This window comes from Salmo salar, chromosome ssa05 (genome assembly GCF_905237065.1).
Source record: "Salmo salar chromosome ssa05, Ssal_v3.1, whole genome shotgun sequence".
Lineage (NCBI taxonomy): Eukaryota > Metazoa > Chordata > Actinopteri > Salmoniformes > Salmonidae > Salmo > Salmo salar.
The window spans coordinates 51,289,540-51,361,628 of NC_059446.1; positions in this window are offsets into that span (position 1 = coordinate 51,289,540).

Here is a 72,089-nt window from a genome sequence, read left to right on the forward strand (position 1 = left end):
CGGTTGCAACACTCACTACCGAGTTCCAAACTGCCTCTGGAAGCAACGTCAGTACAATAACTGTTCGTCAGGAGCTTCATGAAATGGTTTTCTATGGCTGAGCAGCCACAAACAAGCCTAAGATCATTGTGTGCAATGCCAAGTGTCGGCTGGACTGGTGTAAAGCTCGCCGCCATCGGATTCTGGAGCAGTGGAAATGCATTCTCTGGAGGGATGAATCACACTTCACCATCTGGCAGTCTGACGGACGACTCTGGATTTGAAGGATGCCAGGAGAAAGCTACCTGCCCAAATGCATAGTGCCAACTGTAAAGTTTGGAAGAGGAGGAATAATGGTCTGGGGTGATTTTTCATGGTTCGGGTTAGGCCCCTTAGTTCCATTGAAGGGAAATCTTAACGCTATAGCATACAATGACATTCTAGACTATGCTTTACTTCCAACTTTGTGGCAACATTTTGGGGAAGGCCCTTTCCTGTTTCAGCATGACAATGCCCCCGTGCACAAAGGGAGGTCCATACAGAAATGGTTTGTCCAGATTGGTGTAGAAGAACTTGACTGGCCTGCACAGAGCCCTGACCTCAACCCAATCAAGATCAGCTTTGGGATGAATTGGAACGCCGGATGTGTGCCAGGCCTAATCACCCAACATCAGTGCCAGACCTCACTAATACTCTTGTGGCTGAAAAGTCCCCGCAGAAATATTACAACATCTAGTGGAAAGCCTTCCCAGAAGAGTGGAGGCTGTAATAGCAGCAAAGGGGGGACCAACTCCATATTAATGCCCATGGATTTGGAATGAGATGTTCGACGAGAAGGTGTCCACATACTTTTGATCGTGTAGTGTATCAATACATACACATAAAATATCTAGGTCAGATATGCCATGAGGTGTTGCTTTATCTGTTTTTTTTGTAACTAGGTATGCTGTTCATTTGAGCAATATGAGATGGGAGTTCAATGCAATAATGCTTCTATGTAATACTGTATGCTTTCTTGAATTTTTTTCTGGATTTGGGGACTCTGAAAAGACCCCTAGTGGCATGTCTGGTGGGGTAAGTGTGTGTGTGTCAGAGCTGTGTGTAAGTTGACCATGTGGTGTATCTCTGTTTCCGCAGTAAACCATTGAAAGCATCTACAGGTATTGCAGATGCCCTATATGTACTGTACCATGCCATCCAAAAAATCGAAGCAAGACGTTATGATTTTACAAACAACCAATTGACTAATGAGATAGTGCAGCAGATAAGAAAGATATAGCGTGAAAGTCTGTCACAGAAAGAGAGATTTGCAACATGTTTCCTTTGTGACAGTGTGTCTTTGCTTTGTTTTCCTCCTGCTTTCTCTCTCAGACATGCACAAACACACACATGAATCAGTTTACAGCTCAAGGCACTCCATGTCGACAAGAAATTGGAAAGTAATCTTGTTATAACCTTGCAGAGGTTATGTGTGGCGTGGGGTGATTAAAATCACGTCCAAAACTTCCAAACAACCTATTATTTATTGGTGCAGGAAAGACACTGAGAAAGTCCCTTATTGCTAATAATCAAAAACGCTTTAGAGAACACTATGTATGGTAATGAAAAAACTGTCGATTTCTCCCTTTCAAATGGGCTGATTTACTAAAACTTTTATGAAGACAGTAAATTTTATGTCTTATTTTCTTGATCCTCCCAAGCAGGACATGGGGAAATCAATATCCCTCCCACCTGCTCCTGAATTTTGTCAGCCTCTAATTATTATCTGGCTTGTGGGGAAGATCAGAATAATTGTGGCTGCTTCTAGCCATTGGTGTCACACAACAAACAAACAGGTCCAACAAAGAAAGTACAAACGTTAAGTAGGTTAAGAAATGGACAGCATATGCTAATACAAGAGTGAATTTCAGACAAGAAAGCAGAGCATTCAGAAGTAAAAAAAGTAGGCTACGTCCCCGTTCTAAGCATGCACATTGAGATTTGACCCTTGCCCGAATGTCTCCAATCAAGTAGAGCAGTTTCTCCCCCCCCCCCGCCAAAGAAAAATGTGATTCACATTTTAAATAATATATATATATTTTTTTTAATTATTATTTTTTACATTTTCAAACAGTCCATTTATATTTTCCAACGGGGATATAAATTTGGGTGAGTTTTTTTTCTCACCTGAGTAGCCTTGTTTCACTGCGAAAAATAAAATTAAACCATCTAGTGTTCAGCGAAATAACCGCACAATGTCAATAACACAATGTCAAATACAGGTAACTTAGTCAAACAATTAACATCCACTCACATTAACCGAATTCCACTAACGGTCCGAATGTAGCCAAATGTAGCTGCTGCTCATTCCGTTTGCTCGAAAATGGATAAATGGTTAAAAAAAAAGTAAGGCCCGTGTCCATAGACACACATACCACCTCTACTGGTAGTACTGCTACTACCAGCAGTGCAACACCTGCACCTGTCGACGACACAAGCTGTTCTGCTTCCACGAGCACATCCAATGATAACATCAGTAATTCTACATTTATTGTTAGGCCAATTAGCATAGACACTGACAGCTGTAAATATGATGCAGCCGAAGAGCTACTGCCCCCTTAACTAATCTGCGTGAACGTGCCTTAGGCATGCTGCAAGGAGGCATGAGGACAGCAGATGTGGCCAGGGCAATAAATTGCAATGTCTGTAATGTGAGACATCTAAGACAGCGCTACAGGGAGACAGGACGGACAGCTGATCGTCCTCACAGTGGCAGACCACGTGTAACAACACCTGCACAGGATCGGTACATCCGAACATCACACCTGCGGGACAGGTACAGGATGGCAACAACAACTGCCCAAGTTACACCAGGAATGCACAATCCCTCCATCAGTGCTCAGACTGGCCGCATTAGGCTGAGAGAGGCTGGACTGAGGGCTTGTCGGCCTGTTGTAAGGCAGGTCCTCACCAGACATCACCGGCAACAACTTCGCCTATGGGCACAAACCCACCGTCGCTGGACCAGACAGGACTGGCAAAAAGTGCTCTTCACTGATGAGTCGCGGTTTTGTCTCACCAGTGGTGATGGTCGGATTCGCGTTTATCGTCGAAGGAATGAGCGTTACACCGAGGCCTGTACTCTGGAGGGGGATCGATTTGGAGGTAGAGGGTCCGTCATGGTCTGGGGCGGTGTGTCACAGCATTATCGGACTGAGCTTGTTGTCATTGCAGGCAATCGCAACGCTGTGTGTTACAGGGAAGACATCCTCCTCCCTCATGTGGTACCCTTCCTGCAGGCTCATCCTGACATGACCCTCCACAATGGCAATGCCACCAGCCATACTGCTCGATCTGTGCATGATTTCTTGCAAGACAGGAATGTCAGTGTTCTGCCATGGCCAGCGAAGAGCCTGGATCTCAATCCCATTGAGCACGTCTGGGACCTGTTGGATCGGAGGGTGAGGGCTAGGGCCATTCCCCCCAGAAATGTCCGGGAAATTGCAGGTGCCTTGGTGAAAGAGTGGGGTAACATCTCACAGCAAGACATGGAAAATCTGGTGCAGTCCATGAGGAGGAGATGCACTGCATGGTGGCCACACCAGATACTGACTGTTACTTTTGATTTTGACCCCCCTTTGTTCAGGGACAAATTATTCCATTTCTGTTAGTCACATGTCTGTGGAACATGTTCAGTTTATGTCTCAGTTGTTGAGTCTTGTTATGTTCATAGAAATATTTACACATGCTAAGTTTTCTGAAAATAAACGCAGTTGACAGTGATTTCTTTTTTTGCTGAGTTTATGTGCAAAAGTACTATCTCACAACTCAATGAAACCTTCATTCTTGTGCAGACATTTATAAACAAAACATGCCAATTTGAATAATAGTTCCAGGAGTTTTCTGAGCGAGAATTAAGATGACTTTCGAGTAGTAAGACATGTATAAATCAACAGATACCATTTATAAGAAGGGGCTAGAAGCGTCTTATATGGTGAGCTACCGAGTGGCTAGGACAGGCAAGCCCCATACTATTGTGGAGGACTTAATTCATCCTGCTGCCGCGAATATGGCTGGGACAATGCTGGGGGAAAAGGCCCAAAAACTATACAGACAATTCCTTCATCAAACAACACTGTTTCACGACGCATCAGTGACAGGGCAGGAGATGTTTTGAAACAATTACAGCTTCACATACAAGCCGGTGAATTCTATGCATTACAGCTGGATGAGTCAACAGACATGGCTCCTGGTATATGTCCGTTACGTTCATGGGGGCGTCAATTAAGGAAGACATCCTCTTCTGGAAACCAGGACAACAGGGGAGGATATTTGCAAATTACTGGACAGCTTTGTGACATCAAATGGGCTTTGGTGGTGAAGATGTGTTGGTATCTGTACTGATGGCGCAAAAGTCATGACAGGGAGACATAGTGGAGTGGTAATGCGCATGCAAATGTTGCTCCCGATGCCACTTGGGTACACTGCAGCATCCACTGAGAGGCTCTTGCTGCCAAGGGAATGCCTGACAGCTTGAAAGACGTTTTGGACACTACAGTGAAAATGGTTAACTTGGTTGAAGCAAGGCCCCTGAACTCTTGTGTATTTTCTGCACTATGCAATGATATGGGCAGCGACCATGTAACGCTTTTACAACAAACAGAAGTGCACTGGTTATCAAGGAGCAAAGTATTGACACTTTTTTTGTAATTGCAAGACGAGCTTAAAGTTTTCTTTACTGACTATAATTTTCACTTGTCTGACCGCTTGCATGATGATGAGTTTTTCACACAACTGGCCTATCTGGGTGATGTTTTTTCTCGCCTGAATGATCTGAATCTAGGATTACAAAATTGAGGCTATGATTAAGAAATTGGAGCTCTTCTAAGTCTGCATTAACAATGACAACACACAGGTTTTTCAATTATTGTATGATTGTTTTCTGTGCAAATGAACTCAAGCTTTTTGGAGAATGTCAAACGTGATATAGCGAAGCACCTGAGTAAGTTGGGGGCACAATTATGCAGGTACTTTCCCAAAATGGATGACACAAACAACTGGATTCGTTATCCCTTTCATTCCCTGCCTCCAGTCCACTTACCAATATCTGAACAAGAGAGTCTCATCGAAATTGCAACAAGCGGTTTAATTTAATCAGAAGCCTCTGCCAGATTTCTGGATTGGGCTGCGCTCAGTGTTTCCTGCCTTGGCAATCGCGTTTTTAAAAACCTGATGCCCTTTGCAACCACGTACCTATGTGAGAGTGAATTCTCGGCCCTCACTAGCATGAAATCTAAATAGAGGCACAGACTGTGTGCGGAAAATGATTTAATTAAGACTGAGACTTTCTCCAATACAACATTGCAGCGTTAAGTGCATCCTTTCAAGCATACCCTTCTCATTAACCTGTGGTGAGTTACTCACAATTTTCGATGAACAAATAATGTTTTATATGTAAGATGGTTAAATAAAGAGCACAATTATTGATTGTTATATTGTTTGTGCCTGTCACGGTTGTCGTAGGGTAGAGACCAAGACGCAGTGGGAAAATGTACATTCATCTTTTTTATTGAGTGAAGAAGGAAAACACAAAACAAAACACGAACTTGACAGTCTCGTCAGGCAAAACAGCTAAACAAGCACAATCTCCCACAAAATCCCATGAAAAACAAACTCCTAATTATAGGACCCTCAGAGGCAACAATAACCAGCTGCCTCCAATTGAAGGTCCAACCCCAATTAACTAAACATAGAACTACAAAAGACTAGATAGAACATAGAAATATACTAACATAGAACAATGACTAACAAACCCCAGACTAATAAATCAAATACCCCTCAACCTAAACACATACACAAAACACACCCTGAACCACATAAAACAAACACCCCCTGCCACGTCCTGACCAAACTACAATAACAAATAACCCCTATACTGGTCAGGACGTGACAGTACCCCCCCCCCCCCCCCAAAGGTGCAGACCCCGGAAGCACCTCACACAAAAAAAACAAAAATAACCCCCAAAACAAAAATAAATCCCAAAACTAAAGGGAGGGAAGGGAGGGTGGCAGCCGTCACCGACGGCTCCTGTGCTACACCCCCCCTCCCCAAACCTACTACAGTGGAGGTGGCTTAGGCTCAGGCCTTAATCCCCTACCTGACCAAACCACCCCCACTGCATACCTTTGCCAGAGGCCAGTCACTGAGGACCCTGGACTGTGCTCTAGGAGCTCTGGACTGTAGGGCGACTCTAGGAGCTCTGGACTGTAGGCCGACTCTAGGAGCTCCGGACTGTAGGCAGACTCACTCGGTTCCGGACTGTAGGCAGACTCACTCGGTTCCGGACTGTAGGCAGACTCACTCGGGTCTGGACAGTGGGCCGTCTCTCCTGGTTCCGGACAGTGGGCCGTCTCTCCTGGTTCCAGACAGTGGGCCGTCTCTCCTGGTTCCGGACAGTGGGCTGACTCACCTGGTTCCGGACAGTGGGCCGTCTCACCTGGTTCCGGACAGTGGGCCGTTTCTCTTGGTTCCGGACCCTCTGGACGAGGCACTGTTGCCGGATACTCTGGACGAGGCACTGTTGCCGGAAGTTCTGGACGAGGCACTGTTGCCGGAAGTTCTGGACGAGGCACTGTTGCCGGACACTCTGGACGAGGCACTGTCGTCGGAGGCTCGGGACTGGGCGGACGCACTGGAAGCCTGATGCGTGGGGCTGGTAGTGGAGGTACCAGACTGGGGACACACCTCAAGGCTAGTGCGAGGAGCAGGAACAGGCCGAGTTGGACTGGGCTGAACCACTGGAAGCCTGGTGTGTGGTGCTGGTTTAGGAGACGCCAGACTATGGATACGCACCTCAGGGTCAGCACGAGAAGCAGGAACTGGATATACCGGGCCATGGGTAAGTACTGGAGGTCTGGAGCGCACCTCTTGCACAACCCGTCCTGGCTGGATAGAAATAGCAGCCCTGCACAAGCGGACTGCTGGTACAGGGCGAACTGGGCTGTGCAGAGGCCTGATGGTTGCCGTGCGTAGAGCAGGCGTAGGGTAACCTGGACCTAGGAGGCGCACTGGTGGCCAGATGCGCTGTGCAGGTATCCTCCTTCCAGGCTGGATGCCTACTCTAGCACGGCACTTGCGAGGGGCTGGGATCGCTCGCACCGGACTGTGCGTGCGCATGGGCGAGATCGTGCGCACTTCCGCATACTCCGGCACTCTCTCCTCCAGTTGCTTCCCATAATAAGCACGGGGAGTTGGCTTGCGGCTCAATCCTGGCCCCGCTATACTACCCGTGTGCCCCCCCCAAAAAAATTATTGGGGGTGCCTCTTGTGCTTCCCCATCGGCGCGTATAAAGCCTCATACCAGCGCCGCTCTGCCTTGGCTGCCTCTATCTCCTCCGGTGGGCGACGATATTCCCCAGCCTGGTGCCATGGTCCAGCCCCGTCCAGAATTTCCTCCCATGTCCATGATTCCCGACAGTCCTTCTGTTGCTGCTTCCTCCGCTGCTTGGTCCGTGGTTGGTGGGAGATTCTGTCACGGGTGTCGTAGGGTAGAGACCAAGACGCAGCGGGAAAATGTACACTCATCTTCTTTTTTATTGAGTGAAGAAGGAAAACACAAAACAAAACACGAACTTGACAGTCTCGTCAGGCAAAACAGCTAAACAAGCACAATCTCCCACAAAATCCCATGAAAAACAAACTCCTAATTATAGGACCCTCAATCAGAGGCAACAATAACCAGCTGCCTCCAATTGAAGGTCCAACCTCAATTAACTAAACATAGAACTACAAAAGACTAGATAGAACATAGAAATATACTAACATAGAACAATGACTACCAAACCCGGAGTAATAAATCAAATACCCCTCTACCTAAACACATACACAAAACACACCCTGAACCACATAAAACAAACACCCCCTGCCACGTCCTGACCAAACTACAATAACAAATAACCCCTATACTGGTCAGGACATGACAGTGCCCTGGTCCTATAAGAACTCTTTGTCACTTCCCACGGTTGTGACAAAAACTCACACTCATTCTTATGTTTAATAAATGTATCGTATAGTCTGTGTGTGGCAGGCTTACAATGATGGCAAAAAACAACATTTGAGAGTGCATTGACCCTGGGGCTAGAGGGGGTACGCAGCTGGAGGTTGAATGTTTGAAGGGGTACGGGACTATAAAAAGTTTTGGAACCACTGAAGTAGAGGATGCATCGTGGGGCTGTGGCTTGCTTGGAAAAAATGCATGATGTGGGGGTGTGCATGACGCGGGGGTGTGATTTGGACAACACAAAGTGACCTGTGCTATCACAGCTATTGACAAAGAAAACAATACTAAAATAGTACACACATTTGCCAAAATGTTTCTTCTTTTAATGTGCACATCCACTGAAGTAACTAGCAAGCTAGCTAGCTAATGTTATTGCTTTGATAACAAACTGACTACATGTAGCTAGCTAACCTGTCCTAAAAATTAGCTAGCTAGCTATTTATGAAAATCCAATAAAAAAAGACCAAACATGTTTTTGATTAAACTTTTGCCATACCAGTTCAAACAGAACATGTAGCACAACACTTTCACAACATTTTTTTGAATCGCCATTTAACAACAATGTATCATGAATAAACAACGCCAGATCTTGACAACACATACAATGATACTACAGTTCACAAATCTACTACTGTCATGTATCCAAGCTCTCTCTGTGCGTCTGTGCATGTGTCCATGCACGTGTGTGTGTGAAATGCAGCAGATATGTCCATTGTTAATAGCCTTTGTGGTCATTTAGTTTGATGCAGCTAATTTACAAGCAAACAAAAGAGCGGTGTGGAAAATCCCAACACCCCCATCCAGTCCTATTGATATTTCACTGGCAGCATCATAAAGCTCAATAATCCCCTTTGACTGGAGGTTAAGTGATGGAATTCATTTGGATGGCCCGGAGGTAATCATGCACAAAACTACATTATTTATCTTTTATGAATTTTCAAAGCTTCTCCTCCTGATGGCCAGAATGCAATTAAAACTGATCAATATGTAATTTAGGCTGTCTGACGGACGTTGTTGTTTTTTTGCCTTAATTCTCTGGACATATTCTTTCCCCAACGTGCCTCATGATTACAGTGAATGGCCTACCCATGCACTTTTACAGTGAATAACCTACTCATGCATTTTTACAGTGGGGAGTTAAGCTTATCTACTGTTCAGTATAGTTTATCTAGAGCGGCAACATGGCCTCTGCACTATGTGGTTTTTCAATTTTGTGAATTATCAAAGTATTTGTAAAAGTTTGGTTGTGTAGTGCATCCAACAACAACTTTTAACCACTAGACTGTAGGAATAGTATAACATCTTGCAGTGCAAAATGAATATTTTAATACCTAAAAAAGTGTCTGGGGTCATTCAAAGGTCATCTTGGTGACAACTACCTTACAACCTCTGTAGAGCCATAGAATATGAAGGCAGACTGAACAAATAAAATGTGATAAATTGGGAAGGCTGTGTCTAAAGAGAGGCGTTTGTAGGACACAAATGTGTATCTGTCTGTGTTCGTGTGACACTGATGGGCTCTGACATTGACACAACCGTTGGGACAGAGGAGGGGGTGGGAGGGAATAATAGGGGAATTAGAAATTAATGATTCCGCCAGTATGTAAATGGCAATTAAAGGACGAGCTGCGCTTCAGGCTCTCTTCTCCAAACCTCCTCCATTTGTTTGGATAGAGCTTAACGCACACACACATATGCATATAGAGGCTCTCTGACACACATCCATATGAACATAAAGGAAATAAATCCACAGGGCCCTGGACCAGATCAGATCAATTGTCCATAATGGCAGAAGTGATCATTATGTGCTGCTTTTGTTTGTTCAAATGAAGAGTGAGTGTGTCTGCCATATTGAGCTGAATTAGGGAGTGGAACAGTTGCCTGCGGTCCAAAGCTAGACAAGAGGTGTTTAGCTACATTAATATCACTTTGAAAGCATAATGTAAAGGTTGTTTACCCTCATACTTTCAGAAAATAAATGACGACATAATCCATATACTCACAAGGCAAATTATCCCAGTGCTAAACCTTTTAAAGTTAGGTCAACAAGACCAAAATCATGTTGTTTCTCATGCACCAAACTAAAACTCTGGTAACCTTTTTTGGAGTTACAGTAACATACTGTAAGGTAGATTTAGGAAAGATGGAATTCACAAAATGTCAGAAGAACCATTAAGTGAAAGGGCAAAGTGCTGTCATCTGATGAGGGGCAATGAGCCAGATAGAGTAATGGGAAAACTGTCCTGAGATAGTGCTGGTCAGTGCTGACCTAAACTGTTATGGTCAAAGCTCATTTTAGTCCTGCTGCCTGGTTAAAAAGACAGAAGCGTGTTAAATGGCTAGGCTAGAGAGACAGTGGACAGATGAGATTTAGCTGCCTCAACAATATAAGACATGCTTTAAAAATCCGCCATTATTTGGCTCTTGCATAGTTCACATTTATTTGATAAACAATGACTATTCAGAATTGTAGATAACTCCTATGTGTGAGTTGCGCAACTGTAATTCTCTATGTTAAATAGTGTGAGACAGGATGAGTTGGCAGCCATCAGGGATCTGTAGAGTAACCCTCCATGTACAATATCTCCATACACTACACTATTCCCACACTGTATTAAGGGGCGAGTCATAATTAATCCATCATGCTTGTTAATTGTAAATGATGTATGATAGTCATTTGTTTCCTTTGATCCCTGTGCTATTACCAACGTGTAACTGTACAACTAATTAGGATGGGAACGCTTCTGAGGTAATTGGACGTAATTAAGCTATCAGCCGAGTAAAAAATGAACACGCCTGACAGTTATGACAAATAGCACCATTGCATGAAGTTCCTTGCGCTTGTCTGAGACAGATTCAGTGAATCTCCCACCTTCAGGATGAAGTAGCCATGTATTATATAATATAATAGTATATTGTGAAATTATATTGTATTACGTAATTACTTGGGTCATAAAATAATGTTTTTTTTATTTACAATCTACATCAGAAAAAAGCTGTCAGACATGTTCCACAAGGAAACTGTCACAACCTGCTATCAGATTCTCTCCTCTTTTTTTTCTTCCGGGTTGCCGTGGTAACCGTGTCAAGTGCTTAAGGTCAGGGGTCAAACTGACCAATACGAAGTAAATTACATTTCTCTGAATGATTCCCCCTGAGCTGGCTATTGAAATTGAGCTCCGGCCACTGATGGATACATCTTGTCATTCACAGTTTAAAAGGTAAGAGGGGGAAGTATAAACATGACACGGGGGCGAGGCTCATCAAACAAAGGGGGGACTGGATGAGCAAACACACATACCCACATACAACTACACACATTCTTAAGGACATATATCCACAGTTTTATGTTACTTACTGAATACATTTAATGTAAAAAAAGAATATATGTGTACATTTAAATACATAGACAGTACCAGTCAAGAAGTTTGGACACAGCTATTCATTCAAGGGTTTGTCTTTATTTGTTACTATTTTCTACATTGTAGAATAATAGTGAAGACATCAAAACTATGAAATAACACATATGGACTCATCAGACCAAAGGAAACATGTAGTAACCAAAAAAGTGTGAAACAAATCAAAATATATTTTAGATTTTAGATTCTTCAAAGTAGCCACCATTTGCCTTGATGACAGCTGTGCACACTCTTGGCATTCTCTCAACCAGCTTCATGAGGCAGTCACCTGGAATGCATTTCAATTAACAGGTGTGCCTTTTTAAAAGTTAATTTGTGGAATTTCTTTCCTTCTTTTCCTTTGAGCCAATCAGTTGTGTTGTGACAAGGTAGTGGTGGTATACAGAAGATAGCCCTATTTGGTAAAAGACTAAATCCATATTATGGCAAGAACAGCTCAAATAAGCAAAGAGAAACGACAGGCTATCATTATTTTAAATGAAGGTCGGTCAATCCGGAACATTTCAAGAACTTTGAACGTTTCTTCAAGTGCAGTCGCAAAAACCATCAAGCGCTATGATAAAATTGGCTCTCATGAGGACCGCCACAGGAAAGGAACACCCAGAGTTACCTCTGCTGCAGAGGATAATTTCATTAAAGTTACCAGCCTCAGAAAATGCAGCCCAAATCAATGCTTCACAGAGTTCAAGTAACAGACACTTCTCATCATAAACTGTTCAGTGGAGACTGCGGGAATCAGGCCTTCATGGCCGAATTGCTGCTAAGAAACCACTACTAAAAGGACACCAATAAGAAGAAGATACTTGTTTGGGCCAGGAAACACAAGCAATGGACATTAGACCAGTAGAAATCTGTCCTTTGGTCTGATGATTCCGTATGTGTTATTTCATAGTTTGATGTCTTCACTACTATTCTACAATTTAGAAAATAGTCCCCCCAAAACATTTAATGAGTACCGTAATTTCTGGACTATTAAGCACACCTGAATATAAGCCGCACCCACTGAATTTTAAAGAAAATATTATTTTGAACATAAATAAGCCGCACATGTCTATAAGCCGCAGGTGCCTACCGGTACATTGAAACAAATTAACTTTACACAGGCTTTAACGAAACACGGTTTGTAACAAACAATTAAAAATTAGCAGTAAGCTTTAGTTGTCTTTTTGCACTGAGTCAATTCCTCACGCTGCTGTTTCCAACGTCTTATCATCGACTCATTAAGACCAAGCTCCCGTGCAGCAGCTCTATTTCCTTTTCCAACAGCCAGATCAATCACCTTCAACTTGAAAGCTGCATCATATGCATTCCTCCGTGTCTTTGCCATGATGAGGGTGACAAAATGACTACCGTAATCAGAATGATGGGAAGTTTGAGAGCGCTCGATTTAATCTAAACAGTAAAGAAAAAAGTTGTTTGACCTTAACCCGTTCAGCAATTTCATTGGTCTAATGAAAGCTTCATGCCGCCAAAAAACTGAGCACGTCACAGAATGTGTTTTTTTTTTTTTTTTAAATGTGAAAGCGGGAAAAATCCATATATTAGCCGCGTCATTGTTTAAGCCGCGAGGTTCAAAGCCTGGGAAAAAAGTTGCGGCTTATAGTCCGGAATTTACGGTAGGTATGTCCAAACTTTTGAATGGTACTGTACATATGACCATATCTGAAAATATATCTGAACATAGTGTTCTCCAGTTGTCTGTTCCATGTTTTGCGATAGAAAAGTTCCAAAGACAGCAAGACAGGTTTTGGTCCAGTGTAATTCAACAGACAGAGTGAACAGACTGCAGTACATTGCGTGTAAGCTACTAACAAAATATAATTATTCACAATGCAATGCTTAATCATATATCCACTATACTGATCATCACTTTGTCCACACCAATAACCTACAATTGCACTAATTACCATATCCCACAACCTGGTCTAAACTCAGTTTGTACAAATGTTGCATGATGACTGCAATGCCCAAAATGTCAACAAATCTATTCTCACATGGACATCAATTCAACTCCATAAGATAGAAGCTTAGGCATGCGCCATGATAATTACTCTATGCCATGGATGGATGTGTCATTCTCACAGATCTAGTTTATTCATAAATTCATCCTCCATTATTCCAGCTCATCAATGAGTCTGATGACCTTTCAGCGAACATACCACAGTCCTTGATGTTGTCGTAGTTATTGGGGTAATTTTTCATTCAATAAGTAGTTGTAGCTGATGTGCCATCAACCCACTCCCAAACTCCCTCTGCTTTGATCTCATTCAGGTCAATCCAGACTATCCATATATACTATACATTTCTGTTTTTTCTTGCTGTTTAACAACACCTGAGCTATGTTCGAATACCCATACTTACATATTGTATACCACATACTTAATGAGAATATACTACATATTATACAGTGTATTCAGACACCTTGACTTTTTCCACATTTTTATGGAAAAAGCCTTATTCAACAATTGAATAAATAAAACATATTCCTCATCACTACCCCATAAATGTTTGCAAATTTATACAAAATAAAAATCTGAAATATCACATCCACAGTTGAAGTCGGAAGTTAACATACACCTTAGCCAAATACATTTAAAGTCAGCTTTTCACAATTCCTGACATTTTAAGAATGATATTAAGAATGTCAGAATAATAGTAGAGAGAATGATTTATTTCAGCTTTTATTTCTTTCATCACATTCCCAGTGGGTCAGAAGTTTACATACACTCAGTTAGTATTTGGTAGCTTAGCCTTTAAATTGTTTAACTTGGATCAAACGTTTCGGGTGGCCTTCTATAAGCTTCCCACAATAAGTTGGTTGAATTTTGGCCCATTCCTCCTGACAGAGCTGGTGTAACTGAGTCAGGTTTGTAGGCCTCCTTGCTCGCACACACTTTTTCAGTTCTGCCCACAAATGTTCTATAGGATTGAGGTCAGGGCTTTGTGATGGCCACTCCAATACCTTGACTTTGTTGTCCTTAAGCCATTTTGCCACAACTTTGGAAGAACGCTTGGGGTCATTGTCCATTTGGAAGACCCATTTGCGACAAAGCTTTAACATCCTGACTGATGTCTTGAGATGTTGCTTCAATATATCCACCTAATTTTCCTCCTCATGATGCCATCTATTTTGTGAAGTGCACCAGTCCCTCCTTCATCAAAGCACCCCCACAACACAATGCTGCCACCCCCCGTGCTCCATGGTTGGGATGGTGTTCTTCGGCTTGCAAGCCTCCCCCTTTTTCCTCGAAACATAACAATGGTCATTATGGCCAAAGAGTTCTATTTTATTTTCATCAGACCAGAAGACATTTCTCCAAAAAGAACGACCTTTGTCCCCATGTGCAGTTGCAAACCGTAGTCTGGATTTTTTTATGGTGGTTTTGGAGCAGTGGCTTCTTCTTTTTATTAGGATTAAATGTCAGGAATTGTGAAAAACTGAGTTTAAATGTATTTGGCTAAGGTGTATGTTAACTTCTTAGCCCAAGCAAGTCTCTTCTTATTATTGGTGTCGTTTAGTAGTGGTTTTGTTGGAGCAATTCGATCATGAAGGCCTGATTCACATCGTCTCCTTTGAATAGTTGATGTTGAGATGTGTCTGTTACTTGAACTATGTGAAGTATTTATTTTGGCTGGTAAACTCTAATGAACTTATCCTCTGCAGCAGATGTAACTCTGGGTCTTCCATTCCTGTGGCGGTCCTCACGAGAGCCAGTTACATCATAGCGCTTGATGGTTTTTGCAACTGCACTTGAATAAACTTTAAAAGTTCTTGAAATGTTCCGGATTGACTGACCTTCATGTCTTCAAGTTTCTCTTTGCTTATTTGAGCTTTTCTTGCCATGATATGGACTTGGTCTTTTACCAAATAGGGCTATCTTCTGTATACGACACCTACCTTGTCACAACATAACTGATTTGCTCAAACTCATTAAGACGGAAAGAAATTCCACAAATTAATTTTTAACCCTTTCATTATCTCTAACGGTCACCCCAGCGTGAGTTTTTTATGCACTTGATGTTACAAAGTTCTCTCCATTCCAGAATGTGATTGCTACGCAACAGTACATTTAATCCACCCTGCCCTCAAACCAAGGCACTTACACTGAACCAAACCGGCTGCACGCGTGCGCCATCGTGCATCAATTTATTTTGTTCCCCCACACCAAACGCGATCACAACACGCAGGTTAAAATATCAAAACAAACTCTGAAACAATTATATTAATTTGGGGACAGGTCAAAAAGCATTAAACATTTATGGTAATTCACCTAGTTAGCTTGCACTTGCTAGCTAATTTGTTCTATTTAGCTAGCTTGCTGTTGCTAGCTAAATTGTCCTGGGATATAAACATTGAGTTGTTATTTTACCTGAAATGCACAATGTCCTCTACTCCGCCAATTCATTCACATAAAATGGTCAACTGAATCATTACTAGTCATCTCTCTTCCTTCCAGGATTTTTCTTCTCTTGACTTTATATTGCAATTGGCAACTTTCATAAATTAAGTGCATTACCACCACTGACCTTGTTCGTCTTTCAGTCACCCACGTGGGTATAACCAATGAGGAGATGGCACGTGGGTACCTGCTTCTATAAACCAATGAGGAGATGGGAGAGGCAGGACTCTGCGTCAGAAAAATGACTGATTTCTATTTTAGCCCTTGGTAACGCAGAAGCTGGTTGGCTTGCGCGAGCAGTGTGGGTGCAATAATTGAATAACAGATTTCTACATTTATTTTGCCACGACACGAGCGGTGTGGTCAGCCTGTTTTTATATATAGGCTGTTTCAACTTCAATTTCAAATGATTTTCTAACAAGTTTGTATTTTCTAAGAACAGTTTGAATTGAGGTGTGTTCCGCCTCCTCATTCATTCACAGAAAAATAGTCCTTTTTACTTTTGCGAACAATTCATTTTTGGGACATTTCTGACCCGGACAAAATTCCCCAAGCACTTTCCAATTGTTGGCATGCATTCCGAATCTTGCATAGATTGTAATGGGCACATATTATGTGTGTAAAATACTTTTTGAAGGTTGTACTGATTATGATGAGCTAAGCTAATTCCAGCTGTGTGTAGCCATGTTTGTTGACATAAAATGCATTCTGGTTTCACGTAATCGTCTGTTGGACCAAAGATGTTATAACAAAATGTCATAATCTTTGTCGTCTGACGAGGAGAAATCATCGGACCAATATGCAGCGGGTATATTGCTCATCTTCGTATTTATTGAAGGTAAACACACTTAAACAAAATAACGACAATAACAGTCCAGTAAGGTGCACAGACTAAACCGGAAACAACCACCCACAAACACAAGTGAAAACAAACACACTTAAATATGGCCTCCAATTATAGACAACAACAACCAGCTGCCTCTAATTGGAGGTCATTGAAAAAAAAAACACAACATAGAAATAGAAAACTAGAAAACCACATAGAAATAGAAAACATAGAACATAAACCAAAACCCCGAAATACACTAAACAAACACCCCCTGCCACGCCCTGACCAAACTACAATAACAAATAACCCCTTATACAAGTCAGGATGTGACACAAAATGAGGTGAGTAAGGGTTCACTCATTCTTTGACGACTTCCGGAAATGAATGGTGGGATGTGAATGATGGTGGACGACACCCCCCCTTGAACATGCGTAGTATAAACAGACCAAACTCATCTTGTCTCTTATTATCATTGGTTTCTGTGAGGAAAAAAAAGCACGTCAGCGCGCAGAAACTACCCATCGTCGGATTACTTTCGATTTCTAGTGTTTCAGTGTTTTACTCAATTATTTCGATCAATGGTGAGCTCACCCGTAATTTCTATTAGCTAATTCATATTGTAGTTTGTCAGCGAGAGTTATACAAATTTGACCGCTTGTGTTACTTCAATCTTTCCTCAGTTAGCGCTAGGACAAATGTAGCCTACATTTTTCCTGTTTGGATGATTGTGTTATGCTGTAGATACTTCTGTGAATGTCTGAACATTGCATCCAAAAATAAACTGCTCACATTCTAGACATAACTTTGTAAGGACTGTGTTTGTGCAAAATGTTTCAGAAAAAAGTGTGGCCAGCTCAAATGCTGATTGTTGCGTCATTCAAAACTGGCGTTCTAAATAAGCATTCTAAATAAGCGTTCTAATCACACCAGTTTGATTGTACGCTACAGGGACCACTGTAGAATGATCACACACGTGTGTTGATACGTGTGAAAAGGTTAACAAGGCACACCTGTAATTGAAATGCATTCCAGGTGACTACCTCATGAAGCTGGTTAAGAGAATGCCAAGAGTGTGCAAAGCTGTCATCAAGGCAAAGGGTGGCTACTTTGAAAATATATTTAGATTTATTTAACACTTTTTTTGGTTATTACATGATTCCATATGTGTTATTTCATAGTTTTGATGTCTTCACTATTATTCTACAATGTAGAAAATAGTTTAAAAAATAAAGAAAAACCCTTGAATGACTAGGTGTCCAAACTTTTGACTGGTACTGTATATAAATAATAAATACATGTTTTTCTTCATAAGAGTCAATTGTTGTAAAATGTATACAAATTATAAAGTGAGCAGTGTATAATTTAGTTAGTGAGGTAACTTGTACTTTATACCATTGTGTTACACTGTTTTGTCAGACCAAAATGTGTGAGTGAAGCACTGTTACTTCCCCAGACAAGTGCCAGAGAGACAATAAGAATGGCAGAAGGCCAGACAAAGAAGAGAAAATAACAAAACATTAAGTTCCCTCTTCCACAAACACATTGGTTTGTCTGAAGCAAAGCACACTCAATCCCTCAGCCAAAATGTTCAAATGCTGATTCTTCCCCTCTTTCTCTTCTTCCTCCTCCTCTTCCTCTTACCTCCCCCTATACCCTGAAACCAGGCCAACACCTTTGTATCAGCCAGAGAAAAGAAGGGGAAAAGGTGATAAAAATACAAACAATTGTGATTTATTGCTTATTGTGTACCAGAGAGTGGAGGCAGAGAACAACAGACAGAAGGAAATACATTGCAAATTGAATTGTCTTTGTTTGAATCGGCCCACTCCAAAAATACAAATGCTATCATAGAGACCATAAATGACATTGGCGCAATAATCTCCAGCGACCTGTCCGAGTGGCTGATAAGCCATCACTAAGGGGCCCGATCGATACTAACTATTCATTTCTGAAATTATCTCCACATTGATCCAGGAACAAGTGCCAGCGAGGCAAGGGCAACACTGGGTTTAATACAATAATTATATAAAGGGTTACAAGCTCATCCTCCCAACCAATAAAGCCTGTCAGCAAGAGCGGGCCGCAGCACTGCCCCATAATCCATCAGCACATTGCCCTCTAACCTCCGGGCTTGCAGGCTTTCCATGAGGCCTCCATAAAAGTTGCTTACGAAAGGACACAATTGCTGGATATACTTCAGAGGTGAGAAGAAAATCAGATCTCGGTCCTTGATGTAATGATGTCATGTCTTTCGAGCTGTTATTTGGCCTCTTCTTTTTCTAAAGCTGCTTGTAAGAAAGGCATGAAAGAAAGTATGTTTTTTAACATCATTTTTTTCTCTTACTTTTATCATCTATACTAACCTTACCTGCTTGTTTCACAACAAATTTTCTGTAAAACCAAAAAGTTCTTCAAAAAGTTCAGTACTACAGTTGATTAAAAAAAAATTATAAACTCATTGTTTAATCTCTGGTAACAACACATTAAATAATCCTAATTACTGTAATTCTGCACACTCAAATTTAGGCAGTTGAGCTTCGACCACATTTACAATGTCACATGTACAATGTACCTAGGAGGGGTCAGCAACAGATGTCTGGGTAAGAAATTGAAAATCCCAAGAATGATCCGGAGTAATCTGAAGAATTGTCAAATGAAAGGAATATTCTGGCCACCTGTCTACAGCGACCTACTAGCGCAAGCTCAAGAATCAATTTCTGCAGGATTAGGGATATATGGGTAGATCATAACATAAAGTCATGTTTCTTGCATGGGAAGATGCATGTAACACCAAGATAATGCCATAAAAGAAAGAAACTTCTGCAGATTGTTTATGCAAGACATTTTCAAAAAACCTCATGAGACAATTAGGCCAGTTAGTCAGGACTACCTACAATTATTCCTTCCGTCATGGGTATAAACTGTCGGACAAGGAGCCTACATCTTCAAAAGTGTCAAAATGGTATAGACTTTCAGAGAAAATAATATAAATGAAGTCCTTGCTTTCAGTGCTATATGAAATAAATATGATATAGGCTTACAGACAGAACATCCAGATATACCAATGTGCCCAAAAATGTCATATACGTAGAAACAGTAGTAGGAGTGAGTGACTCTCCAGCCCCTGTCAAATTTCTGCCACGGACCCTTGTCCCCGGTTATCTTAATAGACTAATTGATCTGCTATCGAAGAGGCACGTTCCTCTGTGCATCAGCGAGACAGACAGTCTCAAATCAGACAGCCATGTGTTATCAAACTGGGAAGTCAATTAGAAGAGAGAGAGAGAGAGAGAGAGAGAGAGAGAGAGAGAGAGAGAGAGAGAAAATGAAGAGAGTGACAGGAAGGGGCAGTGAGAGAGAGAGGGAGAGAGAGGGGGGGCAGAGAGGGATGAGAGCAGAGAGAGGGAGAGAGGAGACAGGGACTGGCTCCAAGCTGCAGCCAGACAACTCCTCTAGAAGTAGGTTTCAGGCCCCGACTGCCAGGCCCAGTCACTCAAGAGGCCTGGAGAATAACTGACTCCGGTTTTTGGATTATGGATGGATGGAGATTACATGGTAACCTTAACTTGCCTATTTTATCATCCAGTCAAACCTTGGGTAAAAAGGTGTGAGAAGCTAAGGCGCTCTCGTCTGCAAAAAAAACTATTTTGATATGATTCAGCGTCACTGTGTGGATTCATTTTTTTTTTTAAAGATTGCAGGCATAAATCCTTACGTCGTCTTCCTGAATCCATTATTATTTTTATAAACCTATACAGTATACTGTCAAATGTATGTTGACTAAAGTCTCCCACCAAGTCTCATTCAGAGGTAAATGTTGGACCACTCATAATACTTGCATCTCTTATCTCCTCCAGTCTAGTCTAAGTGTTGTGCCTTTTGTAAGGGAGTGAAGATTGCCACTAATGCGTATTCTAAATGCGGCTGTAATTGCATTAGACATCATTTCAGATATAGCGGACTAAATAGCTCTTTTCACAAAGAGGACGTAATAAATATTGAAAGCATGCATTGAGGCCTTATCCACTATTTGACTTAATTGCCTCAGACTGTGTGACAATAGGGGGTTACTGGGCTGTGGTGGACGAGCATTTCAACACGAGACAAACAGACGATGTATCTATTAACTGGTCCCCATGGAGGTCGACAACCTACGACAAGTGGAGGAGCACCGACATTAGAAATCATGTGCAATTTAATCTTTACACAAATAAAAGGCAGAGGACGACCAAGAAGCAGAATCACAAAAGGCCAAAGAATGGGCAGCGTCGTGGACTGTCCCCAAAGGATCCAGGGCATTTTCTTCTCAAGCCACTCAAAGACGTCGGCACGGCCTTGATTCCACTCACTCCTCTGACACTTGTATTAATGGTATTTTGGCCTGGGACTGTAGATGCTGAGAGCCGATTGTGGAGAGAGGCTGAGACTGACTCTCTCTCTCTCTCTCTCGCTCTTTCTTTCTCTCTCTCACTCACTCTTCCCCTCTCTCATACTTTACTTGTCTCTTTCACAGCTCCTACTCTATACATTCTCTCCTCTCCTCTATTCTCTATCCATTCGTTCAGTCATTACTGGTCATTGTCAGCACTTGAAAACTATTGTGCTTGCCGAGCCAGTGTCATGACAAGTGGAATTAACCATTTTCTCCGTCCCTGATTGAACACCCCAACCCATTCCACCCCCTCCACACTCCATCAACATACACTGGCAGAAAGAAACATTACCAGGTTCTGTTAAAACCATTCTATATTGTATTTTTTTTTTTAACAATGTTAAAAATAAAAACGATTCTATATTACTTTTTCTATAGTTTTCAGAAAATGACATGAAGCTGGAACAAGGATCTACAAGGACTTATTCTTTACAAACATATAGTAGACAGGCTATAGTCTAGTTCATTCACTAGGAACTGTGACCACGGTTTCCAGGGAATGAGATGGCATGCTCACAAGGGTCAGCGCTGCCAGTAGATTCGGTATTGAAGAGAATAAATATTAAGACAAGGGTTTCTTTTTTAATCTGGTAATGACCTCACCAAAGATTTGTAAGGATTACCACCAGAACAGCAGAATGATCTGTATCATAAAGTAAAGCCTTCTCTTGTTTATCTACCTAAACCCATGACTTGATCTTCGTACTATAATATACAATGTTTGACCACCAATTAAATGTTTCCACAGCTGTTTTGAACTTTAACAGAGCACAAACTGTTAAAACTTCCACTAATGTTGTATAGTGGGAAAAAGTGCAATTTTCTATTTAAGTAATTCCAGCGCAACAAGAATGAATAGTATCTCACATATTGCCAAACCTTAAGTCGATTCCCCGACAAATCCGCTGACAGTAAAAAACTGGCAGCAACATGCATGTTACTGGGTAAGTAGGCAAGAGTGCGTTGGGTGTGCTACTGTATCCTGGGTGTACTACTGTATCATGTTAACTACTGTATCCTCATTTACAGCAATAGTTTCATTTTCTCCTTAAAATCCAAATGGGAGGCCAGCGGAGTTTGATGTTTTGAGCTGGTGGTACAAAATGATATACAAAAAGTACAAACTATACAACATGCTATACAGAAAAACCATACGACTAACTCATGAAGAAGAGGTGGGAGAGGAGGAGGAGGAGGTAATACTTTCTCAATACAGTAAACCCTTGAACTTCTTTTCACTTTTGATAGGCATACGTTTCTATACAGTATGCAAAACTGAATTGAATTGAACCTACACCTAATGCTTGACAGCACTATGCACATCTAGGTTGTTACTCCTATTTTCAGTTGTATAATATGTACTAATTCATCTTAACATGTATTCGGTTGGGTAATACGTACTCAGTCACCCTCAGGTACAAGAACAGATACATAAGGACACAAGGCCAATGATACAACTTCGACATGTCAGTCTGACAGGATAACACACAACACTGTCCACCTCCCCTCAGGGCTTACTATGTAAGATGATGAATGTAATTCCTCAGGAAAAATAAATCATAATCGGTAGGGATTACATCTAGAATCTAATATCTAGTATTAAGGCCTCCAGTGAAGTAATCTGCCTCCAGATCTACCTCAAGTCTAGTAGACTTCTTGAGACGTTTGCAGATGATCAAGAAATTGCATGCCATGACAATATAAATCAGCTTTTTATATTTTATTTATTTTTGAAGATGATGGGATTTGCTAGATTTTATCCAGTCTTTGACCCTTGCAAACCAGAGCTTGGATTTATAAATCAAAGGGGTACATTTAAAACATCAGCTTTTTTGCTATGATTTTACACAAATATCCCTGTGATACAGGCCAATATGGAATAGAGAGAGAGAAAAATTGAATTTCAAGGGGCCTTTCAGTTAATGTATCATCATCTGTGTGGGTTTGGATTGGAGTTATTAGAGTATTTCACTTCATTGCATGACCTCCTGTTCCTTGGTAGATCATGAATCCTATTCATTATCCAGTTCTTCTGGAGCGCTCGCCTTTATAATATTACTCAATTTATATTCTGAAGCGGGCTCCTGGGAGGGCGATCAGCGCTGCGAAACAGCGACCCCCCCTATAACCCAATCACAATATTTAAAGGCCAGCAAAGAGCTTTTTAATGTGCGTCGTAGATAACCATTTAAAGTGGATTGCTTTGGTTTAATACGACCTTAACAGGCTGGCAGTCACATGTGAAGAATGAATAAGCTAATAGGAGGGAAGAGAGGGAGAAAGAATGAAATCAAAAAGGGGAATATGAGAGATTTGTTTCAATGGAGAGGTACCCTCCTGACGGGCTGTTGAGGGGAGCATGATAGAGAATCACAAGCTTGTGAATGAAACAGGACAGGCGATGAATGAAGCTACCGGCTTGCGTTTCTCTTTTTCCCCTTCCCAGAGTATGAACTGCTTTATCATGATAAAAGACAAGACAGGTATAAATGACACATTTACATTCTTCCATCAAAGGGAAACTTGTCTCTCTGAATGGCCTGTGTAAATGTATTTCAGCAATGAGAAAATCTCCTAGCGGAGTAAGTGTGGTTTGTATACGTTCTGTGTTCGGATATCATGAAAAATATCAATGCCGGGACGCAAACGGCAGCCGCTAAACGTTCAATCTAATTCTGACTCATGTATGTTAGCACAACACACACATGTCACTTCAGATTATGCATTTACACAAATAAGTACTTCCATGTTCACCATTAACTGAGTTATATTCAGAAAAAGGCTTTAATCTGAGTGGGAAATGGCTAGGATTTGCTGCTTAAATGCTATTTTGGAACCATGACATCCACAATAGATTATTTAATTGACATCGAGTGTGATACGGTGCGGATTATTTTCTATGTTCATTCTTCTGTTTGATAAAAGTTTCCTCGAGGCTACTTTTAGAATAAATCAAAATATTAACTTTTGGGTTGAATTCCCCTTATTTCTCAAACTCCCTATTCAAAAGCAACACAACAGAGAACCCAGTAAAACTGACTTCAGGTCAATTGGATGGAAATGTAATAAGTTGCTCTCTACATAATAATACAGGTATGTTTATAAGCATCTTTTTTTTACTTTTATGTTTTTGACCATTTATGTAGCTAGAAAAAAACAACAGTATTATGAATATTTGCTAATATTTTGATATGTTGCTTATACTGTAGTTGATTCTGTATATCAGAGTGGTGTCTTCATAAAGACTCAGCATAGCTGTGGACATGCAAATCAGCTATTTTTTGATGGACACTGTCTTGCTCTTGAGATAAATCACAATCCATAAGCAGAAGTATCATTTCATCTGAAATCTGGCTGAAGAGAGCATTTTCAGTCGATGAAATAGTGCAGCCTGCACTTCCTTCATTAGAATAATATGCAGGCCCCTCTGAACTGACCCACTTCAACATTAACACGGGAGGAAAATTCAGTACGCATGTAATGCATTGATACTCGCTCACTGCAAATACAAACATTCTATCCTTTCCGTTTTATATGCCACGTGACTTGGAGGAGTAAGGGAGACGTAATACAATCTGAATGACTGAATACATTGTACTAAGAGGGGAATTAAAGGCATAGTAAATTACCTTGGTAATCGGACAAAATCGGCTAGCTCATAAAAGAAATGTGCATGCGCTTGATTGAGATCTTGCAATGGATTGAATTGTCAGAGGCTGATCAAAACTTGTGATTAAGTGTTTAGTGCTTAGTATATTTTTCTGTATTTTTAAGATTTTAATTAGTAAATTAACCACTGTGTGTGTGTGTGTGTGTGTGTGTGTGTGTGTGTGTGTGTGTGTGTGTGTGTGTGTGTGTGTGTGTGTGTGTGTGTGTGTGTGTGTGTGTGTGTGTGTGTGTGTGTGTGTGGAGTAGCAGAATCTCTACTCCATGTGCTCATGTTGGAAATTATATATGGTAATCATCTGCAAAGACAAGCTGAATGAGAAACCATTATATTCATTAGTGTTTCAGAATATGAAATAGAGGGAGCACTCACTCTGTTTAACCAGTATCTAATTTCTAATTGAACATATTAAGCACTGGTTGCCTGTCAAAATATGTACATTTGATTTAAGTGATTGCATTCCCCTTAAACCTCTGATGATCGAGTGTAAGTGAAGCTCGACAATAATTGCCTTTCATCACTAAGAGTTAGAAAATTGCTCTGTGTGTGAATTTTAGAGTAGTGACATTTCTCACCTATAGCTTGTTCTGTTCCAAGTCAAGTGGCGGGGCTGCTGTTGAGTTGAAACAGACTCAGGATTGTTGCTTTAAATTGGTTGTTGATCGGATAGTGTAAACTGTAAACTGTCTCTGTAATGCAGAAACAGAACATAAAGGCTCAGGGCCTCAGAAGAAATAACTGATATTGTGGTATGGAAATAAGTCTGTTTGAGTTTCTAAAACTCAGATCTTGGGAGAGTGTCTTGAGGAGAAAGACAAAGACATGAGGGAACACTCTGCCCTGCCTAAGAGTCATCCATGTCAAGAGAGTTAGGCATGAGCTTGAGCTCACCTGTCAAATGGCATACTGACCCTCTCAAAATGTCCTCAAAAGCAAAAGCAAGAATAAACTCAAAAGACAGATTTGTTTTTACTTCGTTTGGGTACATTGAATATGCAACCCAGCTTTCCCTGGATGCTGATTGTATATTGGCCAGTGCTTATTTGGATTGATACCCTCACCGTGGTGTCCCAGTGTTGGCTGTTGAACCAGTATAAATCATTCATTGGAAGGGGATGGCGTTGATATACAAACCCAGTGATAAATGCTAAATGACCTAATGATGAAAACAATTATTTGGGCTTTTAACTTCTGTATCTTTGTGCACAAAGGACCCATTTTGGAGACGGAAATGGTGACAAATAATGGTGCGGGCCTCGGAAACGCTGCCGCTCACACATTCCCAGATTAACATCATTTGTATCAGTTTAGTGCTAGAGGGGCCTAAACCACATGATGGAGGAGATCTGAGTTGGCACCCACTAGGACGAGAGAGAGAGAGAGGGAGAGAGAGAGAGAGAGAGAGAGAGAGAGAGAGAGAGAGAGAGAGAGAGAGAGAGAGAGAGAGAGAGAGAGAGAGAGAGAGAGAGAGAGAGAGAGAGAGAGATCCTCATGCACCCTTAAATAATGTCAGGAGGCCCAAGTTATTAACCTTTATAAGAGCACACAGAGCAGAATAGCAGGGCAAGCTTCCAGTCAGCCTTGGTTGCGGTCAGGGGGACAGATAGGGAAAGGTAATAGAGGTGTACATGGAGGAACAATGCACTCAGAGGGAGAAGAATAAGGGACAAATAAAAAAAGAGTAAAATCACAAGCACAGATAATCAATGAGAAGATGAAGAGAGGAGAGCGCGTGTGTGAGTGTCAGAGAGAGAAAGCGAGAGAGAGAGAGACAGAACGCCAGCGAGAAAGAGAGAGAAAGACACTTTCTTTTTCACTTTTTCTTTCTTTTCATTCTTTTTCTGATGGAGTATGATGTGTGTTATTCGTCTGTTCTTGGCCTGCGTGCGGTCGGGGTGGTGTGGGGGGGCGGTGTGAAGGGCTCTGAGGGGTGGCGTCGAAAGCTGAGGATGCTGGTTCACGGAGGGTTCAGCCATTACCCAGGCCCTGGAGCCAGCTGGGGGGCTAACCAGGCTGATCAGCACGAGCCGCAGTCCGCGCAGGCCCCAATGATTTTCACATCAAGCTGCCTGATGTACAGCTCCACCGTCCACCAATCGCTCTCCTATATCGATCCCCCCTTAAATGAGCCTTCCCCGCTTTGTACCATGAGCAATAATTAAAAAAGCAGCATATTGATTTTAACTAATATTATGAGAGATCAGGATGTGCACATGCTTACAAAACAGCCAAGGCTCTTCTTTTCAACCACCATCAGCAGCAGAAAAACAAAATGGGCTTAAAAAAGGAGGATACTTGATTAAAAACATGAAACAGCGTAAGGACAAATGTGTTCATGCACAATCAGATATCTTGAACATTTCAAACTTGTATCAATTGTGTTTATATTGTAACACGCCAGACTCTGCTAGCCAGGGATTCTGAGTAGATATAATTTCTATTAAAATGGCTAAGGCTGGTCAATACTTTCGAACACTACCCTTGCATGTGTTGCATGGCAATTATTACTAAAATGGAAGAAAATACATCCTGTGGGCCAATGGGGTTTATTTAATCTTTTATTTATTTGCATTTGCACAAATTAAGTGTGTGTGCGTGCGTGCGTGCATGCGTGTGTTCAATACATGGAAAGGGAAGTTTCATTTGACTCCTCTGCTCAGATAGCCACTGAGTTTCTCCAATTCATGTCCTTCAACTGAATTTTCATTTCTGCTTTGAACATTCCGAAGAATACAGCTTGCGCACAGGACCTTTCATTCAGTCTGACTTATGTCCCGAATAAAGACTAAAGTGCCAAATTTCTGCATTTCGACATGTCCCTCTGTGCATCCTCTGTGAGACTTCTAGGGAGATTTTAACCCACTTTAACCCCAACATTTATCCAAGTTTTCATAATCATTGTAAAGCAGTAGTTATTCTCTTGCTTTGACAAAGTCCTTTCTGAAGATTATTATTTATATCATGTGGTTAGTTATTCATATTTAATATTTAATATTTATTTAACTGTCCCTCATTTTAAGGTCAACCCTGTTACTTGAATTGAAAGAATTTGTTCAAAATAAACATTTAACATCTAATAGTGAAATCATAGTGTAAAAGCAAATTTGCTGGTCCTACTCTTTTTGGCCGTTTTCTGGTGTTTTGTGGTGGAAAACTGAGTGGGTTGAGCATAACAGGTCAACCCTGTTACCCATAGATAGGCTAGACTTTTCTTCTTTTTTTTTTTACAATAAATCTATATTTTTTTAAGCTTGCATTCAATTGTCCCTCCCTGTTGCACACAACAATCTTCCATTCCCTCTGTCACAAGGGGATTTATGGACTATTTAAGACGAAGTAGTCAACCCTGTTAGGGTCAACCACGGTACTTTTATTTATTCTGCATCCGTAGATACCAACCATTAGTCTGTGTGAAAAAAAGAGGGCTGAGGTAGAAAGGTTTTTGTGAGACAAGGGACGGATCCCGAAGGGTTCAGGGGCCGTGTCTTCTCACTAAAACGTCTGTAGAGTCAGAATGGTTTGAGCTACAAAACTATTATGACCAATCTATGAAAGCTGAGACTCTCAAGAAGACATACATGTTTTGCTCTATGATGCTCACAAGCCACAAAAGAGAAGATCATAGGAAATCCCAGGACATAGTGTTTATAATACTGTAATAAGCTCACATAGTTGCTGTCACAAACTCCACACAGTTGTCACTGACTAGTAGGATATTCATTTTCCACTGTGCAAACAATTTCTGTACTTACAGCATTCTTATAAATTCATTTTATCAGGTTTTTACTTGGCCAATCTTGTTGTTTTTAATTGACATTTGTTAATACAACTCAAGAATGCCTCTTGGTTGTCCTGAAAATAAAATGTTAAAACACTTAATTGTGAAAAAAAGACAGATTTTTTGCTGGGGTCTTTGGGCCTGATGAGCTTAATAGGCACTTACCATAGTAATGTTTACATTTAAACTCTTTATTAACATTTTGTGAAATATACAGTACCAGTCAAAAATGTGGACACCACCCTACTCATTCAAGGGTTTTTCTTTATTTTTACTATTTTCTACATTGTAGAATAATAGTGAAGACATCAAAACTATGACACATATGGAATCATGTAGTAAACAAAAAAGTGTTAAATAAATCAATATATTTTATATTTGAGATTCTTCAAAGTAGCCACCCTTTGCCTTGATGACAGCTTTGCACACTCTTGGTATTCTCTCAACCAGCTTCACCTAGGAACGCTGAGCACTTGTTGGCTGCTTTTCCTTCACTCTGCAGTCCAACTCATCCCAAATCCTCTCAATTGGGTTGAGGTCGGGTGATTGTGGAGGCTAGGTCATCTGATGCAGCATTCTATCACTCTCCATATTATGTCTAAAATAGAACATTTCATCAACTTGGCCAATGCAAATTATTGCATTTTGCTATAAAAAAAAGAAATGTTGTGTGTTTTTTCTATGTATGGAGAACATCTAACCTACCTTCAGTAATATTTGGTTGTCCTTTCTGGCTTAACTTACTTCTTTACCAAAAAATGAATGGTAGTCAATGGCAATTAACCCTTCTCATACAATTTCCGCAGCCCTGCGGAAAGCTAATTAACATAATTCAGAAATTCCCATCAACATCCATCTGTTTAAAACTATATTTATTTTTGCTCTTTTGATGTGTGGAGGGAACATTCAAGTAACTCTTGGTTGTCCAAATATTATTTGCAGAATTTGGAGCATAGACAATCTCTCAACTTTTATATGACTATACAGTATGAATGTGGCCATCTGTCTCAGTTTGGCCAACCTTCAAGCCCAATGTTGCGCTTTTGCATCACTTACAAAACTACCTCTAGCTCTGGCTCAGAATGTTTGTTTCATGATTTCTTTCATTTCTTTTGAGAAATTATCACTACATCTTCGAGAACACAGATTTTTTTTTTTCAAGTAATGTCCTTGCATGGATGGGTTACAGTATATGCTTGTGTAGGGGGCCGATATGGTTTCACGTGAGTGCACAGGTTTCTAATGTTTCAGATGCTACTCATGCCACAATAATCATACTGACACACTATACATGCTACTAAGAAATGCATCTGGATCTAAGGAGATGTACTATGTAGGTTTTGACATGATTTTTAGATTTAGGACTTGTACAGGATGTAGTTGAGGAGACGTTGCATTTTTGCGAATGTGGGTCTCACAGGGTAAGTCAATTGTGACTTGGAATGGTATATCCTACAGCGCAGTTGGGGGTAACATGGGAAAGTTCTGCTACTCATATACCACTTTGGAGACAAGTAGGTCACAATTGTAACACATCTGTATGGCCATGTATTGGTGTTTCCGTCTATCTCTTCCCTGACTTTTACATCTTCGTGGTTGCTTGTTTTCTAGAGTAAAACCATCTTAGATACAGACAACAGGCCCCTCAATATACAGCTTCTGACATGCTAAATGCTAAGCAGCTCTATTTTTATTTGATTTGATTGCACAAGTTGAAAAGTACAACATGAATTAATTGAATACTTTTTTCTGATTGGGTGATTTTCCTGAGTACAGGTCTTACGCAATGATGCCTGAAGTGTGTGACCATAATGTTGACATTGAGACCGGTGTTCAGACCACAGTACTAGAATAAGTTATTTCTATGGTTCAGACAGCCTCAACCCTCCTCTAACTTCAACACCCCTATGGTTTTCAAACACACAATGTGACAAGACACAATAGAATAACAATATATTTTGTAAGGAGAAAACACGGGTAGTATGTTAAAGCAAAGTTGCAATATCTAAAAACGGTTTCACTTATGGCCAGTATGCCTTATTAAAGTAATATAAGAAGAGTATGCAGGTATGAAATTACAAGCTTAACATATGTCTGAACCTTCCTTGAAAGTTAACTGAGGTTAGAGTTGTCAATTTTGCCCTAAATCCAAGACTATCCTTGATGTTTCTTAGAAACAAAGCTGAGTTGTTTAGCTAATGAGTAGCTTTGACTTTATATTCTTCAGCCTGAGCGTCAAATAAAAGTTGACAGTGTTGGAGTATTTTTAGTGTTTCATAATTATTTATTTTTAATCTGGGGAGTTTCTCATCTATAATACTATGAAGAAGAAAAAAAACTTCTAAATCTATTTAGAAAATAAGCGTTTTAAAAATAAACATAATGAAATAAGTCTGATAAAAATGGTCTGAGAACATCTTAGTTTAAAATTATACCACCACACTGCACATTCTTGATGGACATACATAACTCTATTGCTTGAATTAGGTGTCCTGTTCATAGTAATAACAACTGACCTAGAGTATGGGCCTTTTTTAACCATGTGGAGTCATACAAAACTCCTGTGCCTTGTAATCACGCCTGAAGTAAATATTTCATTTTCCTCTCCAATGATACTTTGGCAGACAGGGAGGAACAAAATAGGCATGAAGGTCCTTTTGTGATTCATTTTATTTATTTTAGAGCCTCTTATTAACGTGATTATCCCCTGCCTCAATGTGCATTTGTGAATAACTCGTATATTTGTCGTAAAAGCAGGGACATGACATTGTTCCTTGACTTTTCATGGCCTCTCATGCAGTAAGATAGTGACACACATGGGAGCGGCTGCCACAACGGGACTCACTGGCACTTTTTAGCTCTAGTTTGATGAACCTCCAGTGGTCACTGAGCTGAGTTTGGCCATTTTGGGAGTCAGTGGAGAAACAGCGGGCCATTAAGCTCTCCATATTAAGTGGTCCAGACCTAGCCCTAGAGTGCCTTCTACCTCAGCCTCACGCACTCCTCCCATAATCCTCAGCATATGGGCCATGAGTGTCGACAGCCATGAAATTACATCAAGGGCGTTTTTTGATAAGTGTCGATACTCGCACAAAGACGGTCAGCCTTATTGACGCATAAGTCAAGGGCTTTCTGTGTGTGTGTGTGTGTGTGTGTGTGTGTGTGTGTGTGTGTGTGTGTGTGTGTGTGTGTGTGTGTGTGTGTGTGTGTGTGTGTGTGTGTGTGTGCACGTGTGTGCTCGCGTGTGTGTGTGCTTGCATGTGTGTGTGTGTGGAGGGGTGGGGGTTGTCTGGGGGAGACGAGCAATGGGCCTCCAATGTCAGACAGATGCCTGTGAGAGTTGATCCAGAGGGAGGCCGATCCTTATTGATATGAGTAAATTGATATTGATAAGGATTTGAATTGGTATGGATTGTGTTAAGCAGCCCTATAATAGAGAGGTCCTCAAAAGCGATTGCGGTCAGAGAGTCACTTCATTAGTGAGAAGTTTGTGCTTCTTTTGTTTGGTATTTTGTTCACACTCATCCAGACCTCTGTTATTATCTATCACTGACACACTGATATACAGTACTTGTAGATGCATAAACAATTGGTAAGACAATGTTGCGGTGACCAATGAAAACTGTCTTCAAGCAAACATATGACCCAAACCCCTCCTGGTATCCTAGAATACTTACTTTGCTACTCGTCTTAATGTGAATTTGATCACATTCCAGAGGTATAGCAGCCTTTTGTTTGGGCTGAATTGGGTAGTTCAAACATATTACAGAAATCCAAATTGTATGCAGGCTGGGCCTAACAGGGTTCTGTTTTTTTTAATACATTTTGAATAGTTTAAAAAAGATTCTGAACTACACAGAAGCAGAGAAAAATTAAAAAAAGAATGACACCCTTTTCTGTAGTATTGGATTGGATGGCAAGCACTATGTTTTGTTTAGACAATGGTTTAAATGACTTTCATTGAAGCTTCAAACTAGGCCAGTGTCCTTTTATTGAAGGGCAAATGATCAGTGGTGAACGCAAATGCATTCATGTATGTGATTATGGGATACTATACTGCCATCTAGTGACTGTATCAATGCATGATTTTAATCTCAGCTATTCAAGTCTAATGAAAAAATATGTGTATATTTTCATTTCAGAACTCAATTTCAAATATAATTTTGGACAATCTGGATAATGTGAAGAAAAAAAACAATCCCTTTTTAAGACATTCTAGACATGATTCATATGATATTGAAGGTATCATCCCCTCCTCCTAGACTTAGATATATTTGTTTTGTTTTGTAAACACATTTCTATTTTCAAATTTATTGTATGCACTTTGAGATTATTTTTGTTAAATGAAAAGCTCTTTACAAATGTAATAAATTATCATTATCATACACATCAAACATGGCACTAGTAATAGACTAATATGAATGATTATACAATGTACTTGTCTTATTACAGGAATTATTACACAATCATATAATCATTGATTTATTCATTCAGCTTTGGCAGTAGTATTAGCATAATAATCCTTCCAATGCCAGGAACTATACCAATAGATGGTGTCCCACCAGTATTACTTAATGTTGTGGCAGTTTCTTTCCTAAATAGTTTCTTTGAAGGGGACAGACAAGCTCATAATTGGCTGGGAGACGTCTGTAAGGACGATTAAGAGGTTGACCACATTACAGCTCAAATATAATCTAATTAATGGCTATAAAAATTAAGAATGAGCCTCAATTAAAGCTTTCAGAGACATGCTGACCATGACTTCGGCCTCGCTTAATTTCCTTCATAAAAGGGTTTGGACGGAAATGCTATCTTAATGCTCCACTTATGCTTACAAGAAAAAACACATCACTGTTCACTCAGACGTACAGTATAACTGGGTGACTGATCTCTGAGCCTCAGCATCAGAGACAAACTTCTGTCATTACTAGAGAAATATGAACATCATAAATAACCATTTGTATAAGCATTATAATATATACAATACCAGTCAAAAGTTTGGACACACCTACTCATACATTTACATTTTAGTCATTTAGCAGACGCTCTTATCCAGAGCGACTTACAGTAGTGAATACATTTCATACATTTTTTTTTCATACTGGTCCCCCGTGGGAATTGAACCCACAACCCTGGCGTTGCAAACACCATGCTCTACCAACTGAGCCACACAGAACCATCATACAAGGGTTTTTCTTTATTTTTACTATTTTCTACATTGTAGAATAATTGTGAAGACATCAAAACTATGAAATAACACATATGGAATCATGTAGTAAACAAAAAAGTGTTAAATATATCAAAATATATTTTATATTTGAGATTCTTCAAAGTAGCCACCCTTTGCCTTGTTGACAGCTTTGTACACTCTTGGCATTCTCTCAACCAGCTTCACCTGTAATACTTTTCCAACAGTCTTGAAGGAGTTCCCACATATGCTGAGCACTTGTTAGCTGCTTTTCCTTCACTCTGCGGTTCAACTCATCCCTAACCATCTCATTTGGGTTGAGGTCGGGGGATTGTGGAGGCCAGGTCATCTGATGTAGCATTCCATCACTCTCCATATTATGTCTAAAATAGAACATTTTATCAACTTGACCAATGCAAATGTTATTATTTTGCGATTAAAAAAAAACATATTTTTGAAAGGAAAAACTATTTAGAGGTTTTTCAATGTATGGAGAACATCTAACCTACTTTTAGTAATATTTGGTTGTCCTTTCTGGCAGTTAACCCTTCTCATACAATTTCCGCAGCCCCGCAGAAAGCTTATTATAACAACACAAAAATCCCCATCAACATCCGTCGGTCCAACTCATTCCAAACCATCCCAATTGGGTTGAGGTCGGGTGATTGTGGAGGCCAGGTCATCTGATGCGGTACTTCACCACTCTCCTTCTTGGTCAAATAGCCCTTTCACAGCCTGGAGGTGTGTTGGGTTATTGTCCTGTTGAAAAACAAATGATAGTCCCACTAAGCGCAAACCAGATGGGATGGCGTATCGCTGCAGAATACTGTGGTAGCCATGCTGGTTAAGTGTGCCTTGAATTCTAAATGAATCACAGACAGTGTCACCAGCAAAGCACCCCCACACTATCACGCCGGAGATCATCCGTTCACCTGCTCTGCGTCTCACAAAGACACGGCGATTGGAACCAAAAATCTCAAATTTAGACTCATCAGACCAAAGGACAGATTTCCACTGGTCTAATGTCCATTGCTCATGTTTCTTAGCCCAAGCAAGTCTCTTCTTATTATTGGTGTCATTTAGTAATGGTTTTGTTGGAGCAATTCGATCATGAAGGCCTGATTCACGTCGTCTCCTTTGAATAGTTGATGTTGAGATGTGTCTGTTGAACTCTGTGAAGCATTTATTTGGGCTGCAATTTCCGAGGCTGGTAACTCTAATGAACGTATCCTCTGCAGCAGAGGGAACTCTGGGTCTTCCTTTCCTGTGGCGGTCCTCATGACAGCCAGTTTCATAATAGCTTGATGGTTTTTGCGACTGCGCATGCATTTAGACACTTAAGCTGGGGCACTGTCTTTCACACAAGTCTCTCTCTTGGGGGTTGCACAACTTGGCTTCTCTTTACTCAGCAAATGATGGATAAGTATATCTTAATTCATGGGTCACTCTGTATTTATGCAAAATGTATTGTAGGTGTTTCTTTTATTTTAGGGTTCTGTGGCCTGATCAGCTTTATCACCCAGGATTTAGAAGGCCAATCTGCAGTTCCTACATCCATTTTTGGACATCAATTAATGATATGTACCCATTGATTCTTTATGAATATAACTTAGAAATGGTGTACCCCATTAGAACCCAAAATAGAAGCTTACTAAACAAAGTAAATGTTAAAACATGGTTACAACTATATTTTGAAGTAATGGATGGTCAGTACTTGCATCTGTAGCTCTGTCTATGAATTTGAGAGTGGTTACATTCATCCAGACCCATCCCTCGGCTTTTTACCGAAATAGTGGTGGGGAGCACACTTCGTTATTGTTTCAACGGCAGATTGTCCCTTTAAAGAATATGTACTTTTGGTCCAAAGCCAACATGTGCTAATGATCTATCTTAGCCAAGCTCCTGTCACTCAATCCATATCCCACTGTAAGGTCAGTGTGACTTGGCTGATTTCTATACCTTTAGAGTAGAAGGTTACATAATGTGATGTGACGTCGTCCTACATCATACTTCCGTGTTCTGTCTTATCTTTTGATGGGCATGTGAAAATGCAGCCATTTAAGATATATATGCATTTATATTTGTGTTTGTGGGTAAATGTACTTCTGCCAGATTCCTTTTTTGAAGTTGTTGCGCTGAAGACCTTTACGTTTATGACCAATGAATGCCATTCAAAAAGCCTTCAAAAGTTGAAAAACTAGAAGGGTACTTCCTGGAACAAGACACATCCCTTTCATACCGTATGGTGGAACACATAAGAGTCCATATTTAATCCCTGTCTCCTTTCCTGTTTGTCCACCCTTATATACATGCTTAGAAAAAAGGGTTCCAAAAGGGTTATTCAGCTGTCCTCTATATAACCCTTTTTGGTTCCAGGCAGAACCCTTTTGGGTTCCATGTCAAACCCTCTTTGGAAAGGGTTCTTAATGGAACCCTGAAGGGTTCTACCCGGAACCGAAAAGGGTTCTTCAAAGGGTTCTGCTATTGGGACAGCTAAATAACCATTTAAGGTTGTAGATAGCACCTTTTGTGCACATCATTTGATCAAGTGATATTTTCAAAGTATTTTAGTCTGCAATGCATTCCAGTCCACTATCCACCTCTTTTCTATGCCCTTTCATGTACTTGCATCCTCTGATACTAATGACACACCCCTGCCCTGTCCCATGTGGTCTGCATTGGCCCCGTGTCTCCCCCAGCTGGGGGCCAATCCCCCTAGTCAATGAGCTGAGGTTACGTCATTTAGAGAGCCTCATTACTTGTGAATGGGCTCTTTCCTGTCCTGCCATATTGAAGCATTATTAGCCAAGGGACATCAACAGAAAAACATTCATAGATGTGGCTTTCTCTATCTGTATCTCTCAGTTTCCGTTTTCAAACTGTTCTATCCCTCGTTCACTGTTTGTTTAACCTGGTCTGAAGTCCTTTTTGTAAATGTATTGCTGGATGATATAATAATCATCACAACGTAGATACATTTATCAACAGCTGAGAGATATGTCATGTTTGAAATGTAAAAGGGGAAATCTTATGGCAAGATCAATTAAACATCTAGTTTTCCCTCAAATGCACAAATAGCATATGGCAGAATTTCTAACTGCTTCTTAACGCAGACGCCATTAGCTTACATTACCACCTGGTAACATCCCAACACACACACACACACACACACACCACACACGCGAGCACACACACACACACACACACACACACACACACACACACACACACACACACACACACACACACACACACACACACACACACACACACACACACACACACACACACACACACACACACACACACAGAGAGAGAAGCTGTACTTTACAGATATCAGCCGTTATCCCCATCTAGCATCAGTCCCCAGGCACTATGCTAACAGCCTCCTCTACAAGCCAATTTACAAGGATTCTGGTCATGTTTACATTAGCCCTCTCTCAGTGCATGAAAATAGCAGGGCTGCAGCGTAGAATAGAAATGAGCAAATATGAATAATTCAATCTTCCTCCTGGCCATTAACACGTTTCCCTTGAACAAAGTGATAATAGGTTATCATCTGTGAAATGGAAATTGCATAACATAGACGGGTGAGGAGCGTCTCCGGTAACACCAGAGGAAATTAATTTCACAGCACATCTGCTCCGCAAAGCCCTGACTCGCCAATGCTAAGTATGAGAAAATGTAGTCGTTCGGCTCCGCTACCTTTCTAATTAGATTAGCAGGCGTATTTGAAGGTGGGAATCTTTAGTCTAGTCAAAGGAATTAGTGTTCCCTATTACAGATACCTAATATTTATAATAATGAAATGACTCAGCCAATTAGGGAGGGTTAAAAATGCATTATGTTACCTTATTATATTACCCATGCATGCTACGGCACTGAACAGCATGTTTGCACTGTGCATCTGGTTAAGTAGGACTGTAGGGGGCTGTTCTGTTCTCCATAAACATGTTGTAGCAGCTAATAGCCTAGCGTGGTGTTTTAGCCTGGAGTTCTCTGTCTCCCAGGCCTTTTCCCAAGGAACCAGTAGCTTTAGCCTGAGGAGCAATCAAAAGTTTAATGAAAAAAAGCCAAGCCTTCCCACCGCTCTTGTTGTAAAGATAAAGCCGCTGAAACAAATCAATTTTGAAATGGAAAACATCTGCTTTAAGGATAAGTAACTGACAGCAATGTAAACAGTTATGATTTTGATGCTTATCGATGGTAAGGAGGGCCGACATTGGCCGGAGGAGACAAAGAAAAAAAAGATTGAACTCTGAGGGAGAGTTGACGTGGTCCCCGTTAACTTTTCCTTTCATCCATTTCTATCATTTTTGTTTTGTTGTTTACCTGTAGACAGCTGTAAATGATAAGAGATTGAGGGCCAGTATCTTAAATGGGGATCAGCAATCCCTCAGGTGCGTAGCTATGAGACTCAGAGCGGCCGTGGCTTGAATCTCTGAGCCGACTGGGATACTCCAGAGAAGAAGTAGAGTAGGTTGTCAGGGTCTTTCAGCTTAACCCCATTCATCGTTATTGGGCACCTGCTGGCACAATGTTACGGCTCAAGGCCTACTGAGGAGCTGGCCAGAAAGGCCCTCTTGCCAAACTCTGCACATAATCGTAAAATCTGCGTATTTGGTCATTTGTGGTTGACATGCAAAAACAATGTTTGATACTTACAACGTGTCTCGGCTGATAGTGAGAGTGACTGGATCTAACTAAAGGTTCACTTACGTAGATGGTTGACACCTCCTACCTCAGAAGAAAGTTCTGTATCAGAAGAAAATAGCTGAATACATTAATGTGTGTCAGACAGAGTAGGTAAACAGATCAGGGCCCGGTTTCCTGATAACAATGGGACGAGTGTTTTAACAATGCATCTTTCCTACAATGGCCAAAAACACCACGCAGAGAGCACCTTCGCGAAGTGCGTCGTTGAGGTATGTGTCGATACTGATAGGATTGAAAGAAAGGCAGCGCAGCTCTTGGATCAGCTCTCTCCATTCAAATCTTACCTTAACATTAGAATTATTCCACAATACTGCTGATGGATCGGCTCCTAGAAAGATATCATCACCTATGACTGCAAATATTGAGATGCCTTATTCTAATGCTTACCCTATAATAATGCATTAAATCAAGATTTGACACATCATCATTGCACACAATTGTTACACGTTGTGAAATATATGCTCCTACGAAGATTCTAATGACAAACTTAGCCTTAAGATGCTTTTGTGAAACCGGGCCCAGTTCTTTTGACAATGTGGAAGCCTACTGGAAGTGTACAATAATGGGACCAAGTGCTGTTCAGGGTGACATTGTTTCAATAAAGGGGCTCTCAAGTCTTTTCTCCTCTCTTGCTTAGGTCCTTTACAGCGCCAGGGCAGTTGTATTATAAGCCAGTGAATTAAACCCAGTGTCCTGACAGTAGAACCCAATTCACTAGCCTGTTTCGCAAGAGCAAATAACCCATTCAAGGTCAAACGTCTACGCAAGTCCATGCTACTAATTCTACCCATAGTCCTATTATGTCTAGGGAGGAGCTACAAAAGGCCCAAACTCTACAGAGGATAGTTCCCTAATATTTCTTTCACCGGGAAAATGTGTTCAACTGTTAAAGTATATTATTATTGTAACATTTGCAAGATAATTCCGAATAATTTGATAGAAACAGCAAACATTTGCAAGATAATTCGGAATAATTTGATGTTAACAGCAAAAGCAAGTTTTCCTTTATATAATACCTTTCAGTTCATATCCTTTCAAGACATCGTATGAGAGTATTACATCGAGGGACCAAACAATTGGATCTCAAAAGAAGGTCATGTTAGCCTATTTGCCGTTAACACAATCAATAGGCACATCTTCAACAGCCTCTGACTTCCAAACATGTCATTTATTAACCCACCTGCTATATCGAAGCAAAGCTTTAATAAAATAAAATTATCATAATTGAAGTTATTTTTATTTTTTTCTCTTCCATTATTTCCTTCCATAATCTCTGTCAACAAATCAAAATTCCTTTTTGACGCGAACGCAGGAGCGCAGCATCTGGGCATAACCACGGCCGCCTCCGAGATACGCTCCGCGAGATAAGTGCGTTCTTTGTTTTAGTGTCAACAGGAGACTTTATTGCTTTGAAGTAATAAATCATAAAAAAACTGCTCTGTTCCTAAATATTTATAGATAAAGGGAGTTAGGAATCAAATCAATTACATTTCTGTACACAAGGCCCCTTGTGTGCCCGGCAAACAGACTCTGTGTGTCAAACTATTTCAACCAGAAGCCACAGTAAATTGATTATTGTGGGGTGGTGGAGATGGGATATGTCCAATCTCTCCTACCACCACCACTAGTTCACTCTCTACTAGCACCACCACATCTTCAAAACCCTATCTAGAGATCCTTATTGTCTGCAAACATTTTAAACTGTCATGAAACAAGTTGAAAGGAAAATGTTGTTTCAAAAAAGTGCAATTAACTGATATAATATGACTACGACAAAAATATAAGGTTCTCTTGAATTCAGAACAGTCCAATTGCAATTGCTTAGCTACACAGATATACAGTACATATGTTGTTTCATTAATCGACATGCATATGCATGTTCATAATCTAAATTGTCACCAGGAACACAGTTCAAATGTTGTTTTATTTTGGACTTATTTTGGTCAGCATGTGGAAAGAAATTAATATCTCAGAGATTGTCATGGATGGGCTGTTAGACTTTCCGCTCTATCAGTGACAGGTGATTCATCACGGAGCTAAGTGCCACCATTAAATTATCCCTACTATTATGGCAGCAACATTATTCATCTGGACTAGGGCCAGATGAACAGGGGTTTCCCTGGCCGGAGCCATCTTCCTGGTTCCTATCGATTACCAAAAACAGGGGGGCTATCTGCATGACACCAGTACACTGCTCGTGTTGATGATGCACTTGTCTGCGATGCGGTTCCTTGTATCTGAGAGAGAGAGAGAGAGAGAGAGACAAGATAAATAGGCACTGTACTGGGACTCTCCAGAGATAGGAGATATAATGAAGTTCTGGATAGGTTTCATACGTACAACAGAAAGGGCTACTACCATAGATAAGTGCTGTGAATATCTCCCTCTTTTTTTCGTAAGCAAATCAAGTTATCTCTCGCCAGTGGTGTTTCGATAAGGACTGAATAAGGTCCATGGAGCCACAGCTTGATTTAGATGTTGTTTAAGTGAATACCCAGTTAGCTCAAACATACACTTTATATGATTTGAATCAACTTGCATGCATGCTTGTTTTTTCTCCAGTGGAGCATAAATTCAGAGTGGTTGACAGGAAGATAAAACAAACCGCAGAGGCATCTGCATGGTAAATCCCTCATTTCCGTGCCCTTGCCTCCATGAATCAAACGTGCCACAAGACATTACTTAAATAATGCCTGAAGGTGCAACGCCGCTGATGGTGTCCCCCATCAGTCCAATTTGAAACGCATCAAATCCCCTCTAATTCTACATTCCAGGGCTTTAAATTGCCCTGTGCTCTGAAACGTAACCAGCGGCTACAACTTTGTTTCTAGAACTTCTCTTTCTCCTAACTTTATTTTGATGTCAACCTTGTCGTTTTCAAATGGGATAGAGGAAGAGATCTGCGGATCCCCTAGCTCGTTCTAAATGTCCCATAAATGGAGTGATCAGAACAATGTAATGGAGGGAGGAATGTTTCAACACCGCTTCATCAGAAGTGGAAGCTGACCTCTATGGGGGGATATCACATCACATGGCAGGTGTCTGAGACATGGTGCATCAGTCCACACCGGTCCACCAGTGTGACCAGATCTATACAACACACTCTGGCTCATCTAACATACTCCACTAACCAGGGATCTATCTGACCTTATAGTAATTCCTTGAATCACAACATTAGTGACTGGCTAGCTATTAGCGACAAGTACCAGAGCTACTTTCTTTGGACGTACTGCTACAGGTAGATTTTCTATCCCATATAAGAAACCAACTACTTGTTAGCATTGTTTTAACCCTCATGTACGTGTGGGTGCCGATCCTCAGATGCAGAAACACAAACAGGTGGCTAACCCCATGCAACCATAGGTAGTTATGGGTAAAATTAGACTGTTTACACCAATAACACTGCTACTTCAATGTAATCCAACTGAGAAAAAAAAAAAAATAGTCCCTTATGAAATGGCTTCAAGTTTTCAATATTCTATAGCTGCTATTGGTTAGCCTATCCAATTTAACCTGTTGGGGCTAGGGGGCAGTATTTTCACGGCTGGATAAAAAAACGTACCCGATTTAATCTGGTTACTAATCCTACCCAGTAACTAGAATATGCATATACTTATTATATATGGATGGAAAACACCCTAAAGTTTCTAAAACTGTTTGAATGGTGTCTGTGAGTATAACAGAACTCATTTGGCAGGCAAAACCCTGAGACATTTTCTGACAGGAAGTGGATACCTGATGTGTTGAATTACCTTTAAGCCTATGCCATTGAAACACACAGGGGCTGATTAATGTTTTGGCACTTCCTATTGCTTCCACTAGATGTCACCAGCCTTTACAAAGTGTTTTGAGTCTTTTACTGTGAGATCTGACCGAACAAGAGCCATGGAACGGCGATGGCCGATTAGACTCCGAGTTCATGTTGGGTACCCTCGTTCCAATACGTTATAAAAGAGAATGCATTCGTCCACCTTGAATATTATTCATGTTCTGGTTAAAAAAGGCACTAATGATTTATGCTATACAACGTTTGACATGTTTGAACGAACGTAAATATATTTTTCCCCCTCGTTCATGACGAGAAGTCCGGCTGGCTTAGATCATGTGCTAACAACACGGAGCTTTTTGGATATAAATGATGAGCTTTTTTGAACAAAACTACATTCGTTATGGACCTGGGATTCCTGGAAGTGACATCTGATGAAGAGAATCAAAGGTAATGGATTATTTACATAGTATTTTTGATTTTAGATCTCTCCAACATGGCCGTTTGTCTGTAGAGCAAAGCATATTTTTCTGGGCGCAGTGCTCAGATTATTGCAAAGTGTGATTTCCCAGTAAGGTTATTTTTAAATCTGGCAAGTTGATTGCGTTCAAGAGATGTAAATCTATAATTCTTTAAATGACAATATAATATTTTACCAATGTTTTCTAATTTTCATTATTTAATTTGTGGTGCTGACTTGACTGCCGGTTATTGGAGGGAAACGATTTCCTCAACATCAATGCCATAGTAAAACGCTGTTTTTGGATATAAATATGAACTTGATAGAACTAAAAATGCATGCATTGTCTAACATAATGTCCTAGGAGTGTCATCTGATGGAGATTGTAAAAGGTTAGTGCATCATTTTAGCTGGTTTTATGGTTTTGGTGACGCCTGTCTTTGAATTGACAAAACATTACACACAGCTATTGTCAATGTACTCTCCTAACATAATCTAACTTTATGCTTTCGCCGTAAAACCTTTTTGAAATCGGACAACGTGGTTAGATTAAGGAGATGTTTATCTTTCAAAGGGTGTAAGATAGTTGTATGTTTGAAAAATTTGAATTTTGACATTTATTTGGTTTCAAATTTGCCGCTCTTGAAATGCACCTGCTGTTGATAGGGTGCACCACGGGTGGCACGCTAGCGTCCCACATAGCCCCAAGAAGTTAAATCAAAAGGTTCTCATCATTAGCTGTGACAACCGTTGATAACAGGCTGCTGTATAGCCGTAGCGGACCAACGCATTTAACTCTGGTTGGGTGTCTGGGATATGGAGGAATACAAGAAGACCAGTTATGACCTCTGGTAACCAATCAAAGATCCAAAAAGACAGTACAGGGACGAAGTGGAATCACATTTCAGCAGCTCCAACACGAGACGCATGTGCAAGGACTACAAACCATTACGGATTATAAAGGGAAAACTAGCTCCCAGAAGAACTAAATGCATTGTATGCTCGCTTCGAGGCAAACAACTCCTATCCTCCAACAAGGGCCCCCACTGCTGAAGAGGAATGTGAGATCTTGATCTCTGTGGCCGGCGTGAGTAAGACTTTCAAGTGTGTGAATGCAAAGCAGCTGGACCAGATGGTATCCCCGTCCACGTTCTCAGAGCCTGCACAGACCAGCTGGCTGGAGTGTTTATGGACATACAGTCAGGTTCATAATTATTGACACCCTTGATAAAGATGAGTATCTTTTTAAAGGTGCAAATAAATCTAAACTTTACTGTAATCAACCTCTCCCTGTCCGAGTCTGTGATCCCCACATGTTTCAAGATGTCCTCCATTGTCCCTGTAACCAAGCAAACAAAGGTAACCTTCCTAAATGACTATCGCCCTCGAGCACTGACTTCTGTCATCATGAGTGCTTTGAGAAGCTGGTCAAATATCACATCAGCTACACCTTACCTGACACCCTAGACCCATTTACAATTAGCGTACCATTCAAACAGATCCATGAAGGATGCAATCGCTCTTGCTCTGCACGCTGCCCTAACCCACATGGACAAGAGGAATACCTATGTGAGAATGATGTTCAGATACTACAGCTCAGCTTTAAACACCATAGTCCCCTCCAAGCACGTCACTAATCTCAGGGCCCTGCGTATGAACACCTCCCTCTGCGACTGGATCCTGGACTTCCTGACAGGAGGACCCCAGGTGGTGAGGGTAAACAACCCAAACTCTGCCACGCTGACTTTCAACATGGGGGCCCAGCAGGGGTTCAGCCCTCTCCTGTACTCTCTGAACACCCACGACTGCGTGGCCAGGCTTGACTCCAACACCATCAATACATTTGCCAATGACACAACAGTGGTGGGCTTAATCACCGATGGCGACGAGACAACCTACAGGGAGGAGCATTGGAGAGGGTCAAAAGCTTCAAGATCCTGGGCGTGCAGATCACAGAAGACCTGATGGACCAATCAGGCCGACATCATGGTGAAGAAGGTGTAACAGCGCCTCTTCAACCTCAGGTGATAGAAGAAATTTGGCATTGGACCTCAGATCCTCAAGAAGTTACACAGCTGCACCATTGAAAGCGTCTTAACCGGCTGCATCCCCGCCTGGTACGGCAACTGCATCGCCTTCAACTGCAAGGCTCTACAGAGGGTTGTGCAAACAGCCCAATACATCATTGGAGACGAGGTCCCTACCTTCCAAGACATCCACACCAGGCAGTGCTTGAGAAAGGCCCAGAAGATTATTAAGGACTCCAGTCACCGAACCATGGACTGTTCACTCTGTTACCATCTGACAAGCAGTACCGGAGCATCAGGTCTCGGACCAACAGGCTCCGAGACAGCTTCTAACACCAGGCCATCATACTGCTGAACAGCTAACCCTAGCTGTCTCCCTGCACAGACCTGCACCTTAGAGAATATTTGCCCCCTAGAGACAGGTAGCCTAGCGGTTAAGAACATTGGGCCAGGAACCGAAAGGGGACCTGGCTTGAATCCCAGAGCCGACTGGCACTTAACCCTAATTGCTCCTGTAAGTCGCTCTTGATAAGAGTGTCTGCTAAATGACCAAAAATGTAATGTAAAATGTTAAGACTATTTGCACTGACTTTCCACACATCCAACCCTTACACACAAGCACACACACATAAGCACACACATACACACAGTCAACACTGCTGCTCTAGTTTCTACAATTTATTTAACTGCGTGACCAAGACAGATAAAGCATCCCCTCATGGCACAACGCCTCTCCCAAATGTGACCTACTTGTTGTGTGGATGTACTGACATGTATGTGTAGCTGACTGATTAAAACACATGCACACTACATGTTAATGTTTTTAAATGTACACTACCATTCAAAAGTTTGGGGTCACTTAGAAATGTCCTTGTTTTTGAAAGAAAAGCACATTTTTGGTCCATTAAAATAACATCAAATTGATCAGAAATACAGTGCAGACATTGTTAATGTTGTAAATGACTATTGTCGCTGGAAACAGCAGATTTTTTATGGAATATCTACATAGGCGTACAGAGGCCCATTATCAGCAACCATCACTCCTGTGTTCCAATTGCACGTTGTGTTAGCTAATCCAAGTTGATCATTTTAAAAGGCTAATTGATCATTAGAAAACCCCATTGCAATTATGTTAGCACAGCTGAAACTGTTGTTCTGATTAAAGAAGAAATAAAACTGGCCTTCTTTAGACAAGTTGAGTACCTGGAGACAGATACAGCATTTGTGGGTTCGATTACAGGCTCAAAATGGCCAGAAACAAAGAACTTTCTACTGAAACTCGTCAGTCTATTCTTGTTCTGAGAAATGAAGGCTATTCCATGCGAGAAATTGCCAAGAAATTGAAGATCTTGTAAAATGCTGTGTAATTCTCCCTTCACAGAACAACACAAACTGGCTCTAACCAGAAAAGAAAGAGTGGGAGGCTCCGGTGCACAACTGAGCAAGAGGACAAGTACATATGGTGTCTAGTTTGAGAAACAGACACCTCACAAGTCCTCAACTGGCAGCTTCATTAAATACTACCCGCAAAATACCAGTCTCAACGTCAACAGCGAAGAGGCGACTCTGGGATGCTGGTCTTCTAGGCAGAGTTGCAAAGAAAAGCCATATCTCAGACTGGCCAATAAAAAATAAAAAAAATGAAGATAGGCAAAAGAACACAGACACTGGACAGAGGAAGATTGAAAAAAAGTGTTATGGGCAGACTAATCTAAGTTTGACGTGTTCGGATCACAAAGAAGAACATTCGTGAGACGCAGAAAAAATTAAAAGATGCTGGAGGAGTATTTGATGCCATCTGTCAAGCATGGTGGAGGCAATGTGATGGTCTGGTGGTGCTTTGGTGATGGTAAAGTGGGAGATTTGTACAGGATAAAAGGGATCTTAAAGAAGGAAGGCTATCACTCCATTTTTCAACGCCATACCATACCCTGTGGACAGCGCTTAATTGGAGCCAATTTCCTCCTACAACAGGACAATGACCCAAATCACAGCTCCTAACTATGCAAGAACTATTTAGGGAAGAAGCAGTCAGCTGGTATTCGGTCTACAATGGAGTGGCCAGCACAGTCACCAGATCTCAACCCTATGGAGCTGTTCTGGGAGCAGCTTGACCGTATGGTACGTAAGAAGTGCCCATCAAGCCAATCCAACTTGTGGGAGGTGCTTCAGGAGCATGGGGTGACATCTCTTCAGATTACCTCAACAAATTGACAAACTATAACAAACTACAAAGGTCTGCCAAAGGTCTGCAAGGCTGTAATTGCTGCAAATGGAGAATTCTTTGACGAAATAAAAGTTTGAAGGACACAATTATTATTTCAATTAAAAATCCTTGTCAACATCTTGACTATATTTCCTATTCATTTTGCAACTCTTTCATGTATGTTTTCATGGAAAACAAGAACATTTCTAAGTGACCCCAAACTTTTGACGGTAGTGTATGTAAATTGTAAAGTACTTTGTTTGTAATGTATTTTTCATTATGTATCGGACCCCAGTAAGACTAGCTGTTGCCATTGGTGTCAACTAATGGGGATCCTAATAAATAAAATAAAAAACACTACCCACTTTATATTGGAAAATACAGTCATACTTGACATAGCACATTCATAATCTATACTGTATATCCTATTGTGCATATATCAGGCTATTACTATGCATACTATTGTGTAAACTGTGTACGTGACAAATAACAGTTGATTTGAGCAGGATAATCCGACATTGTGGACGCTGTCGTCTGTAGCCATGAAATGCTTTGAAAGGCTGGTCACGGCTCACAACACCATTATCCCAGAAAACTAAGACCCACTCCAATTTGCATGCCACACCAAAAGATCCACAGATTCTGCAATCTCTATTGCACTCCACACTGCCCTTTCCCACCTGGACAAAAGGAACACCTATGTGAGAATGCTATTCATTGACTACATTCATCAGTAAGCTAAGGACCCTGGGAATAAACAGCTCCCTCTGCAACTGGACCGTGGACTTCCTGACGGGCCACAACACATCCGCCACACTGATCCTCAACACGGGGACCCCTCAGGGGTGCGTGCTCAGTCCTCTCCTGTACTCCCTGTTCACTCATGACTGCACGGCCAGGCACAACTCCAACACCATCATTAAGTTTGCTGATGACACAACAGTGGTAGGCCTGATTACTAACAACGATGAGACAGCCTATAGGGAGGAGGTCAGAGACCTGACCATGTGGTGCAAGGACAATAACCTCTCCCTCAACGTGACCAAGACAAAGGAGATGATTGTGGACTACAGGGAAAAGAGGACTGTGCATTCCCCCATTCTCATCGACGGGGCTGTAATGGAGCAGGTTGAGAGCTTAACGTTCCTTGGCGTCCACATCAAGAACAAACTAGCATAGTCCAATAACACCAAGACAGTTGTGAACAGGGCACGACAAAACCTATTCCGCCTCAGGAGACTGAAAATATTTGGCATCGGTCCTCAGATCCTCAAAAGATTTTACAGCTGCACCATCGAGAGCATCCTGACGGTTTGCTTAACTGCCTGGTATGGCAACTGCTCAACCTCCGACCGCAAGGCACTGCAGAGGGTAGTGCGTACGGCCCAGTACATGCGATCCAGGACCTCTATACCAGGCGGTGTCAGAGGAAGGCCCTAAAAATCGTCAAAGACTCTAGCCACCCTAGTCATAGACTGTTCTCTCTGCTACCCCACAGCAAGCGGTACCGGAGCGCCAAGTCTAGGTCCAAGAGTTATTTAACAGCTTCTACCCCCAAGCCATAAGACTCCTGAACATGTAATCAAATGGCTACCCAGACTATTTGCCCCCCCCACTACCCTGCTATCTCAAATACCTTGACACCGGTGCCCCCGCACATTGACACATTGACTGTATATAGGCCTCTATTGTTATTTACTGCTGCTCTCTAATTATTTGTTTTTCTTCTCTCTTACTTTTTAAAAACTTTTGTTTTGTATTTTCTTAAAACTACATCGTTGCTTAAGGGCCTGCATTTCACCTGTTGTATTTGGCGCATGTGACAAATCAAATTTGATTTGATTTGACTTTGTCTTCTCTCATTGACCAAGACACACCGGTGTTAATAGAGGCTAGCCACTAGCTAGCCCGTTTAGTCTTGCTGCTTGGCTATATAAAAGAGCACTTTGGTGGCAAAAAAATGCAGGTCCATTTTAGCCCAAAGATAATTCATCATAGTCGTTACGGCTAATTCTTACCTTCTCGTTTCTCTTCTCTTGTTCTTGCTCTTGTTCACCCTAGACAGAGACTGCTGAGAACTTGGTGACCATGTGGTTACAATTCATTACACACATGCATGTTGAAACCTCAGTGAAGCTGTAGGCTACGCAAAAGTTCCTGCTCAGTCAGATCAACAAATTCCGCAGTTTTGCCTGGAAAAAAGACTGGATTCTGACTTTTGAAAGCTATTTCATTGTATTTTAAGTTCTTACTTAACAAGCGCATCCATATTTTCTTGATTCTGTTTCAGGATCAAGGCGTAATAACATTGGGTGTGATAGCACCCTGAATACCCTTATCACCTACATTTGAAATGTGTGTGACTGCAGAGTAATGCTGAGAATAGTGGTTTTGTATCAGTGTCATCTAAGTGTGGCCTTTACTGGGACAATGTAACTCAAGCCTGGGTCGATGTATATATCCAACGGTCTGGAGCAAGTAGGAGATCCCTCAGATAATTCTCCATGAGTGCTTGAGCATCACCACCTCTAAGCTGTCTTGGAAAGAAGGAAATAGAGAGAGAGTAAGAAACAGATGTGAAGAAAGCAAGAAAGTCGGGCTGTAACAACCAGAAGGTAAGAGACAGATAGCAACTCAGATGAGAAAATGATAGAGATTAATAAAAGCTTCTGTATCTATTTATTTGTTTCCAATCGTGATGTCGATTTTAGAGTTGATAAAAGGCTTTTGTAAGATAGAGAACACACACAGTCGACTTTATGTGCTAACAAGATTAGCTAACCACCACTCTTGAGGTAATACAGTGCCCTCGTGAAAGTCAACACACCCGTTGCACAGTTTTCACATTTTCCTGCCTTTAAAATGAAATACATTTTTTTTATAAAGTGGATTTTGTCAATAACGATGTACACAAACTACGCTACATTTTCAAAGTGAAAGAAGAAATAAAACATTTTACAAATTAATAGAAAACACAAAACGAAGATGTATTGATGGTGTTTTTTCACACCCCAGAGTTAATACTTGGCGGAAGCACCTTTGGCAGCATTTACAGCTGTGAATCATTTTGAATATGATTTTACCAACTCTGTACAACTCTTAAGGCAACATATATCTATTGTTTTTGTCAAAATTGCTCAAGCTCAGTAAATTTGGTTGGGTGTCATTGATGGAATCATTGATGGACAGCCATTTTCAAACCTTGTCTCAGATTTGTAAGCAGATTGAAATCAGGACTGAGACTAGACCATTCAGGAACACTCAACACCCATTGGAAAGCCATTCTGGTGTCTTTGTGTAATTGTCCTGCTGAAAAATAAAACTGTACCCCAGGGTTAGGTATTCAGAAGACTGTGGCATGGTTTACTGTCACTTTTTATTTGGCCTTTGCTCCTTTCATATTTCTTTTGATCCTGACATACTCCTGAGACAGAATTAGTATTTAGTATTTTATTAGGATCCCCATGAGCTATTGTTGAAGCAGCAGCTACTCTTCCTGGGCTCCAGACAAAACATAAAACATAACATAATACAGAACATCAACAGACAAGAACAGCTCAAGGACTGAACTACACAAATGTAAAATAACATGAGAAAAAAAAGATCCTACTGACAGTTACACACATTGCTGATATTTACCCACACATCAGTTCATATACAGAATTAATATTGTAAAAGCTGTACATTATTGCGTTTGGTGTGTTGGAGAACTTGCTCAACTTAAAAATAAAACATAATTGTATTGGGTGTCCAGGGTCAATTTCGAATGCTTTTGATGTATCCCATGGCATCTCTTGCAACAATCCAGTACTGCAATAATTTTACAAATTAACTCATGAACTCACAGCCCTCAAACAACACACTTGCGTGGGATGTCATCCATTTCAGATTTTACTGTTCACATTTGGCCTTTAGCACTTTGTAACTCATTCCACCTGCTTAAAGCTAAGGTATAAGACCAACGGGGTCCAAACACAACAGTTCAATTACATTACATTACAATTAATCTAATAAAGATCTATGCCACCAAAGTACCCTTTTATACAAATATAAAACAGTCTTTATTCCATGCTGTGCATTATCTATAGGAGCAAGCTTGTTTGTCCTTGGGTTTCTATCCTATCCTCCTGTTCCATCCCTAGCTCCTCTTATCGCTACAATACAAATCTCCCTACTCAGACCAAAGTAAGTTTCCTCCCATGTAGCTATCAAATGCCCCTGCCCATGTGTGCATGGAACCCCCTCCTTCCTCCTGGAGATCAATACTTTGCTTATGGAGGCTGAAATAAAATTTGAATTACTCAGAAAGCCACACATTCCTTTGTGATAGGGGTTTACTTAATTCCACACACAAATAGGTTACACACACATTCCACATATCATTTTAAGACGCAACATTTTATATTTGCTTCCTTGTCAGCCCCATATCTTACCCCATCTCTGTTCTGTTTTCATTTCATCCCACAACCCTTGTTCCTCTTACTATCTGACTGACTAGTAGTAATCCTCTAAAAGTTTAGCCTGAAATATTTCTCTCATTTCCAAGATTTAAATAAATTGTTTTCAGTCAAGTATAAGTATCCTAGTAGGACATGGCGTTTTGAGAAGCATGACTTCTCAACCCACAATATCTTTCTTTGCATCGCAGTTCAACGTAGGCCTATCTCCTCCTACATGTTCTTCAGCTCACCTTGACTTCATCGTCCATGTGACATTAACTGCAGCAAAGGACAAGTCGGGGAAAAAAATCTATTTCAAACAATTACTGGAAAAGATGAATTATTTTCCACAATAAGGGAACAAGGTGGCCAATAAATCCCCATGATACAAAAGATGGAGTGGAGAAGGATAACAAACAAGTGGTTGAGATTTGCTACCTTTCACCAACCCTCTTAAGTGGTAATGGGATAACCCTGGACACGTCAGGAGCCTATCAAACTGCCCCTCACACTCGACCCCTGGGTGAGACAGGAAAGGCCTGCTTTGTTTGTAGCAATTGGGTCCTGTGTGCAGGGCCGTAATGAAGTGACCTGAAATAATGGAAAGCCCTGGGCCCCGCTCGGATGATTTTTGCCGGGATAAGAGCAGGGATCCTGATTCGGAGTCACAGTTCATTTCATTTTTCGCCTCTGATGAGATCTCCTCCGTTATCTGATAAAATTGAACAGCCATTACCGGCGAGGGCTCGGCGGGCCGGCCAAGCGGTAAAGCGCTGCTGACTGCTCCCTAACAGAAATCCTATACACTCCCCTTTGTCAGCAGTTTTGAATTCATCGTTGCTGGGGGTTGAGCGAGATGATAGAAATAGTCTCGGCCCAACCAAGATTGACACTTAATTTCAGAAATCAATATTTACAATTTACTTCTTTCAAAGTTCATTCTGGGAGAAGATTCCATATTATCCCTTTCCAAATAAGCTGATCATATCTCACGCCAGCCCTGGAATGAGTTTTCCCAAAATGTGAATTTTTTGGTAAAAATCAATGTCGGCATTGTGCGCTTTAATCTGCCCTCTGATGACAGTAAATCTTTATCTTTTTATAGGCAAACGGCTGTGGGGCGCTGACACTATTTCCTCCCAGAACAAAGCCCCTGGCCCCGCGTAGATACATGGAGCCCTAATGTGGCTGGACATGCCACCGATGGGTCATTAATCAGACACTGTGACAGCCACCTCTTCCCATCCAGTCCTGCTCCAGACAGGAGACTGCTCTGCTCCATACCCACAGAGGGCCAGAGAAGCAGTGGAGAGCAGGTGGAGTAGAAGATCAGGGGAAGGCAGTGTGGGGACTGACTGGGAAGGAGAGGATGGATTTTTCTGGGGGCAGAGTAGGTGGAGGCATAGGCGATTATTAGTCCGGTTCCAAGCCCCATCCTCTATACATGTTTAATTCCTGCCGATTAGGAAAGATCTCATTTGCACAGATCATATGTCAGGGAATTAAACACTCGTCCAAGAGTGCCAAAGCCTCTGATATGTAAGGATCCATTTCATGAAGTATCTCATTAACCCTAGGACGCATAATAAACATGACACCACAAGAATGCATATCCCGGGTCAAAATGACCAGATAATGTAATATGTGTTTTATTTATATGGGTCTAAAATATTATCCATTTTGTTGAACATAATTATTTTGAGTGATGATTTGGACCTTTCAGTAATTATTTTATTGTTTGAAATGGTTTTTGTCGCTCAGTTTGAAACGCATTTCAATGATAACATAATATGAAAATTCATAATGGTTGTTGAAAATATTAGCATATTTTTCTTACAATCAATCTTACAATCAAAGTTTCACATTCAACCTTTCAGTGTGAATAACTAAATAAAACCACCTTAAACATGTTGTATAAAATTTCAAAACATTTGAAAATCCAAAGTTCATCATGAATACTAACAATTGTGAATTTAGAAAACAAACACTAAAATGAACAAAGTGTGTGTGTGTGCGTCATGCTTACTTATGCTGTCTTAGTCTATGCATTTGTTACAAACCACAAGCATGTGACTGTGCTCTGTGCAGACGGGTGTGTTGCACTGAAAGCACCTGCAGCTGACTTTTCTATCCTTTGCGCTTGGGCAGAACTGGCACCTCTTTCTCTTCTGGCTGCTCTGAGTGGTGGTGGTATGGCTCTCTTTCATCACCCCAAATCTTCCCATTGCTTTAGTGATGACCTTAGGTAGGCTGCAACATCCTTCCATGTGTCTCTGCATGTGTGGGATCACAAGCTCTTTGACCAGCTCCTTGATGAACAGCCGTTGGGTGCTGTTCACACCTCCCATGAAGTTAGGGTTCTGTGACATAAATATGGTGTAAGCATTGAGGGTGGCAACATCCAGCAGGTTGTACCACAGCACCATTGACCACCTCCTTGTCTGGCATTTGCATGTGTCATGGTCAAATTACTTTATTTACAAAATTATAAATTTGGAATTTCTATTCTTAGAGAGAATAGTTCACCTGTTTGTCTTATTCCACTGCGCAACTTTTGGGACAACGCTCTCTTCAAGGTTCTTCTGAACCTCCTCTCCTGACTGTCTGCCTGTGTAGCCTATCCCATCAATGGCGTAGGGGACTCGTCACATACCCAGAAGATCTTTATGCCATATTTGGCAGGCTTGCTGTGCATATACTGTGTGAACCTGCTTCTGCCCCGGAACGGAACAAGCTGCTCATCCACTGTGATGCAGTTGCTGGGGATGAACCTTCTTCTACAGTTTGCTAGGAAAAGGTCCCACACATACCGGAAGGCTGCCAGGTGGGCCGTTGCCTCTCTGGATACTCTGGTCCTCTTGTCATCAATCCTCAGGTATCGACGGATATCCTCATATCTTCCGACCGACATGGTGGCCTTATACATTGGATTCTGCAGTGGATCCAAAAATAGCTTCCATGTGGAGACATCCCAGCTTTTCTCCACTCCAGCGAGGAGGGTTAAACCAATAAAGGCCTTAAGTTCACCTTTGTTGACCTCGCTCCCCTCTTTTGCTGTTGCTGTTCTCCATCCTTTTAAATTTGTACACTTTAGGACCTCCTCAATGATGTTGTTAGGTTCCCCATCCATGAATGTTTTTCTGTCACCAAAAGGGTCACGTGATTGAAACACGAAAACCCGGTTTTGGTAAAATAAACCGAAACAGTCCCTGTCACCACCCCTACATTGAAAAGCATGTGTTTAATCCAGTCTTTGGCTCAACCGTTTGGACCGAGTTATTGATTCAGCATTTGGGAAACCGGATCCTATCTATGCTCCGTTTATCTCTGCCGGTTGTGTTTCCTTAACTGGAGAACAAGCGGATCAAAAGCCCATACAAATCTTACAAGACACCGGGTTGGCGCAGTCAGTAATTGTTACTGATGCTTTACCCTGGTCTCCTGAAACGCATTGTGGCTCGCATGTCATATTACTGGGTATAGAGACAAAAACCGTACCTGTACCATTACACTGGGTCCACTTAGTGTCAGACTTGGTATCAGGATGTTTTCGTGTTGGTGTAGTGTCTACACTGCCAGTAAAAGGAGTCACATTGCTACTAGGGAACGATATCACTAGTGGTAACGTCACTCCTGTGTTAGAGGTAGTAGACTACCCAGAAATCAAAACTACAGATGATACATTGGTTCAAGCATTTCCCCATGTTTTTCTTGCTTGTGTGTTAACGAGGGCACAATCTCGCAAGCTGGGAGACGTGGTGGATTTGTCTAGTTCCATTTTTGAGAATATTGAGGTAGAAGACAATTCCCCGAGTATTCCTTCTGCAAGTCCGACGGTTTTTACCCCTGTAAAAACTAAGGTAGTGGAAAGCGAAATCGCGCCCCAATTACATGAATGTTCTTTTGTCTGTCACGCCCGAGAAGGTGATTGAATGTCAAAAAGGAGACCCCAGTCTTCGCAAGTGTTTTGCTTCGGTAATTTCCATTGAGGAAGCTAAAACTAGGGAGACCGCCTACTTTATGGAAGAAGGAATAATGATGTGTAAATGGGCAGTTCATGACACCGTTAGTGACTGGAGTGAAGTGTGTCAAGTGATTGTTCCTACACCGTTCTGACAGCAGGTGCTGTCGCTCGCCCATGACCAGGCGTGGTCCGGACATTTGGGGATCACGAGGACTTTTAACCGAGTACTTCATTTTCCCTGGCCAAGTTTGAAGTCTGAAGTTGTCCAATTATGAAAGCATTTCATGTATGTCACATGTCATGTATGTCAACTCACTGGGAAAGCGAATCAAACAGTTCATTGTGCGCTGCTCTGCCCGACTCCTGCGGTGGGGGAACCGTTTGAACGAGTGATAATCGATTGAGTAGGTCCGTTGCCGAAAACCAGGTCAGGTAACCAGTTCTTACTAACAATAATGTGCAGTGCTACTCGATACCCAGAGGCTATCCCTCTCCGTACTATAACAGCTAAGACTGTGGTAAAGGCACTAGTGAAGTTCTTCTCTGCGTTTGGACTCCCTAAAGTAATCCAAACTGATCAGGGAACCAACTTTGTCAAAACTGTTCTCAAATGTGTTAAAGACGCTGTGTATTTCCCATCAGGTCTCCAGTCCGTATCATCCGGAGAGTCGCTAAAGGTGATGCTACGCAAGTATTGCATGTATGCCAGTACCGATTGGAATGAGGGGGTGCCCTTTGTCCTATTTGCTATCAGGGAAACAATACAAGAGTCCTAGGTGTTCAGCCCTGCTGACCTTGTGTTTGGACACACCCCACGGGGTCCGCTAAAAGTTTTGAAGGAGCATATCCTATCTCCTACACCCAGTAGCGCCCCTAAAAATGTGTTGGATTATGTCAGTAAGATGCGGGAGAGACTGCACAACACATGTGTGTTAGCCCAAAAGTCTCTCTCCTCGTCTCAAAAACGCATGAAGTTACATTATGACAAAAAGGCTGTTGGCCGTTCTTTTGCACCAGGGGATCAAGTTTTAGTTTTGTTGCCAATCCCTGGCTCATCTCTGTCGGCACATTTTTCTGGCCATATCTTGTGGAAAAGAAACTTGGTGACACCAATTATGTGATAAAGACCCCAGATCTTAGGCGTTCTTCCCGTGTGTGTCATGTTAACATGCTGAAAGCATATTATATACTTGACTCTCCAGACAGCTCCTCAGTTAAGCCGGTCCAGCCCGCCGTCTCCAGTGTGGCTGCGGTGGTGCTGAAGCCTCGCTGGGACCTGGAGGAGGATAAGGAGGAAGGGTTGGAGATACGCCAAATGTTACAGCAGTGTGAACGCTTATGTAATTCGGAGATGCTGAAAAAGTTATCCTCTCAAATGAAACATTTGGATAACGATCAAACTAATGATCTTATCCTATTGATAAATAGTTTTCTCAATGTGTTTCAGGACGTTCCGGAGAGTCTTGGAACATGACGTGGATTTGGGGAACGCTACTCCTATACGTCACCATCCGTACCGGGTAAACGCTAAGAAAAGGGAGGTAATGAGAAGTGAGGTAGATTATTTATTACAGAATGACATGGCAAAACCCAGTAACAGCTCCTGGAGTTCCCGTGTACTCTTGTTCCTAAGCCTGACGGTACGTCTCGCTTATGTATGGACTAGCGTCGCATAAATGCCGTTACAAAGTCTGATTCTTTTCCTCTACCTCGTTTAGATGACTGCATTTATAGAATTGGCTCTGCTGCTACATTAGTAAGTTAGTTTTGCTAAAAGGTTATTGGCAGGTGCCTCTGACCTCTCGAGCTTCTGACATCTCAGCTTTCGTTACGCCTGATAACTTCGTACAATCTACAGTGATGCCATTTGAAATGTGTAATGCACCTACCTCTTTTCAGCGCCTAGTTAACATTGTGTTTGCGGATGTGCCAAGTTGTACTGCTTAACTTGACGATGTGGTGATTCATTCGTCTACTTGGTCTGATCATCTCTCCACCTTAAAACCTGTTGCATCTAGACGTTCCGCTAGCGGAACGCCTCGCCAATATCCAATGGAAGAGCGTCGCGCGAAATACAAAAACCTCAAAAATTCTATAATTTCAATTTTTCAAACATACGACTATTTTACACCATTTTAACCTGTTGAGGACAGATGTTCCGCTAGCGGAACCCCGTACCGCCTGCGGAAGCCCTAGCCAGCAGCCAATGGCGTGAAATACAAAACCAACTAAAATACCACAATTCAATTTTCTCAAACAATCAACTATTTTACACCATTTTAAAAATAAGACTCTCGTTAACCTCTTACATCTAGACGTTCCGCTAGCGGAACACCTGCTCCAATATCCAATGATAGGCGTGGCGCGAATTACAAATTCCTCAAAAATCCCAAAACTTCAATTTTTCAAACATATGACTATTTCACAGCATTTTAAAGACAAGACTCTCCTTTATCTAACCACACTGTCCGATTTCAAAAAGGCTTTACAGCGAAAGCAAAACATTAGATTATGTCAGCAGAGTACCCAGCCAGAAATAATCAGACACTCATTTTTCAAGCTAGCATATAATGTCACAAAAAACAAAACCACAGCTAAATGCAGCACTAACCTTTGATGATCTTCATCAGATGACACTCCTAGGACATTATGTTATACAATACATGCATGTTTTGTTCAATCAAGTTCATATTTATATCAAAAACCAGCTTTTTACATTAGCATGTGACGTTCAGAACTAGCAATTCCACCGAACACTTCCGGTGAATTTACTAAATTACTCACGATAAACGTTCACAAAAAACATAACAATTATTTTAAGAATTATAGATACAGAACTCCTTTATGCAATCGCGGTGTCCGATTTTAAAATAGCTTTTTGGTGAAAGCACATTTTGCAATATTCTGAGTAGATAGCCCGGCCATCATGGCTAGCTATTTTGACACCCACCAAGTTTGGTACTAACCAAACTCAGATTTACTATAAGAAAAATTTGATTACCTTTGCTGTTCTTCATCAGAATGCACTCCCAGGACTTCTACTTCAATAACAAATGTTGGTTTGGTTCTAAATAATCCATAGTTATATCCAAATAGCGGCGTTTTGTTCGTGCGTTCAAGACACTATCCGAAGGGTAAAGAAAGGTGACGCGCCCGGCGCGTTTCGTGACAAAAAAATTCAAAATATTCCATTACCGTACTTCGAAGCATGTCAAACGCTGTTTAAAATATATTTTTATGAGATTTTTCTCGTAAAAAAGCGATAATATTCCAACCGGGAAACCCTGTTTTCGTTCAAAGACGAAAAAATAAAAACATGGTGTCGGCTCGTGCACACGCCCCCAGTCTCATTGTTCTCAGATCGACCACTATCCAAATGCGCTACTGTTTTTCAGCCATGGCCTGCAAAGTCATCATTCTCCGTTCTGCCGCCTTCTGAGAGCCTATGGGAGCGTTAGAAAATGTCACGTTATGCCAGAGATCCCCTGTTTTGGATAGAGATGATCAAGAAGGCCAAGAAATAGTCAGAGAGGGTGCTTCCTGTTTGGAATCTTCTCAGGTTTTGGCCTGCCAAATGAGTTCTGTTATACTCACAGACACCATTCAAACAGTTTTAGAAACTTTGGAGTGTTTTCTATCCAAAGCTAATAATTATATGCATTTTCTAGTTTTTGGGCAGGAGTAATAATCAGATTAAATCGGGTACGTTTTTTATCCGGCCGTGAAAATACTGCCCTCTATCCATAACAAGTTAATCTAACCACATTGTCCGATTTCAAAAAGGCTTTACAGCAAAAGCAAAACATTAGATTACGTTAGGAGAGTACCCTGCCAAAAATAATCACACAGCCATTTTCCAAGCAAGCATATATGTCACATAAACCCAAACCACAGCTAAATGCAGCACTAACCTTTGATGATCTTCATCAGATGACACTCCTAGGACATGATGTTATACAATACATGCATGTTTTGTTCAATCAAGTTCATATTTATATCAATAACCAGCTTTTTACATTAGCATGTGATGTTCAGAACTAGCATACCCACCGAAAACTTAAGGTGAATTTACTAAATTACTCATGATAAACATTCACAAAATAGATAACAATTATTTTAAGAATTATAGATACAGAACTCCTTTATGCAATCGCGGTGTCAGATTTTAAAATAGCTTTTCGGCGAAAGCACATTTTGCAATATTCTGAGTACATAGCTCGGCAATCACGGCTAGATATTTTGACACCCACCAAGTTTGGGACAACCTAAACTCAGAATTACTATTAGAAAAATTGGATTACCTTTGCTGTTCTTCGTCAGAATGCACTCCCAGGACTTCTACTTCAACAACAAATGCTGTTTTGGTTCCAAATAATCCATAGTTATATTCAAATAGCTCCGTTTTGTTCGTGCGTTCAGGTCACTATCCGAAGGGTGACGTGTGAGCGCATTTCGTGACAAATTTTTTTAAATATTCCATTACCGTACTTCGAAGCATGTCAAACGCTCTTTAAAATAAATTTTTATGCTATTTTTCTCGTAAAATAGCAATAATATTCCAACCAGGCAACGTTGTATTCATTCAAAGGCTGAAAGAAAAAAATGGAGTAGTCTCGTGACCGCGCATCTCCAGTGTCACTGTCCCCAGGCTGACCACTTACAAATTCTGCTGCTGTTCTTTGCCCAGAGACAGCAGACACCCCATTCCACTTTCTGGCGGCATTAGAGAGCCAATGGAAGCCTTAGAAAATGTCACGTTACAGCACAGATGCTGTATTTTTGATAGAGATGCAACAGAAGGACAACAAATTGTCAGACAGGGCACTACCTGTATGGAATCTTCTCAGGTTTTGGCCTGCCATATGAGTTCTGTTATACTCACAGACACCATTCAAACAGTTTTAGAAACTTTAGAGTGTTTTCTATCCAAATCTACTAATTATATGCATATTCTAGTTTCTGGGCAGGAGTAGTAACCAAGCATCCCACCCAGCCCATAGAAGTTAGAAGCATGTCAAACGCTGTTTAAAATACATTTTTATGGTATTTTTCTCATAAAATAGCGATAATATTCCAACCGGACAATAGTGTATTCATTCAAAGAGGAAAAGAAAAAACAGCGTGGTCGCGTGAATGCACATATCCAATCTCTTTGTCACCAGGCAGACCACTGAGAAACTGAGCTACTATACTCTGCCCAGAGACAGGAGACGCCTCAATCCGCTTTCTGAAGGCTTTAGAGAGCCATTGGAAGCCTTAAAAAGTGCTATGTAACCCCACAGATACTGTAGTTTCGATAGAGAATCAAAAGAAGAACTACAAATTCTCAGACAGGCCACTTCCTGCTTGGAATATTCTCAGGTTTTTGCCTGCCATATGAGTTCTGTTATACTCACAGACACCATTCAAACAGTTTTAGAAACGGAGTGTTTTCTATCCAAATCTACTAATAATATGCATATTCTCGTTTCTGGGCAAGAGTAGTAACCAGTTTAAATCGGGTACGTTTTTTCATCCGGCCGTGAAAATACTGCCCCTATCCCAAAGAAGTTAAAGTGTTTCAGCGGTTGAAGAATGCTTCTTTAACCCTCAATTTGGCCAAGTGTGAGTTTGGGAAGACTACTGTGACTGACTGGAAGAGGTCAAGTGCACCCAGTAACTGGTAAAGTGGAAGCAATTGTTGTATTTCCTGCTCCCACAACTCGCCGCCAGTTGCGCAGATTCCTGGGGATGGTAGGGTACTATTGTGCATTCTGTAAGAATCTTTCGACGGTAGTAGCTCCCCTTACATCTTTGCTTAGTCCCAAAGTACCATTTAAGTGGTCCCAGACTGTAACTATGCTTTTGAGTCCGCCAAAGCGCTACTTTGTAGTGCCCCAGTGCTTGCCGCCCCCAACTTTGACAAACCTTTTAAGTTGGAGGTAGATGCTAGTATAGTGGTGGTAGGTGCGGTTCTCTTGCAGGAAGAGGGAGTGGATCGACCCGTCAGGTTCTTCTCCCGTAAGTTCAACTCGTGTCAGTCAAGGTACTCCACCATTGAACAAGAGACGCTGTCTTTATTGCTAGCCGTACAGTTTGAGGTATATGTGGGCTCCAGTGCCTTGCCTGCACTGGTCTTCACGGACCACAATCCTTTGGTGTTTTTGAAGCAAATGTACAATCAGAACTGCCGCCTTATGTGGTGGGCTCTGATTGTACAGGGATACAACATACAGATTAACTATGTGAAGGGTTCGGTAAATGTGGTTGCCAAAGCTCTATCACAGGTTTAGTAAATGCGGATGCGTGCTGGTTTTTGTTATTGCAAACTGGAAGTTTGCAGGTTTGGGGTGGGCGTGTTACGTTCCCCAGTTTCTGTGTTTTGGATGTGTATATGTTTCAGGATGGCTTCCTGGATTCCAAGCAGCTGATTGGTCGGCCCCATTGCAGATTGGAACTCTGACCCCGCAATCTCATCAGGAGATACAGCTGTCTGCAATTACCGACTCCTTTTGCAGCTTGAAAAGCCAGTGTTCCTTTGTTAGGAGAGAGCTTCTTTGATGTCCTGTGTTGGTTGTTGCTCAGAAACAGTTTTCGTAAAGTATTTTGTAGCCGGTCCTGCTGAGGTATGTGTATGCCAAAAGGACTGTGTTTGTGATTATTGAAATTGTTCACTTAAGTTAGTAATTATTCTGTTTTTGTTCCCGGGGGAAGGGGAAGGCACCTTGGGAGTGCTTAGGCAAGAGGCCTGCGGGCATACATAACCCATAGTATTTACTGTCTATGCACACTAGGTAAGACTTGGGCGGACCACCCCCTGTATTTTGGTTAGCGTGCCAGGAGGTGCTAAAAGGTTAGGTAAATAGTGGGTAGGCAGGTAAGGTAGGAGAGGGGACTCTAACTTTCTTCGCTTTGGTTCTGTCCAGCCCCTTTTCCCAAAATTACCTTGTGAAGGAAGAATACATTCCCTGTAAACGGTAATATTCTCTGCCTCTGTCATCCTTACCCGCACCTACAGTCACATACCTCTTTCACTCCGCGGGAAGTTGTGTAGCAGGGTGCTTGCGTTCCCTCTAAGAGGCGTATGTAACAGATGTTGTCACTAATGAACAGCTCTCAGGTGTCTTTTGGTGACAACTGTTGACCCTGGCACAGGGCCTGGGAAGCTCCTCAGGATGTTATGGCTTCTGGTCCTGCCTTTAGTGGGGGGATGTTCACTCCAGTAAGACCCCTTTCTACTCAGTCTTTTTGACAGGTTTTCACTCTCCCCCTCAGAGGAGTCCTCCCCATCTGTAGGCTCATCTAGGACAGCTGGACTACCAGGTGCATCCACAACTCCAACTTGACCCACAGGCACATAGTCTGTGTCATCTGAATTGGATACCTCAGAGGCACCAATGGCTTCCTCATCTGTAAAACCATTTTGGTTGTATATCTGGGAACATTCTTATGAGCCATTTACAACACTGTGAATAGAGAAACACAAAGGCACACAACTCATAAAACATATTGTGGTTTTCCCAATACTCCAATTATTTTAGCATTAGTGTGACCAAGTTTACCCCCCCCCAAATACTCCTAGTCATCTCCAAACTACTACCCTACCCCACCCCCCTCTTTCTGATTAGCTGGCTGATCATTTTTGGGGAAAAAATTATATCTGACAAACAGACTAACTTATACTAGCTGGATGGCTAGCTGGCTAAGATCAGGATAGAAAGCTATTATTATCATTATATAGCATACATTTCTCTCTAATTTTTGTATGATGGACGTGCAAAAGTTAAGGTTTATTATTTATATGAAGACAAATGTTTTGTGAGGTAAACTTTTTGTAAAATACTTACATGTATCAGATGATGAGCAAAATTGTCTTCTGGTATTGTGAAATTGTTGACTGCAGATGTGTTGTCCACTGTAAATATATTCCTGACAGGAAAAATTTACTAGGATCGAAAATTCCTATCATATTCCATGAGAAATGTATATGGGTCATTTTTTACCCGGCATATGCAAACCTGGGGTAATAATGCAAAAACTCTGTTTACTCAGTGAGTTAAGGAGAAATGAAAACGGTGATTAATGAACGTGAAAAAATATATTAAATAAATACTATATTAGGTACATGCAGTTGAAGTCAGAAGTTTACATACACTTAGGTTGGAGTCATTAAAACTTGTTTGTTTTTCAACCACTCAACAAATTTCTTGATAACTATAGTTTTGGCAAGTCTGTTAGGACATCTACTTTGTGCATGACACAAGTAGGTTTTTCAATAATTGTTTACAGACAGATTATTTCACTTATAATTCACTGTATCACAATGCCAGTGGGTCGGAAGTTCACATACACTAAGTTGACTGTGCCTTTAAATAGTTTGGAAAATTCCCGAAAATGATATCATGGCTTTAGAAGCTTCTGATGGGCTAATTGACATAATTTGAGTCAATTGGAGGTGTACCTGTGGATGTATTTCAAGGCCTACTGTCACGACTTCCGCCGAAGTCAGTCCCTCTCCTTGTTGTTTGGCGGTCGACGTCACCGGCCTTCTAGCAATCGCCGATCCACTTTTCATTTTCCATTTGTTTTGTCCTTGTCTTACACACCTGGTTTCATTCCCCCAATTACTTGTTCATTATTTAACCCTCTGTTCCCCCATATTTGTTTGTATGTAATACGGTCCGTTATTGTGGGCTAGATTATTGTGTTGTATTATTGATTCTTTGAGTAAATTACATTTATTACTCATATCTGCTGTCCTGCGCCTGACTCGGCAACACCAGCTACACACAGGCTTATTACACCTACTTTCAAACTCAGTGCTTCTTTGCTTGACATCATGGGAAAATCAACAGAAATCAGCAAAGACCTCAGAATAAACATTGTAGTACTCCACAAGTCTGGTTCATCCTTGGGAGCAATTTCCAAATGCCTGAAGGTACCATGTTCATCTGTACAAACAATAGTACGCAAGTATAAACACCATGGGACCACAGAGCCGCCATACCGCTCAGGAAGGAGATGCGTTCTGTCTCCTAGAGATGAACATACTTTGGTGTGAAAAGTGCAAATCAATCCCAGAACAACATGAAAGGACCTTGTGAAGATGCTGGAGGAAACAGGTAAAAAAAAAGTATCTATATCCACAATAAAACAAGTCCTATATCGACATAACCTGAAAGGCCGCTCAGCAAGGAAGAAGCCACTGCTCCAAAACCGCCATAAAAAAGCCAGACTATGGTTTGCAACTGCACATGGGGACAAAGATCGTACTTTTTGGAGAAATGTCCTCTTGTCTGATGAAATAGAACTGCTTGGCCATAATGAACATTGTTATGTTGAGGAAAAAGGGGGAGGCTTGCAAGCCGAAGAACACCATCCCAGCCGTGAAGCACGGGGTGGCAGCATCATGTTGTGGGGGTGCTTTGCTGCAGGAGGGACTGGTGCACTTCACAAAATAGATGGCATCATGAGGAGGAAAATTAGGTGGATATTTTGAAGCAACATCTCAAGTCATCAGTCAGGAAGTTAAAGCTTGGTCGCAAATGGTTCTTCCAAATGGACAATGACCCCAAGCATACTTCCAAAGTTGTGGCAAAATGGCTTAAGGACCACAAAATCAAGGTATTGGAGTGGCCATCACAAAGCCCTGACCTCAATCCCATAGGAAATGTGTGGGCAGAACTGAAAAAGCATGTGTGAGCAAGGAGGCCTACAAACCTGACTCAGTTACACCAGCTCTGTCTGGAGGAATGGGCCAAAATTGACCCAACTTATTGTGGGAAGCTTGTGGAAGGCTACCTGAAACGTTTGACCCAAGTTATACAATTTAAAGGCAATGCTACCAAATACTAATTGATTGTATGTAAACCTCGGACCCACTGGGAATGTGATGAAAGAAATAAAAGCTGAAATAAATACATTTTCTCTACTATTATCCTGACATTTCACATTCTTAAAATAAAGTGGTGATCCTAACTGACCTAAAACAGGGATTTTTTACCAGGATTAAATGTCAGGATGTCACGTCCTGGCCAGTATAAGGGTTAATTGTCATTTTAGTTTGGTCAGGACGTGGCAGAGGGTATTTGTTTTATGTGGTTCAGGGTGGTGTGTTAGTTAGGAGGGCGTTTGATTTATTATTTCCGGGTTTTGAGTTATGGTCTATGTTGATGTATTTCTATGTGTAGTCTGGTTGATCTGTTTCTATGTTGAGTTAATTGGGGTGGACTTCCAATTGAAGGCAGCTGTGTGGTGTTGCCTTTGATTGGAAGTCCTATATTAGTTGGGTGTGTTTGTCTGTGTATTTTGTAGGAGATTGTTTCGTGTTTAGCGTGTGTAAGCCTAACAGGACTGTCAGTATATCGTGAGTTCGTTTTTGTTATTTTGTATGTTCCTTTTTTTTAGTTTATTAAATGTTCAAAAAATGAACTATCACAACCCTGCTGCATTTTGGTCATCTTTTTCCGACGATGATTTCGCTATATCGTCCTCCGACGAAGAAATCCCTGACACAGGAATTGTGAAAAACTGAGTTTAAATGTATTTGGTTAAGGTGTATGTAAACTTCCGACTTCAAATGTAGATTTTATTGTTGTAAAAAAAGAAAAGGTCAGTTTGATGAGTGCAAAGTAGTGAATTCCATAGGAAATAAATACGGGTCATATTTGACCCACATATGAAAACTTGAGGTGGTGACACAAAAACTATTTTTACTTAAATAAGAAATTTAAAAACAAAACTATGTCGGAACATTAAATGCACATAATTCAAGGAATTCCTGGAATATTAAATGGGGGATCAATACAGAAAAAAAAACGTTATGCATCCTAGGCTTAAGAAAATCAGTCAGTACACAGAACATGTGTTTTTCTTTTATTCAAATGACCAATATCACATATTGATCATTGCCAAATATAATCCCCTGTATACTCTGAGAATGGACTCCCAAATTGTTGGACTCTAAACTCTGGCTAAACAAACATATAGTATGGCTATATTATGAAAGAGCTGATTCTCCTTTCTTTTTTTCAAGTATCATTTTATAGAATCTGACACTCACTAAATCACATACAAGGGCACTAGATTAGAAGCATTAAAAAGCCACTATCATTTTCTCTCATGTTTACTGAGCTCATGAACATATCAACCAATTTAATAGTGTGCTCCAATCAAGGATAATCTGCCAATTTGAAATACTAATTAAAACCTGCCTTGTTTTCTGTTTGTGCCATAGGGATGCTACTCTGTTCTCTCCAGAGGATCTGGCCTATGCTATATCCTTAATGAAACGTAAACTATTATCATCAAGATAAACAATGCCTTATCAAAATAATGAGTTCATAATTGTATGCTTTTATTGTGCAGATAACACATTCCCTATCATTGCATTTGAATTGCAGTAATTTTGGGGGGAGACTGTTTTATGATGCAGTCCCTTACTCCACTGAGCTCCTAAAGTAGGTCCCGTACTGACCCAGTAGGCCAATTAAGACTGTTCCTTGATGGAACAGAGAGGAGGGTCACCAGGGACCAGACTAGTGCTGCTATCCGTGGACCATCCCAAGCCTGTTAAACAGTTCCTCCCAAGATAAAGACCTTGTTCTACGACATAGACTCTCTCACTAAAATGTGTCCGTCTCTGGGATGCCGCGTCGAGCAGATTTACTGAATTTATACATATGTCTGCCTGCTTGCCGGTCTCTCTTGCTCCCTCTCCTTTTATGGTGACAGCATTATTAACAGTGAAGCATTAAGAGCAACATGGGGGTACATTAATGTCAAACACACATGGTAGCTGTCAAGGCCATATGCTGCCATTTGTTTTTTACAATGACAAAAAGTCAAAGCGGAGATGAAAACCTTGACAGCTTGGTATGACACGCCATCTCAAAATCCTGAGGCCTCTCTTGTTTGCGCTCTCTCTCTATTTCTGTTTTAAGACATAGTAAAGGGATCAGAATGTACGTTAACACAGACAATCTCAGTCAATCCCCTCAGAGGTACACTCTGATGACATTACATGAGAAATAACCAATCAGAACTTTGGCTTCACTGAAAACAGTAACACAATTTGTGGCTATGTGTATGTGCATTATCCAATTCTCCAGTGGTTCTTGGGATCGAGGTGATGTTCCAAATCATCTTATGGGAACAGCTAATTCATTTTCAATTGATCACAGTTTGAGGGAATACCCTTTTGTTTAGGTTTGTCAGAGGCCTGAGGATAGTGAGGGCCAATGTGTACCTCTGTGATAAAACAACATATTTGAGGAGTAAATTCATGTTTAAACATCTATATTTTATTGTTGGTTCCATGTGCTTCCACCACCAGCCTCCCTCCATGCCCAGCGCGTGCCCCGTATCATGCCAAGCACACTCTGTCAAAGCCCCACTTCACCACGGACCCCAGTGGATGAAATAAAATACTGCACTTCTCGTTATTGACGGAGTGAAATGAAATAATCTATGATCCATGAACAAGTCCTAAATGAAATAATAATATCCTTAGCAGTGAAGAATGGATTGGAGGTACAGTAATTGAGCAGATGTATTTTGCGCCCGTGGAAAATAGAAGGGAAGGGGGCCGCCCCCGCTTGTCTCCTGAAAACAGCCCAGCTATTTTATTTAATCTCATATTGGAGGAATTATTGGCTGGTAATCCATTGTTAAACATCATTTAGAGTGATGGATGAAGAAGGTGTCAAGCTTTTCCCCACGTAATCAATTCATATCTCATTAGTACATATTATTTATGATTCTCATAATGTCCCCCGTGGGTGCTCAGCTGGGGAAGGGGCTGCAGATTGGAGGCCTCAGCTGTTGCTGAAATGAAGTGTGACATACTGTAGCTTATGACTTAATAACTGCATATATAAAAATGCTTTTGCTGGTGCTATTGATTTGTTTCGCCCATTCCAGAAATGAATGGAGATGGTGGAGCTTTAATGGAACATACTGAACTCCCTTCATACACACAAGGGGAATAACTCAGGCCATGGGGGATAAAGAAAAATAGCCTGCCTATATCCAGGGGGAAAATAAGTAACTCATATTCAAACTCTAAATAGTTTACTGAATTACTAAATAGGTGTAAAATTTATTTAAACAGTGGTCTGTAAAGGGGAACTCATTGGTTGCATTGCCAAGTTAATCTCAGTAAGGAAATAATCCCAGTAAGGTAACTCCAGTTTGACCTATAGCCAAATTCATTTTAACCCTCTGAATAAAAACGAAAAGGCTCAGGAAGCAACGGAGCCAGTGGTGGAAGATAATGTCTATGGGTAATTGTGTAAAATGGTATCAACGGGTGCTTCAATTAAACTCATTTGCCGCCTCCTCTTTTTGATCTGTATTCTTTATTCAGGTGAGTTGTCCTCTTGCTTCTGGACTCATGATCATCCAATAAGGTGGACTGAGTCATAAACAATGTTCAGGAGAGGCCGTGTTATCAGATTCAGAGTGTTTAATAGTCACATGTACAGGGTTGCAACCCTGTGTGATTGCAGGACTATGTGAAATAAAATTAGGAAAATTGTAACAAAAAAAACAACAATAGAAATAGCACTATAGACAAAATAACAACTGTGGCAGTGATTAATAAATGAATGTCCATTGGGGTGGAGGCAGAGTAAAGACTTGAGGGGGTGGCGGGAATGACATTAGGGGGAGTGGGGACCAAGTTAAATAAAAAACAATTTTTTAAAACTTTTGGCCAGTCAGTTTTTGCCATGATGCTCCTGTACTTCCCGCATCTGAGTAATTGAAGCAGGGACAACAGGGCGTGGCTGGGGTTCCTGATGATCTTCTTGGCCTTCCTGCGACACCTGGTGTTGTAGGAGTCCTGTAGGGCAGGGAGGGTGAACCCAATGGTGCGTTCAGCTGCACGTATGACCCTCTTAATAGCCTTGCGGTCCGCGGCGGTGGAGTTGCCGTACCAGGCTGTGATGCATCCCGACAGTATGCTCTCGATGGTGCTCCTGTAGAACACTGAGGGCCCTCTGGGACAGGCCACATTTTTTCAGCATTCACAGGTTGAAGAGTCGCTGTCGTGCCTTCGTCACTATGGTGTCCGTGTGGTTAGACCATTTCAGCTTCTCTGAGTTGTGTACGCCAAGGAATTTAAAGTTACTGATTTTCTCCACAGCGGCCCCGTTGATGAGGATGGGGGCGTGTCCAGCCTGGTTCCTCCTGAAGTCCACAATCAACTTGCTAATGTTGAAGGAGAGGTTGTTTACCTGGCACCATGTCGTCAGAGTGCCTACATGTCTCGCCATCGTTGGTAATCCGGCCTACTACTATCGTGTCGTCAGCGAACTTGATGATGGAGTTGGAACTGTGTGAGGCCACGCAGTCATGGGTATACAGGGAATACAGGAGGGGACTGAGGACGCACCCTTGTAGGGCCCCATGTTGAGAATCAGTGTTGAGGAGGTAATGTTGCCTACCTTCACCAACTGGGAGTGGCCCATCAGGAAGTCCAGCATCTAATTGCATAGGGAGGAGTTCAGACCCAGGGCTGTGAGCTTTGTGATGAGCTTAGAGGGCACTATGGTATTGAAGGTTGAGCTGTAGCTGATGAACAGCATCCTCACATATGCATTCCTTTTGTCCAGGTGGGTAAGGGCCATGTGCATTGCAATGGCAATTGCGTCGTCCGCAGGGGCGAAAATCTGATATCAACTTTGGGGGGGACAATTACATGAAATTTTCTCAAGAGCAATTCCTGAGGGGGACACCAAAAGTAGTGCTGTAACACATAGCCTACATTGTAATATGGTAAATGTATATTGAGGAACCAAAGAAATAAGGTGTTTGCCGTACTCCTAACTACCGGTACCCAAAACTACACACAACAGCAATACCATTGCCTTTAACAAATCTTAGTTCAGTCACCAGTTTAAGTTGAGAGTGGGGTATCCATGGCATTTTCCAATTATGTTCCTATTTTACAAGTAAAAAAAATGGAGAACCTTTCATAATGTTGCCAAACAAAGACTCAACAAACTTACCTGAGACTCCCTGTCTCTGCCAGTCTGTCCCTGCATATCTGTCCCCAACTCTGCTGTCTGTGTGCCATCTGTTGCCTGCTCTGCCTAATGACATCATTGTGAAACATTTCCATTAGAATTTCATTTCTTTCTTATGAACATTTTATCAACTAGTCTTTAAGATATTAGGCTACTAGGGTTCTTACTTTGCGTTTTGGTGTACTGAAAAATACTCTGATGTCCGTCTTTTATTTTTCTGCCATTTTTCTACCTGGCTGGCTGGCTACACACACACAGTGTGTAGGTTATTTACAGTAGGAGATGGGCTTCTATCATCTTATCTTTTATCATTCTATTTGGGCTTCGATCTAAAAGGTAGCTAGCAAATGTGAAACGGATTAAAATGACAAGAGTTGACAGCTGTATGAGTTCACCATTTACACAACATATGCTGCAACCTTTTGTAATTTTAATAGTTTGTTTCATATTGGCTGGCTTCCAACAATAGCTGAATTTGCAAAGCTAGCGAGCACCAATTCAGTTTCAGTGGTGTTTGCTATAATCTTTGCTACCCGGGTTAAATAAAATAAATAAATAAAAGTTCCCTTGCGACAATTTAGCTTTTGCAACGAGACCATTAAATATGTTTAAGACAATGGTAGAAGAGAGTGTAGTTCTGTTCAGTTTGGACTTCAGTTTATCGCTAACCTTATCACAGGGACTTTGAAGCACTAACTTACATCATCTGCATGCTGATCTCGGAATAAATTGATGATAGCAAAGATTCCATCTTTGACAAGGCCACATAAATGGAATAGGTACTAGCTAGCTTAATAGTTCATATTTGCGCGCTAGCTCTGCATATTCAGCTAGTGTGTGTGCGCGATTGACTGGATTAACCTCACGTCAGTTACATTCATTGAGTGCCTTTCAGACAGTGGCTACGACCCCTCTGTTACCTTGCCAGTGGATCAAACCATTGTGAGGAAAAGGGTGGGGGGGTCGCAATCTTTTGAAACTTAAAAATGCGCTATTAAGTGTCTATAATCAGCACAATTGCTTTCATTGCGTATTATTAATATTATTTAAATTACATAGTTATGTTTCAGTGATATATTGGGGGGACAAATCCTATTTTCTCCCAGGATGGGGGGGTCGTGTCCCCCCCGTCCCCCCCGCAATTTCCGCCCCTAGTCGTCTGTGGATCTGTCAGGGCGGTAGGCAAATTGGAGAGGGTCGAGTGTGTCAGGGAGGGATGAGGGGATATGGTATTTGACAAGCCTCTGGAAGCACTTCATGATGACGGAAGTGAGTGCTACTGGTCGGTAGTCATTCAGTTCAGTTACTTTCCCTTTCTTGGGCACAAGGATGATAGTGGATATCTTGAAGCAGGTGGGTATAGCGGCCTGAACTATGGAGAGATTAAAAATGTCAGAGAACACAACAGCCAGTTGGTCTGCACGTGCTCTGAGGTCAAGGCTAGGGATGCCGTCTGGGCCGGCAGCCTTGCGAGGGTTAACACGTTTGCATGACTTACATCCGTCCTCAGTGGAGACCGTGAGTGTGTAGCCCACGTTGTCATCGGGGGCTCTCCTCGGCAGCTCAGGGTCATTGCGCTCGAATCTTGAAAATAAGTTGTTTAGCTTGTCTGGTAGGGTGGCGTTGTTGAATGTGATGTGGCTGGCTTTATTTTTGTAATCCATGATTGTTAGGAACCCCTGCCACATGCACCTTGTGTCCGACTTGCTGAATTGCTCCTTCATTTTGCCCCTATACTTGTGTTTAACCAAACTATTGTTCCCGGTCACCTT